The 62,560-nt window shown below is 39.0% G+C and overlaps 7 protein-coding genes across 8 annotated transcripts in view; all 7 read right to left on the minus strand.

The window, feature by feature from the left end:
• Positions 1–10,866: 10,866 nt before the first annotated feature.
• Positions 10,867–11,942, minus strand: LOC141282217 (chemerin-like receptor 1). Its single transcript, XM_073814809.1, has one exon. It carries the CDS (start codon positions 11,812–11,814, stop codon positions 10,867–10,869), a length of 948 nt encoding a protein of 315 aa, XP_073670910.1. The 5' UTR covers positions 11,815–11,942.
• Positions 11,943–21,849: 9,907 nt separating this feature from the next.
• On the minus strand, positions 21,850–25,737 carry LOC135732545 (chemerin-like receptor 1). Its single transcript, XM_073814860.1, has 2 exons — positions 25,502–25,737; positions 21,850–24,850 (listed from the first exon to the last, which is right to left on the minus strand). Exon 2 carries the CDS (start codon positions 24,819–24,821, stop codon positions 23,742–23,744), a length of 1,080 nt encoding a protein of 359 aa, XP_073670961.1. The 5' UTR covers positions 24,822–24,850; positions 25,502–25,737; the 3' UTR covers positions 21,850–23,741.
• A 254-nt stretch (positions 25,738–25,991) lies between these two features.
• Positions 25,992–35,088, minus strand: LOC141282218 (chemerin-like receptor 1). Its single transcript, XM_073814810.1, has 2 exons — positions 34,865–35,088; positions 25,992–28,321 (listed from the first exon to the last, which is right to left on the minus strand). The coding sequence occupies exons 1-2, from the start codon at positions 35,086–35,088 to the stop codon at positions 27,832–27,834; spliced, it is 714 nt and encodes a 237-aa protein (XP_073670911.1). The 3' UTR covers positions 25,992–27,831.
• Positions 34,940–40,218, minus strand: LOC135732544 (chemerin-like receptor 1). The gene is made up of 3 exons (XM_073814721.1): positions 40,055–40,218; positions 35,815–39,246; positions 34,940–35,144 (listed from the first exon to the last, which is right to left on the minus strand). The coding sequence occupies exon 2, from the start codon at positions 39,215–39,217 to the stop codon at positions 38,132–38,134; it is 1,086 nt and encodes a 361-aa protein (XP_073670822.1). The 5' UTR covers positions 39,218–39,246; positions 40,055–40,218; the 3' UTR covers positions 34,940–35,144; positions 35,815–38,131.
• Positions 40,219–40,368: 150 nt separating this feature from the next.
• cmklr1 (chemokine-like receptor 1) lies at positions 40,369–44,188 on the minus strand. Its single transcript, XM_065250715.2, has 2 exons — positions 44,052–44,188; positions 40,369–43,574 (listed from the first exon to the last, which is right to left on the minus strand). Exon 2 carries the CDS (start codon positions 43,553–43,555, stop codon positions 42,500–42,502), a length of 1,056 nt encoding a protein of 351 aa, XP_065106787.2. The 5' UTR covers positions 43,556–43,574; positions 44,052–44,188; the 3' UTR covers positions 40,369–42,499.
• Positions 44,189–48,248: 4,060 nt separating this feature from the next.
• Positions 48,249–52,779, minus strand: LOC135732548 (chemerin-like receptor 1). Its single transcript, XM_065250717.2, has 2 exons — positions 52,627–52,779; positions 48,249–51,511 (listed from the first exon to the last, which is right to left on the minus strand). The coding sequence occupies exon 2, from the start codon at positions 51,499–51,501 to the stop codon at positions 50,533–50,535; it is 969 nt and encodes a 322-aa protein (XP_065106789.2). The 5' UTR covers positions 51,502–51,511; positions 52,627–52,779; the 3' UTR covers positions 48,249–50,532.
• A 4,909-nt stretch (positions 52,780–57,688) lies between these two features.
• LOC135732562 (chemerin-like receptor 1) overlaps positions 57,689–62,560 on the minus strand; it is an 11,452-nt gene continuing 6,580 nt past the window's right edge. The window contains exons 2-3 of one of the 2 annotated variants that reach the window (XM_065250742.2): positions 60,606–61,651; positions 57,689–60,481 (exon numbers count right to left, since the gene is read on the minus strand). In XM_065250742.2, coding sequence (XP_065106814.2) covers positions 60,628–61,641 — 1,014 coding nt within the window. In that variant the 5' untranslated portion in view covers positions 61,642–61,651 and the 3' untranslated portion in view covers positions 57,689–60,481; positions 60,606–60,627. Of the gene's footprint in view, positions 61,652–62,560 lie in introns of both variants that reach the window. The other variant, XM_065250741.2, reaches the window with a different exon arrangement.

The following is a 62,560-nucleotide window of genomic DNA, read 5'->3' on the forward strand; positions in this document are numbered from 1 at the left end:
GTGGATAAACTCCTGCATGAAGGCAATTTGTGCATCCAAATTTCGGAAGTTAGACGACTCAGCTGCAGCGGGCAGGCATAAGATTTATAAAAACACACTTCAGAAGAAATGCGCAGCACCTCAAAAGACTTAATGCCAATTTGGCGCTTTGTTTTCCGAAGCTCGTGGAGGCGTGGAGCAGCATACACAGTTATTAACTTATGTGCGATCTACCGGCATTGCATTTGCGATCGACTGGTCGTATTGAACACCCCTGCATTAATTGAACATTAACATGGAGCCCTGAGATGTATGAACCTGTTTTAATGAACAGTACCTTAAATAAGAACATCAAATGCACACATAAGCAACGCATTAAAACACAGTGCATCTGTTATGCCTTCCGCCACGCTTTCTCGTGCAAAAACCAATGTTTGCTGCGCGCGCCTGCGTCAATCTGATTCTGGCTGGACAGGATTTACCGCGAGTTTTCAAAATCACGGTAATCAAACACGGTTGTAATGATAATTAAATTTTAAACGATAATACTTACCGTCAGGACATTTTATCATGGTTAATCGTGAAACCGGTAATCGTCCCATCCCTACTCTTAGTTAATTGTGAGTTGTTGTAATAGCTATAACTTAATCCCGGGTTGATGACCACATGCGACATCCACAGGCTGCAGCCTTCGGATTGAGAAACAGCACTGCTAAACCATTACAACCGTGTACTTTACTGTTTTTAAAGTTATTTACAGCTTACCGAAGTGCTCTGCTCGTCGTCTCAAAAGAAAGAAGTAATTGCCCCCTCAATCAGACGAAGTCTATCGGCAAATCCTACTTTATACTGGTGGAGGTTTGTGAAATAGTTTCCTTAAAGTGCTTCGCGCACTAAAAAATGACATTTCCGTGAAAAATAAAACTCAACCAGGCACAGGTTCAACAACCGAACATTTTGATTTACTCTCTCGTAACTTCTGCATCCTTGAGCTTGGACTACAATATCGCAGCGAGAAATTGAAAATGGCGGATTGCTCGTAGTGTTGGGCTGGAAGTCGATGTCCTTATTTAGCAGTTCCGCTGCAAATACTGTGACGTAATTGTTCAAAAAACGTAATAGATAATAGAAAAATCAGAACCGGTTGGAAAATATGACCAAAACAGAATATAAAGATATCAACAAAGCACCTGAAGAGACTAATTTCAACTTTTATGTACTTCTAAACACTACAAATATACAACAAAATGCATTTAAGAGTTAAGAAAGTGGATTTAGCATGCTATGTCTCTGTCACAGGTAGGGGTGGACCCAGGTGTAAATAAGGTCACGCCCCTTTCTCCACCTCGAGGAGATTCCCAAAGCCACCCCAATGACCAGACACACAAGGTAAGCATAAAATTAAAATATACTTTATTTAATTTACTTAAAAATATTAAATAGGGAAGGGAAAAGGGGAACTTAAAATAATGGCCACTCTAGGCTCTCCTCCACCACCAACTGGATCTCCACACAGTCCATTCTCCTAATGTTCATTCTCGTTCTTCTTTCTCTCCACAGGCGGTCGCTAGGACACAAAAACACTGTTACTTGGACTTCGAGTATATCTCACGGCTCTGCTGGTTACAGCTCTCTGGGTAAGGATCACGTTACACAGTCTGTTCTCCAATTATTCACTTTCGTTCTCCTTTTTCTCTCCACAGGTGGCCACTAGGACACAAAAACACTGTTACTTGGACTTCGAGTATTCCTCACCGGCTCTGCTGTTTACAGCTCTCTGGGTAGGTATCACGTTGCACAGTCTGTTCTCCAATTATTCATTCTCGTTCTCCGTTCTCTCCACAGGTGGTCGCGGCTCTGCTGTTTACAGCTCTCTGGGTAGGTATAGTTTCCTCCGTAGGTCAGCAGAGGGGCGAAGGTCACACACCACCTCACCGGGTCGAGCGCTGCCCTATCTCCACTGCCCGTAGGGCGATCGAATCCTGGACAGGGGCGCCCCTTTGTAGAGACCGCGGGGGCGGCGGACCCTTTCGCCTCTGACTCTGCGACAAGACAGACACAGGTAAGTTTACATCACGAATATTTCCAATATTTTACTCACAGTTACTGACAGCTCTTGATCTGCGTCCCTTCGTACTCCGAAACAGCACACTGCGTATAGTAGCGGCAAATTCTGAGGTCGTTAGCCTCTCCGTCCTCCGCCCAGTAGAAGAATGAATGATGCGGGGCTTCGTCTGACAAGACATACAGCAACCCACAGCAAATACACAGCACCACTCCAACGTGAAAAGCTTAATTGCAAAGTCTCACTCACCACACTATAAGTGTACACACAAAGGAAACGCCCGGCGTCCTCCACTTCACTTGGGCTGAAATAAGGGCGATGGAAATACGACCAGAATAATGTTTCGTTGCTGTGGCTGCTTAGATTGACGCTCCTAACGGCTCACCCACCACGCTGTCCCAGGGGTAGGGCCGCCCTCCTTCTCCTGGAGGTTTCAAACGATTACACAGGTTAATTTCTGCAAGTTGCTCCACACCAAAATGTATACTCACAGCAGATAGCCTTTGTTTACGTTGTGCAACAAGGTCGATTCTCTTCCTGCTTTACTTCTTCAAAAGTGCTGTTTAGACCAGGTTCCTTCTACCCATAGGGTTTTCCGTTCACTCCAGCAGGTCTGCCGCATACTACAACGAGAGAGAGAGAAATACAGACAGCCACCACGTCTAGCAATGAGCACAGCTCCGTTCCTCAGCACACACTACAACTTGTCAGCACAATGCTCTCTTCGGGGAGCTCCTTTTCTCCACCACGTATCGCCTTTCTTTCGCCCCAGGCAGCTCCTGTCTTCTCTCCGCGCGCTCCGAGCGCAGCCCGGATCAACAGAGCCTGCGGGCTCTTCAAAAGGTACGTTTGTACTGTTCCTGCCCTAGGCAGAGGAGCTTTCCCCGCGTCGATCCCCCTCTCGTGCCCGAACTCCCAAACTGTGCTTTAACTGCCCTTAAAATACTCCTCCGTGTACTCCAGTTATCCAATCACCCAGCGATCTTCTTAACTATGCACAGCTGTGCTTAATCGGCTGATTACAGCCTTCGCGAGACTGCCGGATGTCCGGTGTTTCTTTTCTCCGGTCTAGGCGGAAACATCCGGGCGGAACCAAACTTTCCCAACTTTTGGTTCCGCCCCGGAAAGATCGTCACCTTGTGACATCCTCCCCCGCCAATCCGTTCTCGTCCCGAGAACGCGTTGTTTGGGGACTGATAGAGTGTTGATGGGAGCTTTTTTTAAAAAAAAATGTGGTAGGCCATTGGGGGACCTTGGTCTCAACCCGAGGTGGACTGCCGACTACGCCAAATCTGTCACAGGTAGGGGTGGACCCAGGTGTAAATAAGGTCACGCCCCTTTCTCCACCTCGAGGAGATTCCCAAAGCCACCCCAATGACCAGACACACAAGGTAAGCATAAAATTAAAATATACTTTATTTAATTTACTTAAAAATATTAAATAGGGAAGGGAAAAGGGGAACTTAAAATAATGGCCACTCTAGGCTCTCCTCCACCACCAACTGGATCTCCACACAGTCCATTCTCCTAATGTTCATTCTCGTTCTTCTTTCTCTCCACAGGCGGTCGCTAGGACACAAAAACACTGTTACTTGGACTTCGAGTATATCTCACGGCTCTGCTGGTTACAGCTCTCTGGGTAAGGATCACGTTACACAGTCTGTTCTCCAATTATTCACTTTCGTTCTCCTTTTTCTCTCCACAGGTGGCCACTAGGACACAAAAACACTGTTACTTGGACTTCGAGTATTCCTCACCGGCTCTGCTGTTTACAGCTCTCTGGGTAGGTATCACGTTGCACAGTCTGTTCTCCAATTATTCATTCTCGTTCTCCGTTCTCTCCACAGGTGGTCGCGGCTCTGCTGTTTACAGCTCTCTGGGTAGGTATAGTTTCCTCCGTAGGTCAGCAGAGGGGCGAAGGTCACACACCACCTCACCGGGTCGAGCGCTGCCCTATCTCCACTGCCCGTAGGGCGATCGAATCCTGGACAGGGGCGCCCCTTTGTAGAGACCGCGGGGGCGGCGGACCCTTTCGCCTCTGACTCTGCGACAAGACAGACACAGGTAAGTTTACATCACGAATATTTCCAATATTTTACTCACAGTTACTGACAGCTCTTGATCTGCGTCCCTTCGTACTCCGAAACAGCACACTGCGTATAGTAGCGGCAAATTCTGAGGTCGTTAGCCTCTCCGTCCTCCGCCCAGTAGAAGAATGAATGATGCGGGGCTTCGTCTGACAAGACATACAGCAACCCACAGCAAATACACAGCACCACTCCAACGTGAAAAGCTTAATTGCAAAGTCTCACTCACCACACTATAAGTGTACACACAAAGGAAACGCCCGGCGTCCTCCACTTCACTTGGGCTGAAATAAGGGCGATGGAAATACGACCAGAATAATGTTTCGTTGCTGTGGCTGCTTAGATTGACGCTCCTAACGGCTCACCCACCACGCTGTCCCAGGAGTAGGGCCGCCCTCCTTCTCCTGGAGGTTTCAAACGATTACACAGGTTAATTTCTGCAAGTTGCTCCACACCAAAATGTATACTCACAGCAGATAGCCTTTGTTTACGTTGTGCAACAAGGTCGATTCTCTTCCTGCTTTACTTCTTCAAAAGTGCTGTTTAGACCAGGTTCCTTCTACCCATAGGGTTTTCCGTTCACTCCAGCAGGTCTGCCGCATACTACAACGAGAGAGAGAGAAATACAGACAGCCACCACGTCTAGCAATGAGCACAGCTCCGTTCCTCAGCACACACTACAACTTGTCAGCACAATGCTCTCTTCGGGGAGCTCCTTTTCTCCACCACGTATCGCCTTTCTTTCGCCCCAGGCAGCTCCTGTCTTCTCTCCGCGCGCTCCGAGCGCAGCCCGGATCAACAGAGCCTGCGGGCTCTTCAAAAGGTACGTTTGTACTGTTCCTGCCCTAGGCAGAGGAGCTTTCCCCGCGTCGATCCCCCTCTCGTGCCCGAACTCCCAAACTGTGCTTTAACTGCCCTTAAAATACTCCTCCGTGTACTCCAGTTATCCAATCACCCAGCGATCTTCTTAACTATGCACAGCTGTGCTTAATCGGCTGATTACAGCCTTCGCGAGACTGCCGGATGTCCGGTGTTTCTTTTCTCCGGTCTAGGCGGAAACATCCGGGCGGAACCAAACTTTCCCAACTTTTGGTTCCGCCCCGGAAAGATCGTCACCTTGTGACATCTCCTTTAAGTTAAGTGTAGTGTGTTCTAGTTTTAGTTTAGTGTTTTGTTTATATGTCATGTTTAGTGTAGTTCTGTATAGTTTAGTGTTTGCCCTGTTTGTTTGCCCTCTCGTGGGTTTTGTTTTCAGTTTTGTTTAATAACTTATTATTCTGTCCTTATCCGTGTCTGCATTTGGGTTCTCTGTGTCCTGATTCCTGACAGAAGGAACGTGCCACAACAGAACCCAGCGGACTATGGCCGAGGATCCTGAGTGGTGGAATGGCCTTATCGCAGATTTGCGTTCTGGATTTGGGATGTTTCCTCCCCAGAGGAGAAGGTTTTGGACCGAAGGGCTTTCTTCTCTGACCGTATGGTCAACAGGTACCTCCTGGCCGGCCTTGATATCCCTCCTCCTATCTCAGAACGAGCTGGTCTCATCTCCTTACCGTTTTGGGAACTGGTGGACCATCTCGGCCGACAGCAAGGGCCCCGGGATGAGAGTTTGATGGTTGGTCCAAAGTCATCCGCTCCAAGGGGTCTCATCATGGGATCGATTAGACTGGGGTGTTCGGTTCCCGCCTCTCCGACTCCGAGGGGCTCGCTCACACCTGTCTCACCCACACCTATCCCTGTTCTTCCTGCTACACTTCCCGTATCCAAGAACCGGAGGAAGAAGAAGAGGAGGGAAGAAGTGGTGGCGTCTCCGCCACAACCTCCATCTGTGCAGCCGCCAGCGCGCCCAGAGCCGCCGACGCAGCCGCCAGCGCGCCCAGAGCCGCGTGCGCAGCCAGCGCAACCCCAGCCGCGTGCGCAGCCAGCGCAACCCCAGCCGCGTGCGCAGCCAGCGCAACCCCAGCCGCGTGCGAAGCCAGCGCAACCCCAGCCGCGTGCGCAGCCAGCGCATCCCCAGCCGTTTGCGCAGCCAGCGCAACCCCAGACGTGTGCGCAGCCATCGCAACCCCGGACAGGTTTTGCACCTTCCTGCCATGCCCCTCCAAGGACTTACTCTCGATCCACCCGGACTCCTATTCGGTCAACCGTATTCTGGACTCTAGACGGAGGGGATGCGGATTTCAGTACTTGGTGGACTGGGAAGGTTACGGTCCGGAGGAGAGAACTTGGGTTCCTGCCTTATCACAGCCTTATTGATGATTACAATCAACAGGTATCTGGCTGGGATCGTCAAGGGTAGGAAATCCATTGTTTCCTCCGTGTCATGGTTTGTGTTTGTGTTTGTACTCACGTCTGTCTCCATGTGCTCGTTTGGTTGATTGTTGCCACCTGTGTGTTGATTGTCTCGCTCCAGCTGATCCTCATCTCCACTCTGCCATATATACTCACTCATCTCTCTGTCTGTTGTCAGATCCTCAGTCATGTTTGCAGTCACGCAAGTTGGATTACCGTCTCTCGTGTTCGTGTTCTGGATTAGCGTTTCGTGTTGTCATCTTCGTGTAAATGTTCCGGTCTGTTCCTGGTTTCGTCCATTGACAGTCTCCACATTCACCACCGACTTCACCATCCAGCACTTCTCACGCCACCGTAGACCTTCTATCACCATTGCAAACATTCTGGACTCAGTTGACATTTTCATTCATTTCTGTGTATTCTCCTATTCATTTAATAAACCATCTCTGATTGCCTGCATTTGCTTCCTCCTCTTTACGAGTCGTAACACACAGATCTTTCATATAATGATGCTCCACAGGCTCTTAAATAGGACTAAGGTCAGAGGATGATGGTGGTCACACCTTGATTTCTTACTTATTTTATGCCCATATGAATTAAAATAGTCAGTGATGATTTTGTAGCATGTGATGGTGTATTATCCTCCATTAAAGTCAATTTATTTCAGAGACATGATTCCTTTCATTTCCCTTAGGGAAAAACAATCTTTTAGGAACTCTGGATGTCTTCTAGATGCCCTTTTGACCCCCTCAGGGACCCTTAAGCGACCTACCATCTTACTTCCCAATATCCCAGCCCAAATCATATATATGTATATATTATTTAAAGTTTTAATGTTGCATTAACAAACACAGAAACATATATAAACAACCAATAGTAGACAACCAGGATACACAAAAAAAAAAAAAAAAAAAAACATCTGGATTTGCCTCAGTCAGCAAATATATATACATAATAATTATTGAGAGTAGGCATAACTGACAATATTCACAGTTGTGTTGTAAATCAGTAATATCCCCATTGGAAAAGTAAATAAAACTGGTACGAATAAAAAAATATATAAAAGGAAATGATTACAGAGTATATCATTTTTGAACTTCCAAAAGTCTCAAGAGAGGTCCCCAAGTGGCTTCAAATCTTTTTAGTGCATCAAGCTCACCAAAACATAGCTGTTCCATTTGAATGATATGAAGCAGCTCATTTAACCATCTCTGAAAACAAGGAGCTTGTGAGGTTTTCCAATTGAGGAGTATAATCTTTTTGGCTGCGATTAAACCTACCATAAGCGCGTGCTGATGAGTACAAGGGATAGTATTCATAACATCAGAATAGCCCAAAATGGCCAGATTGTGGTCGAGCTGAATATTAACTCCATAGGCGCTTAAAAACACTTTAAAAATGTTAGACCAAAAATCATAAAGAATAGGGCAAAAACAAAATAAATGTGCCGATATCCCTTCTGCCATCTTGCACCTATCACATTGAAAAGAAATTGAGGGAAATATTTTGTTCAATCTAGTTTTGGAGTAATGGATACGATGCTTAACTTTGAACTGGATTAGTTTATATCTTGAATCATGTTTGCTTCTTAACTGTGGCTTTTTATTGCTGTCTTTTCCTGTTTTTCTAAAAATATATTTTCAAAAGCTTTTATACAGTTAAATCTTTCTGTACTGTGAATCACTCATGAATCTTATAATAGTTCAATGATTTTTGTTTAGATAAATTGTTATAGGAAATACATTGCTTTTATAAGATAAAGCACACTTTTTATCTTTAGAACGTTTTTTTTTTCATTCCCAAACTGTATGAGAACTGCAACGTGCTTAATAATTTGGAACAGCATATTTTTCAAAGTATTAAAGTATCTTTTGACAATTTATTTCATTTAAATAGATTAACAGCCACACTGTCACATAAGTGGTGAGGGTAAAATAATATTTGTAAGCTCACTGACTGTATTGGGAAAAAACATTGGCATGTGCATAATAATTTGGAACGGGGTGTAAAGAAACAGGAAGTCAGACATGGATTGAGGCCAGACAGATGGAGGACGTTTAGACAGTGTAAACACTGGACTGTAAAAAAGCAGAGGAGATTAGTGCTTTTGATTAAAGATTATGAGGGAAAATATATATTTTAAAAATAATTAAGCTCATAGATAAGTCACAATATTTCACAATATTCCAAAAACATTAAAAGTTTTTAATTTCAATTTCAATGTGACTTTAAGCTCCAATTGCACTTGGCAATCACCTCATGCACCTCTGTATAGAGTCTCCTCCCATTAGAGAATCGTCGTTTTTATCGATTGATGATTGGTTGCTTTAGCTGGATAGTGGGGCTACTTTTGCCACAGCATTGTCCCAATTCAATAAGAGTGTTCAATCTAGTTTGATAATATAATCTTTTCTCATAATACAAATATGAACAGATAGCAAGTTATACATGTATATAACTACTTTAAATATTCAATCTACTCCACTTTCCAACAATGTCTAAAAGATACCGATCACACTTTTTCCCTTCATGCAACTTTGCAGATCACCAAACTCTTATGTGGTGAAAAGCAAAACTTCAGATGAAAAGAGAGACAATGACTCAATTGAAGGCATCCTTGTCACAATCCTGGCTTTATGGTCATAGTTCTGTTCTAGTTTTGTGTTAGGATCGTGACAGCACTATGTGTGTAGCACATGGCCATTGTTGTTTGTTGACTTTGGTTGCTTTTGTTTACCAAGGAAAAACATGATATATATTTGGAAGAACATGTGAATAAGCAAAGTTTTTTAGATGAATTATTTTTTAAGTTAAAACCCTTCTATCCTATTTATTTATTTATTTTATTTTTTTGAGACAAAAAGCTTCACATACTTTCTTTACTTATTTTATTTGCTACACCAAATAGTTCTTTCAGCATTATTTATATACAGTACAACACATTTTAAATGCAATTGTTTTCTTGTTTTCTGGAAATGTTCAAAATTGTTTTCACTTGTTTTTAGTGTTTTAATTGCAAAGTTTATTTAAAAACAGCAAATCAGTAAAAAAACATTTAATTAAAATATAAAATGTCACTATAAATGAAAGAATTAAGGGATAAAACAAGTATGAAGCAACATGTTAAAGAGATTTTCAAAAATCATTTTAGTGTCATATATAAAAATGACATTGATAATATATACATACATTATATAAATATTTTTGTAATGCTCACCACAGAAACTTTCTTTTCTTTCTTTTCATTGAATTTGAATGATAAGATAAAAGTCTCACCTCTATTTTTAACAGAATCATATCAAATGCTTTTCATGAAAAAAAAAACCGGAAGTGTTACTCAGAATGTATTTTGTATGGGATGAATTGTTTGGAAGAAATTTGACCAAATAATTAAAATCAGAACTGCAAATGAAATAAAATGTAGATACAGAAGTACATGTTTGAAAAACCAAAGTGAAAGTGTCAGAAAGATTAAGAAATACCGATTTATAAATTGTAAAGCTAATAAATTCTGAATTACCTAATGCCATAACACTTATTCTGTTTACTTGTTTGTGGGTGAGATGATAGGTTTATGACTAAGAAAGGATGTGTTCATTTGTTACACATTTTTTGTGTTATGCTTTTAATGTATTATGTGTCATTTAACACATGGGGTGGTTTCCTGGACAGGGATTAACTTAAACCAGGACTAAGCCTTAGTTTAATTGGGCAATATAACTAGTTTTAACAAACATGCCTAATTTTTTTTAGGTAAAACAAAGGGCAATTGTGTATTCTCAGACAGGTCAGTGCAAGTTGTTTTCAGTTTGGACAGCTCTTAGATTTATTTTAGTCTAGGACTAGTCTTTCCCCTTTCTATGAAACCACCCCTATGTGTCATTCTGTGTTGACTTTATGTTCATATAAAACAATTACAAATTGTGTTAAAAGTACAGTCACAGACAGGTGTGTATTCTGGGACAACGCATTTAGTATGTTGTCCCTAAACTAACACTGATTATGTTGTTTTAACAACTCGGTTCTAAGAGTGAAGATTTAGAGAGATTGTTAGTGACAAGTTACATTTGTTGTAGAAAAAATATCATTGATCCATCATCTATCAGTTCTATACATTTATTAATTTTAGTATACAAAAACTCAAGCTTATATATCTTTAAATCTCCAAACCCACAAATATAATAATAAGCAGGTCCAGAAATGGGATTTGGGATGCATGGAGTGAAGTTCAGTGAGGGGTGGAGGAAAATATAAAGAATTTTCATCTTTTGTCCACATAATAGCCTCCAAGTTATATGCCAATTTTATATAAAGTATACATTTGGTATATAAAATTATATATATATATTTAGGCCTTTCTGTGTGATTTGAGAAAGGCCACACAGAAGGCCTAATCTAGCCGGGGCTCAAACCAGGGACTTCTTGCTGTGAGGCAATAGTGAGCTACTGTGTCGCCCCAAAGGCCTTTTCAATCTTTGGTGTTAATGGGTTAAGGCAGCTGTTTGAGATGGCAAGAGTAGCGGTTATTCTTTGGGCTGAGTAAATGGCTAAATGATGGGCTTTGTTACCCTCAGATGTGTCAAACTCTATCATAGCAACAATATGAAATGGCATCCAGCAGAGGAAAAAAGTCACAATCAAAAGTGTCATGATCTTGTAGGGCTTGTTAAATTTGGATAATTGGTTTGCCCTAAGTTTGCAAATCAGGATGGAGTAGCAGAATAAAATACTGAACAATGGGATTAAAACCCCCAAAGTAAATCGAAGGAGTACAACAGTTTGGTGATTGTGATCTCCCCCATATTTGTTGTAACATACCGGTTTTGTATCCTGAATAGCAATTTCTCTGAATTTCAGTGGTGATATACTAAGCAAAACTGACATGAGCCAAGTCACCGCAACTACAACCGAAGCCTTGAATACAGAGCGATGATTCTGGGCCCATACAGGAAACTTGACGGTCAAACAGCGGTCCACACTTATAATGACGAGAATGAAGATGCTGCTGTACACGTTGAGGAACATTATAAAGGATACGAACTTGCACATGAAGAGACCAAATGACCACTTGTCTGTAACTGTATGGACGATGGTTATAGGGAGGGTACTGCAGAAAATGAAATCAGATATGGCCAGGCTCAGGTACCAGGTTGTGTTAACTGATTTCTTCATCTTAAAACCAGCAATCCAGATCACCGCTCCATTTCCAACGATACCAAGCAGGAAAATAATCACTTTTAAAATAACCGTGATTACACATATTGTTTCCCTGCAGTGTGGTCCTGACTCGCTGGTAGAGATTTCAGTGTCATAGTCATAGGTTGGGTATTCAGGATCATCGGTGACTTCTAGAGTTGAATTCATGATGTCTCCATAGCTTGGAGTAAACATTTTGTAAAAACTGAATGGACAGGAATGTTCTGTAATACAAACAAGAGTCAGTTTAGTCAGATGTATTCTGAATACATTTATGGTATATGTTTCCTAAAAATGAAATGTCTTTGTTTTATACCTGATTTAAAATGTAATATCAGGGGAAATGATTGATCATTATCATTTTGTCTTTATTGTGCATCCCTAGCCATATGAAAGATGCATAGATGTGTCTATCTTTCTTTTATAGACAGATGTACTGTACAAACAATAAAGTTGTAACAATTGCACTTCTGTCACTTTTGGTGTAATTGTAGAAGAATTGTAGAAGATCCACAAACAAACTTTAACTGTTAATTTGTAGCAGAGATTTATGTGTGTTGCTTGTGTAAAATTATGATTAACTTAATTAAAATACACTTCTATTGGACAACCTATGCTAACACTGTCACAAACAAACTGCAAACTTGCGTGATTAAGCAGACACACCTGGGCTAAGTTTCTTAATAATAATATGATCATGGCGGCAAAACTTTCTGTGATAAAAGTGTGATTTTTAGTTATTTCCCTATGGAATTTCAGATCAGTTGGACCCAGAAGCGGTGCAAGTGAACCTATTTTGGGAAATTTTAATTAAAACATATTGAAACATGGTTAAACACTATTGCATTCAGAGAATTGTTGGTATAGCTCAATAGGGAAAGACATAATTGATTGGATCTGCTTCAGACAGGTTCGAAATAGATGTACAGCTGCTATCAGAAACGCTAAGGCTGATTATTTTATTGCAAATACTGCTTACTAAAATAATCTGAGTATAAACTGCTAAGTGTAAGTAAAACATTTTCTAGTTTTCCTTCATGTATAAATATGGATTCCTCTAGTATCTCAGAAAAAGTGTTTTGTTTCCTCTTGACGAACAAAATATTACATGTTCGGATTCTAACCCTTGTTTTATTAATGCAGAAGTCATTCAAGAAACAAGGAGTTCAGATTTTAACAAATTAAGAACTCTGATGTTTATAAAGCACTCAGATCGTTGGACACAAATAAGTCACTGGGCCTTGCCCATGTGGATCCTTTATATTTGAAATTAGCTGCAAATATTATTACCTCCCCTTTAACTTATATTTTTAATCTTTCATTAAATACTGGTTTTGTTCTGGAAATATGGAAATCAGCTTAGTGTCTCTGTTTAAACGGGGAGATCCTGCGGTGTTAGACAACTATACACCAATTTCAATGATCTGTGTCTTTTACCTAAGATTTTAGAACGTTTTACAGCTTACATGTCAATTGAATACAAACAAAGTGTGTCTATCCACTTTATTTTTTATGTAAATGTGGGCGCTGCCATCTTTGAGCTCCTTTGTGTAATACTTCCGTTGAGCCACTAAAGCTAAAGACACGAGTGTGCTGTTTTGTCTGGCTTTTTAATGTTTATGATGAAAGTAAGACCGGCATAATTAGTGCAGTTAGGGGCTACTGGTACAAACACAGTAAATCTCAATAAAACATTTGTTTTGACCATAATCCATGCAAAAGAGCTGAATGTGGTGCACGTACACCCATGATCCACACATCCATCCAGTAAAACCTTTCATTGAAACTGCCAGTAAACACGGTGTGTACACGGTGTGACTATACAAATCACAACATATAAATAGGAAATTGTTGCCATTATTTTGTCACTAATTGGGAGCAGTATGCTAGCTGGAGCCATTCACTTCCAGTCTTTGTGCTAAGCTAAGCTAGCAGGGGTGCGTCAGAGTTACAGCACACATTGAGATGAGAAAGGTATGTATGGACTTATCTAACTCTGGGGGATCCAGTGAATAAGCTAAATTCCCAAAATGTGGGCATGTTCCTTTAAGTGATTGTACATTAATTATTTTAAACAACAGGAAAAACAAAGTAATATTTGTTTATTTTCTATTTATCATGGTGTACTGCTGTTCATTAGCCTGCCAAAGTAACGTTCGCTAGGCTAGCCAACTAAAATTATAGGACTCTTGGGAGCTTTTGAATCTGCCATACCACACAGCTACACAGTGGTAATTTGGCGTAAACCCCTTTAGACACCATGTGTATAGACCTTATCTCAACTTTAGCTTCAAAATGTATTAATTTGGGTTATTTATAAAGAGAATTTAAACCATGATTCTAAATTCAAATAATGCACAAACACACACATATAGTGAGTCATGCAATCTCTCCCACGCTAAAAATTGACGTCCCTAAAGTGACAACCATGACTACGACCTAAACAGTAATATTATTTCCCATCCCATGTTCTTGTCTCCCTTATTCACAGAATGGATCACAAAAGCAGTCAATTAAAGATCATATGCTTTGTACCAGTTCGCCAATTTATATTTTCTATTAAACTGTATGTTTGTGAGAAAGTGTTAGAATACTGTAAAAGGTGACTAAAAATTTAAAATAAATACTTCAAATTATTATTAGAATTTTTTTTTGATGTTACCAACTGAAGTAATTTTTAAACGTTTTTTTTCATCCTAATTTTCAATTAAAGTGAGAACATTTAAGTTGATAAAAACTTTTATTACTAATGGAAGTAATTTATTTAAGTAGATTCAACTTTCACTTTTTACAGTGAATATCTGTATATGCAGAAAAAGTACATGTAACAAAAGAGACAGATACACATATTTTATTTATTAATTCCTCCTCATGGCAATGAGTGACAATAGTAGACCATTTGGGTACTCCACGACAACATACTATCATTTATTTATTCTCTTTTATTATTTATTTTTTGCTGTCATTATTAAGTAGTGCTACACCAAAACAAATTTCTTGTACATGTAAACCCATCATACTTGACAAAGAAAGTGATTCCGACTGGGACATAAGATCAAAGACTATGAATAGTATGCAAATTGAGAAACAGCAACAGTTTCTAGAACTTGTTTTTTAGCCTCTTATTTCCTTCCTTTTCTTTAACCTGCTTTATGTATGTATATTGCATAACACTCAGTCACATGAATCTGTCTTTGTTAGAAAAATGACAAAGAAACATAGATTGAAGTTTGTTGGGATGGATAGGATTACACCGCGTTCCCAATTATTATGCACATGACATTTTTGTTAATTTTCCAATACAGTCAGTAAGTTTACACATTCTATTTTACCCTTAACAGTTATATGACAGTGTGGATGTTATTATATTTAAATGAAATAAAAATGTCAAAAGATATTTTGATACTTTGAAAAATATGCAAAATATGCTGTTCCAAATTATTGTGCAGAATGCACTTTAACCAAATTTATAATGATATAATGAATTAAAATGAAGCAAACAAACAAACAAATACAATGTAAAATAAATAATGTATTTACACAAGTTACATAATAATTCTTATTGCATTAACTATTAACCAATAAAGTGTTAAAGTATCTTTTGACATTTTATTTCATTTAAATTTAATACATTCCACACTGTCATATAAGTGTTAAGGGTAAAATACAATTTTTAATTTTGTATTGGAAAAATAAACAGAAATTGCATGTGCAAAATAATTTGGAACGTGGTGTAAAGAAACAGGAAGTCAGAAGTGGATTGTGGCCAATATAAAGAGACAGATGGAGGGAGTTCAGAGTATAAACATAAATATAACAAATTATTCAAATATTCAATGTACTCCACTTTCCAACAATACTGTGCACCTGTCTAAAAGATACCGGTCACACTTTTTCCCTTCATGCAACTTTGCAGATCACGGTTCACCAAACTCTGATGAAGCAAAATGCAAAACATCAGATAAAAAGAGAGGAAATGACTCAAGTGAAGGCATCCTTGTGACAATCCTGGCTTTATGGTCATAGTTTTGTTCTAGTTTTTTGTCAGGATCGTGACAGCACCATGTGTGTTATGTGTAGCACAAGGGCATTGTTGTTTGTTGACTTTAACCATGTGCTGTTTTCTCTCTCATCTCCAGAATCCGCCCCCTCGTCTCTTCATTAATTATCTTGTTATTGTTTCATTTCCCTCACCAGTTGCCCTCATTATTTCCCCCTATTTAATGCCCTTTTGTTTGTATATTCCCAGTTTAAAGTTAAGTCTCGTTGTATCTAGTGAATTATAAAGTTAAGTCTTCAGTCAAAGTTTTTTTTAAAGTTATTGTTAGTTTACCCTAGTCTGTTTTGTGTTTGTTTGCAATGTTTAAACCTTGAATTTGGTTACATGCCATTTTTGCCAAAATAACTGGAAGATGTGTGATATTCCAACATGTAAGTCGATCCAACAGGTGTTCAAAGTGTTTGCTTTCATTTGTTTTAAATGTATAAGCATCGTCTATTCTTGGGCAATGATAGACGTATATTAGAGTTTCACTGACAGCCCAAATTAAGCCTTTTTTAGCCAAAATTGCTGGCTGGACCCTCATTCACCTTTAAAATAACACACTGTTACACACAAATTATTTTTGAATACGTGCAATGACATTAAAGAGTGCTTGGATGGATGAATCTGTACACATACACAAGTGCATTCACTGAAATAAAAGATGCCTCTGCAGTCATGTGTGACGAAACAGTGTGGCTTGCTTCCTTCTGCATTCTTAAAGATTATATTAAGATATTAAATGAAAAAAACATACATTAGGCCTAAGTATCAAAACCACAAAGCATATATTAAAACACAACTACGTGCCATTTTGCCAATTATATGTCCCTGATGTCAAACGATGGGAAATAGTTTCTCAGTTTAGTAATGCTGCCTAATGCTGCAAAATACGTCATTTAGATTTAATAGAAAAATAGATGCTAATCTATCTTTTCGAATCATTTTCTTCTAAATGGTACTGTATGTATGCCATTGTGTTTGGATATTGAATGCTTGTACCTGCAAATGTGTTATTGAAGGTATTGTTTTGAAAGCACTTAATATTTTGAGTTTTGAAAATATCTTAAAAAATCTTAGTTCATTGAACTTTTAATTGTATAAAAACTAAAACATTCAAGTTAAATGAACTTAAAATTATCAGTACATGTTCTAAAATCGTTGAACTCTGTTAACTAAGTGGCGACATTGGACAGAGCAATTAATATTACAAATTACTTTAAGTTAAGTCAACTTTAAGTTAACTTTAATAAACTTGCTGAATTATACTGAAATTACTAGAATTGTTGTTTGTACCCTTGTTTTAGTTCACATTACTTATTTTTTAGTGAAACAACCTTCCTCCAATTTTAAAATAAATTCAACTTGTCCGGGTTTACAGCGTATATATAACAAAGAGAATGCATCGCCATCAAGCTTATAAGAGGATGTTACATGTATCATCATCTAAGAAATGCACAGAAACTCTAATAGTATTTGTCCTTTATTAGTTGCAAAAAGAAAATCACTTTTTTTCCAAATGTTTGCTGCTCTTTTGAATTTGTGTGTGTTTATATGTATTTTGCTTGGTATACATACATGCTCGTATTGTTGGTATACCTTCATGCCTTGTGTTCCTCTATTGATAAAAATTGCACAAGCAAGAACTTGTGACATTTCATTTCTTAAATAAGCACTTTCTTCATGTGACAGGATGTCTGGGGATGGCTCAGTGGGTAGCACAAGAAGGTCTCTGGTTCAAGGCAGGGCTAGGGCAAGTGGCCTTTCTATGTGGAGTTTGCATGTTCTCCCTGTGCCAGTGTGGGTTTACTCCGGTTTCCTCGCACAGGCCAAAATTAATGCAAGTTAAGCAAATTGGAGATGATAGATTGTCCTTCCCCCAAATGGGGGGGAGGGGGGGTTGCTGATTCAGTGGTGGTTTAAAAGGCCAGGAGCAGAGATTTGAATTTGATACGTGCTACAATAGGAAGCCACTGTAACCTAAGAGAAAAGTGGTGTGTGCCCTCTTTGGCTCATTGAAGACCAGTCTTGCATGTTTGGTTGTTCATGGGAGTCCGCACAGAATATCATAGACATCTGTTGATAGGTGCTTAGCCAATCATAAGTACACTGAAAAAATAAAGGCTGGTTTTTCTTAAAAATATAGTGTAACATTTTTGCATCCATTTTTTAAGTAAGTATTACATGGAATTTTAAGCAATTTATGCAATTGAAAAAAGTGTATGCAAAAATGATGCACTATATTTTTAAACTGTTAAGCGTTGCCGTCCCGAATACGGCACACCCAAGTTTACACCAATATTATTAATGTAAATTTTAATCTATCAGTACAAACTATATATCGTTGGGAAGGTCTAAGTCTCTAGAATAGACATTTCAACAGTGTTTTATAAAAGAAATTATGTAGGGAGAGTAACTGATTCATTTATGAAGTAAGTAAATCCAGCGTATTATTTTTCACAGTGTAAACAGCCTAAAAGCATCCACATAGACCACCTTTGCAGTCAAACAGCAATCATTTTAATCATAGCAAACACAAATAGAGAATACCATCAGTTACATAGAAAAACCATGTTAATCACTTAAAACCACATACTGTAGTAATAGCATACAAAGAAAAAAAATGATTCATTGAATTTAATCAATTTTTTTTTAAGGTAAGTGGTTGCAATCAAATTTATAGCTTAAATAAATTGATTGGAACCACTTACCTAAAAAAAATTGATTATATTCAATGAATAATTTTTAAACACTCTGGAAGCCATCCAAAACACCATCCCGATAATGAGATTTTCACCGACAAGAAGACGCACACAAGACATTTTCTTCAGAATATGTTTAAAATGAAACTCAAACAAAGACCCCACTTCGTGTGTATTTATTTTGATGTTAACATGACAGCATCTTCAAAGCATGCTTCAAGAGAACAGACAAAACACTTTGGTAGATAAGTGTATAGATACAGTATGTGTGAAAAGAGCAAGTACAGTAACATACTGCATGCACAAGGTACACAAGTCTGATGTCTCTTAGGCAGACACATTTGTGTGTTATTTAGTATAATCTTTTTGTTTATTGAAAACATCACTGTAGGTTTTCCACTTCCTAACTGGATCCTAATGTGAAGCAGAGTGGTATGTAAGGTTTTTTGTTGTTGTTTGCAAGTAATTAAATGGTCATGAAATATTGATCTGAGTTTGAAAGAAGAAACGGGGGTGTGAAACTACCACGGTTGTTATGTTTAGCACTTATTTTACAAGACTGACCAATTCAAGTAAACATCAAAATTTTTAACACATTAGGTCTAAGTGTGTGTGCATATATGCAGGCAATTGTGCATACATGTTTGACTCTTTACCAGTTCATCTTTAGGTCAACCCTTATATCTGCTACAGTAGATTGTTCACATTTCCTCTACACTTCCTCCAACGACGCTACTAATCAAAGTACAGTATGTCGCCTCCTAAACTACATACAGACCTTTCTACATGTAAATTTCTCACTAAATGTATCCTAACTGTGAAAACCTGTTTAGTCTGTTTTTTGTGCTTTCCTATTTTCTATAGAAAATAAATGTAAAGAACAATAAAACTGTAATAAAAAGTTTGATATCTTAAAGGTGCTATAGAATAATAAGAGTTCTGTACATGTTAATGACATATTGTGAGCCTCCAAAAACAATTGTTTCCTCCTTCTTATGTAAACCATGTGCGTGCAACACTTTAAATTACACATTAAATCAATTACATCATTGTTACAATGCTAAAAACAAAGTTGTGGCTGCTGGGTTAGCGCTAAATGGTAGTTAATGTTATATGCTCGGGTTAAGGCTGTCAAGTTCTATTTCTAAACATTACAGTTACTTTTGCAGGTCCATATAAAAAAAAAACAACAACACAAACTCAGAAACGTTCATAAACAATCTACAAATTATTGTGAATATCTTCATCTGATACAGGCTCAAATATACACAAACATAGAGATACTTAGGGCGCACTCACATTATCCAAACCAAACCAAACCAAACCATGCCCCAGCGCGATTGTCACCCCTCCCTACTCCCCCAGGTGCACGCACTCACACTGTACTTCTTATCGATCCGAGTCCGGGCGCACTTTCGTCATTAAGATGCGATTGTTTTGAAAAAGCAGGAAGTAAAGCTCTCTCTTAACACTGGAACCCACCGTAATGATAAGTCTGTGTTTTTTATTCTGAGTCGTTTGGTGCGCGATTACAGACAGCCCTCTCACATGTCATCATATTGCTTCGTTGATCCGTCAGGTGTGCAGCTCGGACATTCACGTAACCCTGCTGCGCACATCAAAAGGTTTTTACGGAGGCAGATGAAGGTGAGTGGTCGCGCAACTGACGTCTTCACCTTTTGAATTGCACTCACACCACAGCCTTCCGCGCCTGAGCCCAAGTGAACCGCGCTCCGGCCCACCTCTGCAACCCGGCCGTGGCGCGATTAATCAATCCGCACCCGGGCACGGATCAGAGCGATCACACTAGTCAATCAAACCAGGCTTTGGGGGTCAAACGCGCCCGAGCGCGGTTTGGTTTGGATAGTGTGAGTGCGCCCTTAAATGAGCTGCTCTGAAAAACAGCCAATCAGAGCAGAGCTCAACATTATTATCCATGACCCTTCCAGATAAGGTAATAATAGACCCTTTTCATTCTGGGGACAAATCCTAGAGTTGTTAATGGACAATTACAACTGTCTCTGGATCATTTTTGCACTCAGCAGAAAACTTCAGAATGCGTGCTTTGGGCAATGAATGAGACAAAAATCTACCACCAAGACAAAAATCAGTATGCAAGCTTTTTCTATTTCCTCTTTTTACACTGAGCTTAATACTAGGTAAACTATGTTCAAAACCTTGCTTTTAACCATGGGTTAAGAAGCGTTACTCAATTTTACAGTAATTTAGAAGCTGTGGCATTCCTGAAATTAACTTCGGGGTTATGAAATGCAGCTTTTGTGGGGTTATCCCTGAATTGTGATGCCAAACATGAAATGTAGTGGGGTTAGAAAGTATGACTCCATGCAAGATTTATGACTCGATGCTAAGCAACAGACAGCCAATCAGAAACTTAAGAGCACATACCTCATATCACAAAACTGTGTCACAGAAACCCAGCACGTTGGGTCGTTTCACTGTTTAAGAAAAGCGTGAAAATTAATGTCAAAGGTGATGAAAACTTCTGAACTGTATTTAAAAAAGTTTTAGGGCCTAAGAAAGATTTGTGTTGTGACCTGTCTCACTGATCAAATGTCAGAGGGGCCATTTTTTTAATCACTTGTCTGCTGCAGAAATCAATATTTTTGGGGTAGTTTATTCTAGATGTTTTTTGCACATTTTTTTCTTTTCAAAAAAATATTAGGCTGTTTTTGTAAGCTGTCGCACTTGTTCCCATTTCAAGAAGTTATTTGCATTTCGGCACATTTCTCGATTCACAGCTCTCGCACCATTTCACACCCAAACACAGAAGCATCTCTACAATCAGCATTTTGCATTTCTTTATTTATATTTGTATGTAAGTTTCAGTTCAGAATTTTCGACTTTATCAACTTAATTTTTAGTTTGTTTTCTTAAGTCCTTAAAAGTCTGTACGTGCTGTGGACGAACTATAAACTTCTGTATAAACAACATGGTTCAACATTTCTCCACTTCATGCAATAAATTTGATGCATGTATGATACTATTAAAGGTTTGTGTTTGAAATAAAGTAAAACTTAATTCTGTCTTTTTCTCTCAATCAGAGTAACCAGAGTTTACTACGCTCCATGGTGGGCATCCCACACTGGCTGAAATATGGGGGGAAAGTTCACGTGGTGCACTTTACGATTTAAAGCGTGACCTGTAATGGTCCTCTTTTGGGGTCTGGAGGTTTCTGAGGACCGTCTGTTGTGTGGAAGGACAGAAAGACAGGAACTTTAAATGCTCTGCCCTGAGAAAGTTAGAATATGATGCTTACACGGCAGAAATAATATTTCCTTCATTTTTGGCCTTTGCATAAAACATTATATCCTACATATTCAAACTTTAGATCTAGTTCTAGTTTAGATCTAGTTTTCTTTGTCAGAAAAATGACTTTGTCATGAGTTGGCACATCTACTCAACCACAAAGCAGATACAGATAAAAGGGGAAGAACAGAAGTCAGGAGACAAAGTGTTGTGGAATAAAATAAAAATTATTTATTGAAAAATTTATATGTAAAAACAGATTTAGTAGATGTTATACCAAGCACAGACAGTGAAATGCTATTTAAAACCTTGAGATGGTGACTATTGGTGAATGTGCAGATAATACAACACCCAACCTGAGATTAAACAGTATAAAACAAATTCATATATCAAATTAAATTAATATATAATATTAGTAAATTTTAGTAAAAACATATATACAGTAGATAAAATGTTTTATTTATAATAAATGAAATACTGTAATAAATGGAATAAATGAAATAAAACATAAATGTATTTCTCTTCTCAGACAAACACACACACACACACACACACACGCAAACACAGCTTTGCTTAAAAACTCAGACCTTTCATCCTTCAGTGCTTTTTAGAAAAAATTAGTACCGTATATGTACATCAAAAATCCCTCAAATTATGAGTCAAGTATTCAATAAATGTATGTATCCGTCTGACTTGGAGATAAACAGTCCTTATTGTTTTCTTGATTTATGTATAGAGTTCCTGATTTTTTTGTTTTGACAACTCCACTAAAATTGTCTCTTGCGTAATTTGTCTACTGGTTTTCTTAGTGAGGTTTTTACATAACAAATCAAAACAAAGCAGATGATCCTTTGTTGGCAAACTTGAAGGTGAAAAACAGAGGCTTTTGACAATGACAGACGTCATGATCCATTTACCCCATTAAAATAACAATAATCCCATAATAGAGTTTATAAAGCAACAGTTTAGAACTTATGATCTTATGACGTTACTTATAATGTTTTGAACAGCATGTGGGTAAAAAATGACAGACGTTTCTTATTTAGAGAGACGGTCAGACGGATATATAGGATGACCAGTATACACAAGTGTAAATACAGAAATAAAATAAAAATGTAATGCTTATTGGAAGGCAACAGCTTATACATGATATTAAAAGATAAAAAGTTTTACCCCTATTTTTAATACAGTTTTAGTCAAATCATTTTCATTCATTTGTTTTCAACTAAACTAAAGTGCTATTCTGAATATATTTTACATGGAAATAATGTAAGGATTTTCTACCAAATGTAACACAGCCTGTTAAAACCAAGCTAAAGTCATTTTAGTAATTTGTTCTTTACATATAAACACCCTGTATCATGTAAAGAACATTCTGTAAAAATATAACCTTGATAAATTTGTAATGCAAGTGTCACTGTATATAAATACATATCTCCCAAGGGTTTTTTCCTCTTAGGACTTTATTCCCTCCTGGTTTTTCTAAAAGGGGGGTTTTCAACCCCGGGGAGTCAGCTGACATTGGCTTAACTTAGCACCCTCTTCTATACGTTACATTATTAATACACTCGCTTTTAAAGTTTATTCATAGCCTCTGTATTTTACTACTTGTGTTCTCTATCGATTTTTCTGTGTTTTCCCCTGTTTCTATTAATGTAAAGCGGTTTTAAAACAATTACCAATTGTGAAAAGCGCTATAATTTTTTTTTTGAAAAAAATATTTAATATTGACTGAGTAAGGTCATGTCAAAGATTGAAATTAAAGTGAAATCAATTATTAAAATTTGATGCTCTGATCTCTGCTGTGTCTTACCCTGAATTTCACAGACAGGGACACAATTAAAAAAAATAGAAACGCACTTGACAGTGAAGCAAATGAAATAATGTTTGTCACAAAATTTGTGTTACATTTGTACATCTTTAAAAAACAAGAGTGTCCTCGATCTGGGATTTACTAGTTTGGGGGCGATGTTATGGTGTTGGGACAAGTTTTACTCTAAGTATCTGAGTTTGTTGGAGAAATTTATCCATTTTTAGTTAACAATATCTTGGCTTACATACCATTTATAACTGCTCTGTTTTGTCTCATATTCTCATAAACGTTTACATTGTCAGACAGCAGTGGACAGTCTGTCACCAGCACTGGTAATAGAAGTTCCTTTGAAACCACTTCGGGTCTCCTCATCGATGGCACTTTCAATCTTTGACAGGAATGAATAGCATTTCTTCTTTAAATCCTTGGCCATAAATGCATATAGGAATGGGTTTAGACAGCTGTTTGAGATGGCAAGAGTAGCGGTTATTCTTTGGGCTGAGTAAATGGCTGTATGAAAGGCTGCGTTACCCTCAGATGCGCCAAACTCTATCATAGCAACAATATGAAATGGCACCCAGCAGAGGAAAAAAGTCACAATCAAAAGTGTCATGATCTTGTAGGGCTTGTTGGATTTGGATAATTGGTTTGCCCTAAGTTTGCAAATCAGGATGGAGTAGCAGAAACAAATACTGAGCAATGGGATTAAAAACCCCAAAGTAAATCGAAGGAGTACAACAGTTTGGTGATTGTGATGTCCCCCATATTTGTTGTAACATATCGGTTTTGTATCCTGAATAGCAATTTCTCTGAATTTCAGTGGTGGTATACTAAGCAAAACCGACATGAGCCAAGTCAGTGCAACTACAACCGAAGCCTTGAATACAGAACGATGATTTTGGGCCCATACAGGAAACTTGACGGTCAAACAGCGGTCCACACTTATAATGACGAGAATGAAGATGCTGCTGTACACGTTGAGGAACATTACAAATGATGTGAACTTGCACATGAAGAGACCAAATGACCACTTGTCTGTAACTGTATGGACAATGGTTATAGGTAGGGTACTGCAGAAAATGAAATCAGATATGGCCAGGCTCAGGTACCAGGTGGTGTTAACTGACTTCTTCATCTTAAAACCAGCAATCCAGATCACCGCTCCATTTCCAACGATACCAAGCAGGAAAATAATCACTTTTAAAATAACCGTGATTACACATGCTGCTTCCCTGCAGTGTGGTCCTGACTCGCTGGTAGAGCTTTCAGTGTCAGTGTCATAGTTATAGTCACTATAGCCTTCGCTGCTTGAGTATTCAAGATCATCTTTGACTTCTAGAGTTGAATTCATGATGTCTCCATAGCTTGGAGTAAACATTTTGTTAAAACTGAATGGACAGGAATGTTCTGTAATATAAGCAAGAGTCAGTTTAGTTTATTTTTAGTGAACTTAAAGTATATATTTCTTAAATATTCTCTTATAGCTTTCACGTAAACATGCAATAAGAAGTACGACTGAGCAGACAGAGAGGTTTTCAACACTATCTAACACAATGATGCCACTGAGCCATATGTATAACCACAATTGTGAGCGACTACCACTGACACACAAACACTGTCATGTATTCTGCATTGATAGCCTAACTTTCTTGCTGAAGTATGTATGTAGTGTCAATATATTTCAGGTAAACCTTTTTAAACTTGTTGACCTCGAAAAGATGGTTTGCACAAAAATAAAAAGTTTTTACTCCTACTGAAACAATGAAATTCGCAAGACAAGAATATTCTTGCTTTACTTTTGCAAATATTGTTTTATTTTATTGTGTCAATATATATTTTTCTTTCAAATCAAATTTAAAGTAAAACACTTGAATATTAAAAGAGATCGAAATCCATTCAATCTCTCTTATTTGATCTTATAACAACTACCTGCAAAGTTAGGCACAATTCTGAATATATCACTATCTGATAAAAGCATGAACATGTTAGATGCGTCTTACTTCATCCCATGATCAAAAATGCATTGCATATTCTTATTGCATCTATAGAATAACTTACCTCACAAAGTACTGCAAGTCTCACAATGCAGCTTGCAATGTATTTCTGCTGCAGTTTTGTTGGCTGATTTGATACAGTGCAGATTATGCTACTGGTCAAAATGTTGACAACTAGTTCCTCTATAAGATGCAATTAGTTCAGAGAAATTACACTGTATATGGTCACACCTAACAAGTCCCCCTTTCAAATCTGCTCACACCATCTAACATTTAGTGACTCGCTTGTTTAAGGTTAAAACCTAAGAGTGCATTGCCAATTTACATAAACAAACTATACTTAACCATAATGAAGGGAGATGGGGATGCTGCTGTGATGAATGCCACAATGCTTGCAGTAAAAGAATAAAAATGTATTAGTTAAAGATTTTTACAATTTATGTTTCAGTGATAAATATTTAATGTGGTGCCACACACTGCAAAGTGCTACATATATTCAGTCCACTTTATTATTAAACTACTTTAGACTAGGGGATTTCAAACTCCATTAAAACTACAATAATCCCATTACAGAGTTTATAAAGCAACAGTTTAAAACTTATGATGTTATGACATTACTTATAATGTTTTGAACAGCATGTGGGTAAAAATGACAGACGTTTCTTATTAAGAAAATTTATTTACAAATAAAATAAAAAATGTAATGCTTATTGGAAGGCAACAGCTTATACATGACATTGAAAGATATAAAGTATCACCCCTATTTTTAATACAGTTTGAGTCAAATTGTTTTCATTAATTGTTTTCAACTGACTAAAGTGCTATTCTGAATGTATTTTATATGGAAATAATGTAAGGATTTTCTACCAAATGTAACACAGCATGTAAAAACCAAGCTAAAGTCATTTTAGGGATTTGTTTTATACATATAAACACCCTGTATCATGTAAAGAACATTCTGTAAAAATATAACCTTGATATATTTGTAATGCAAGTGTCACTGATATATCTCCCAAGGGTTTTTTCCTCTTAGGACTTTATTCCCTCCTGGTTTTTCTCCTAGGGGGGTTTTCAACCCCAGGGAGTCAGCCGACATTGGCTTAACTTGGCATCTTCTTCTATACGTTACATTATTAATACACTCGCTTGTAAAGTTTATTCATAGCCGGTGTATTTTACCACTTGTGTTGTCTGTCGATTTTTCTGTGTTTTCCCCTGTTTCTATTAATGTAAAGCTGTTTTAAAACAATTACCAATTTTACCAATTGTGAAAAGCGCAATATTTGTTTTTTTTGTTTTTAAATATTTAATATTGACTGAGTAAGGTCATGTCAAAGATTGAAATTAAAGTGAAATCAATGATTGAAATTTGATGCTCTGGGGTGCGTTTCCCAAACAACAACGTAACTCGTTGCTAAACGACCATAGTACGATGCATCGTTGGAGAAACGAACTACCTTGTCAAGACTGTTTCCCGAAAGCAAAGTCATTCGTCGTTTGAATGGTTTAACAACATGGTTGATGATGTCACGTGGGAGGTGAAGTATTAATTAATCTGTGCAAATCGATTTAATGTCATATATTAACATATATTACATCGGAAGACTGATTTTGTTATCGTGATTAGTTATCTGTTGTTAATTTTTCAAGATCTTTAATCCACGCGCAAGTTCCCTCTTACGTCACTCCTCCCAGGGATTCCCCAGGGTCTTAAAGCTCGTAGGCTGCTTACATGCACAGTTTTCAAATGCAGCGCTTTCATTCTGTTTACAAATTTAAAGACGTCAAATAAAATTGTAATATACTTAGAATGATGGATATGGACTGTACTACATGTTTTTTGCTTATTTTGTTCAAAAGCATGATCAACGTAAGTCTACATATGATAATAACTAGGAACGATGCTTCTAACGACAGGTGAAGAGCTGTTGTTCCAACGACAAAAGTTAGCGATGCAGTTTGCAAATGTTCATTTGAACGATGGTTTTGGGAAACACCAAATTGTTGAACAATGTTAGTAATGATTGAACTTACGATGTTCATTGGCTAACGATGCTTTTGGGAAATGCACCCCTGATCTCTTCTGTGTCTTTACCCTGAATTTCACAGACAGGGACACGATAAAAAAAGTTGGCACGCACTTGATAGTGAAGCAAATGAAATATAATGTTTGTCACAAGATTTTTGTTACATTTGTACATCTTTAAAAAACAAGAGTGTCCTCAGTCTGAGATTTACTAGTTTGGGGGCGATGTTATGGTGTTGTGACATGTTTTACTCTAAGTATTTGAGTTTGTTGGAGAAATGTATCCATTTTTTGTTTACAAAATCTTGGCTTACATACCATTTATAACTGCTCTGTTTTGTCTCATATTCTCATAGACGTTTACATTTTTAGACAGCAGTGGACAGTCTATCCCCAGCACTGGTAATAGAAGTTCCTTTGAAACCGCTTCGAGTCTCCTCATCGATTGCACTTTCAATCTTTGACAGGAATGAATAGCATTTCTTCTTTAAATCCTTGGCCATAAATGCATATAGGAATGGGTTTAGGCAGCTGTTTGAGATGGCAAGAGTAGCCGTTATTCTTTGGGCTGAGTAAATGGCTAAATGATGGGCTTTGTCACCCTCAGATGCGCCAAACTCTATCATAGCAACAATATGAAATGGCACCCAGCAGAGGAAAAAAGTCACAATCAAAATTGTCATGATCTTGTAGGGCTTGTTGGATTTGGATAATTGGTTTGCCCTAAGTTTGCAAATCAGGATGGAGTAGCAGAAACAAATACTGAACAATGGGATTAAAAACCCCAAAGTAAATCGAAGGAGTACAACAGTTTGGTGATTGTGATCTCCCCCATATTTGTTGTAACATATCGGTTCCCTTTCAGTCGGTCACTACGACGTCACGTCGTGACCGACGAATTGGGAACTCGCTTAGAGAGACCAATCTGCTTCGAATACTACTAAAACGCCAATGAACTTGGCATTGAGATATTTGCATAATGCTGGCGCCGCCCCGCCAGGTGCGTATATAAGCAGCAGGTGCAAATGAGGAAATTAGCTTTTTATCGCTTCGAAAGCCGGCAGTATCTGCTACTGAGAAGCTACTCTACTCTGGTGGGATTCGATTGCTGAAGTTGGTTGGACTAGCAGTACCACAGCGGACGCTTCGCTTAATTCCACGACTCTTCATCTTTATTTTGTTTTGAGTTTAGTGTGTGCGTTGCCTTCCTGTGCGCTCATCAACTAAGCATCTGAGTGAATTTCCCTAAAAGAGTGATACGAGAGAGCTTTGTGCCTTGTTAAAGGCAGCCACTCTCTCGTATATCCGGACATCAGCGTCCTTTTCAGGATGGCTTTTCGTCCGTGCGATCTTGGGTGCGGCAAGTACATGGGTCCGAAGGACGGTCACGAGCGTTGTCTTTCGTGTTTGGGCATCGAGCACGCAGAGGCAGCGTTCGCTGGGGGTAAGTGTTCTCACTGCGAGAACATGTCCCTTGTGGATTTGCGTAGACGGTTGTCTTTCCTCCGGGAAAAACGCAACCCTCGTCATGCGAGTGCTGAACGCCGCCACGGTGCGGCTGTGAAGCTCTCAAAAGACGACCTGCGCATCACTGTGCTGAGCCGAGCGGGGGATTCGTCCTCAGGCTCTCAGCCTTCTCGTCCACAGCCGGTTGATGTGCCGATGGAGACTTCAGCGTCGTGTTCTACGATGACTCTAGAATCCATCGTGCCGCCCTCCGGGTCCACCGACGCCGCAGCATCCGAGGGTGGGCCTCCTCCCCCTGACGTGGACCCCGACGCCCTTCCTCCCTCTGGTCGGGTTGGGACGCCGGAGTTCGATCCAGAGATGGTGGCCGTGCTCGCTCGAGCGGCGGAGACCGTAGGGTTAGAGTGGGTTCCCCCCCTCAGCCCGAACCGTCCCGCCTGGATGATTGGTTCTTTGGAGCTGCCCGGGTTTCACAACCCTCTCCACCGGTGCCTTTCTTCCCCGAGGTGCACGAGGAGCTGACTAGAACCTGGAAGTCGCCGTTTTCCATGAGATTACGGCCGTTTCAGCCCTCCCCCCTCACCTCCCTCACCAGCGGAGCCGCTAAGGGTTATACGGGGATCCCTCCCGTGGAGCGTGGCGTCGCGATGCAGCTGTGTCCGGCACACGCTCCCTCTTGGAAGGACCGCCCAACCCTCCCCTCTCGTGCCTGCAGACAGTCCTCCGGTTTAACGGGCGCTGCCCACCAGGCATGTGGAGAGGCGGCCTCAGCCCTGCACGCAATGGCGTTGCTGCAGGTTCACCAAGCCAAGGCCTTGAGGGATCTGCACGAGGGAGGACACGACTCGCCTGTCCTTTCGGAGCTCCGGGCTGCCACTGACCTGGCTCTTCGCGCTACGAAGGTGACAGCGCAGGCGATTGGTCGTGCCATGTCCACGATGGTGGTCCAGGAACGCCACTTATGGCTATGTCTGGCTGACATGTCGGAAGCGGACAAGAACAAGTTTTTGGACGCTCCAGTGTCACAGGCTGGCCTCTTCGGTGAGTCGGTGGAGTCCTTTGCCCAGCAGTTCTCCGCCGCCCAGAAGCAGACAGAGGCGATCGCACAGATCATGCCCCGGCGCAAGCGACCTGCATCTCGCCCTCCAGCGCCGGCGGGCCCATCTGCTCCTCGCCGAGGGCGCCCTGCGGCGGCTGCCTCCGCCCCCCCCACTAGAAGATCTTCCAGGCCACGGAGGGGGAACAGCCGTCGACAGCCCGCCCCGCCCGCCCCACCCGCTTCCCGTGGCAAACGGAAGACGAAGCGGCCCTGAGACGGGCGACCTGGGATTGGATGGGATCACTCTTCGGGAGACGGTGATGGCATCGCTCCCTCCACCGGTAGAGGGCCGGGTGGAGAATCTTTGGTTTCCTTTTGTTTCTGTTCCGCCGGCTTCTCAGCCGGCACCCACAAAACCACAAAAAGAGTGCATTCCTATTCCTTCTCCAGGTCTTCAGAGGATCGAGAGAGATGTGAGCGGGCATTCACATGCTCTTCCTCCCTCTCCTCTATCGCCAGCGGGTGTTCTGAGGAGTTCCAGCTCTCCGCTGAGGAGACGGGACCACCAGCACCCTCCTCGGAGTCTGTGCTCTCCGCTGAGGAGACCAGACGACCGTCACCCTCAGCGGGCTCAGGTCAGTGTCACACACACACATACTGTAGATACTTATGCTGCCTCAGCAGACGTACCGGCAGTACCACCTGTCCCGCTCAGCCGCCCCACCGCGGGTACCCCGACAGTGCCGTTAATTCCCCTCGTACGGTCCCTGGGGGCGTGGCTTCAGCTTCCCAGCCCGTCTCGTTGGGTTTTACGCACTGTTCGCCTCGGTTACGAAATTCAATTCATCCGGCACACACCCAAATTCTCGGGCATTCGTTTCACCACGGTGAAAGCGTCCGATGCACACGTACTGCGTGCAGAGGTCGAAGTCCTGTTGGCGAAGGACGCGATCGAGCCGGTCCCTCCAACCGAGATGAGATCGGGCTTCTACAGCCCGTATTTTATAGTACCCAAAAAAGGCGGCGGGTTGCGACCGATCTTGGATTTGCGCGTTCTGAACAAATCTCTGCAGAAGAGATCCTTCAGGATGATAACACCGAAGCAAATATTCAATTCAATTCGCCCCCAAGATTGGTTTGCGGCAATAGACCTGAAAGACGCGTACTTTCATGTGTCCATCATCCCTCGTCACAGACCGTTTCTCCGGTTTGCGTTCGAGGGACGGGCATACCAGTACAAAGTTTTACCGTTCGGGCTATCCCTCTCTCCCCGTGTGTTCACGAAAGTAGTGGAGGCGGCGTTAAAGCCCCTCAGAGAGAGCGGCGTTCGCATATTGGCTTACCTCGACGATTGGCTTATAATAGCGCATTCTCGACGGACGCTGTGCGAGCACAGAGATTTAACGCTTCGGCATCTCGCCCGTTTGGGTCTTCGGGTCAACTGGGAAAAGAGCAAACTCTGCCCCACGCAGAGGATCTCTTTTCTCGGGATGGAACTGGACTCGATCGATTTATCGGCGCGTTTGACAGAAGGGCGCGTCCAGTCAATTCTGACTTGCCTCGGTTCATTCCGAGGGAAGAATGCGGTCCCGCTGAAACAATTTCAAAAGCTCCTGGGGCATATGGCAGCAGCAGCGGCCGTGACACCGCTCGGGCTGCTCCATATGAGACCGCTTCAGCGTTGGCTTCACGATCGAGTCCCGAGGAGAGCGTGGCGCGCCGGCATCCATCGTGTAACCATTACACCTGCGTGTCGCCTAACATTCCCCCCGTGGTCGGACCCCGCGTTTCTCAGGTCCGGTGTGTCCATGAGACAGATCGCTCAGCATGCTGTTGTACACACAGATGCGTCCGACACGGGCTGGGGTGCCACGTACGACGAGCTTACAGCTTCAGGGGTGTGGACAGCACCCCAGTTGCACTGGCATATCAATTGCCGAGAGTTGTGGGCAGTATATCTGGGACTCGTACGCTTCGCTACGGAGCTGCGAGGGAAGGATGTACTAGTACGCACCGACAACACTGCGACCGTTGCGTATATCAACCGTCAAGGCGGTTTGCGCTCCCGTCACCTGTCGCATCTCGCTCGTCATCTCCTCCTTTGGAGTCAGAAGCATCTGAGGTCCCTTCGTGCCATTCACATTCCGGGCTCGCTCAATACAGCAGCGGACGCGCTTTCTCGAGCTGCGCGCCCCGGCGAATGGCGACTCCACCCCCAGACGGTCCAGCTAATTTGGAAGAAGTTCGGTCGTGCGCAGATAGATCTGTTTGCGTCGCCGGACGATACCCACTGTCGCCTGTTTTATTCACTAACCGAGGGCAGCCTCGGCGTGGACGCATTGGCACACAGCTGGCCTCGGGGGATGCGCAAATACGCATTCCCCCCAGTGAGCTTAATCGCACAGACACTGTGCAAGGTCAGGCAGGACGAGGAGAACCTTTTACTGATCGCCCCATATTGGACGAGCAAGAATTGGTTTCCAGAGTTAATGCTCCTCGCGACAGCCCCTCCCTGGCGGATTCCCCTGAGGAAGGACCTTCTTTCTCAAGGAGGGGGCACATTATGGCACCCGCGCCCCGACCTGTGGGATCTCCATGTGTGGTCGTTGAGCGCGCGCAAGGTTTAAGTGATTTACCGCAAGCGGTATCTAACACAATCGACGCGGCACGAGCTCCGTCTACGAGACGGGCTTACGCGTTTAAATGGAACCTTTTCGTCACCTGGTGCTCTTCGCAACGCGAGGACCCCAGAGAATGCCCTATTAACACCGTGCTTTTATATCTTCAACATAGGTTAGACGGTAGGCTGTCACCCTCCACCATTAAAGTTGATATCGCCGCTATTTCTGCTCATCACTCACTTATTAACGGCAGAACAGTTGGCCAGCATGATTTGGTTGTTAGATTTCTAAGAGGCGCTCGTAGGCTAAACCCCTCGCGCCCTCCTTCTATTCCTCCCTGGGACCTGTCCATGGTGCTGAAAGCCCTGCAGGCCCCCCCGTTCGAGCCTTTGCAGTCTGTGAGTCTGAAGCTTTTATCAATGAAAGCTCTGACCCTGCTAGCATTGGCCTCAGTGAAGAGAGTAGGGGATTTACATGCATTCTCTGTTGACGACTCGTGCCTTCAGTTTGGTCCTGCTGCCTCAAGCGTAACATTGAGGCCCAGACCAGGTTACGTGCCCAAAGTTCCCACTACTCCTTTCAGAGATCAAGTGGTGAGCTTGCAAGCGCTGCCTCCGGAGGACGCAGACCCAACCGTGGCTTTGTTGTGCCCCGTACGCGCACTGCGACTCTACGTGGATCGCACGCAAAGCCTCCGGACCTCAGACCAGCTCTTTGTTTGTTATGGTGGCCAGCAGAAAGGGAAAGCTGTCACTAAGCAGAGGATGTCTCATTGGATAGTTGATACTATCTCCCTGGCTTATAATCTTCAGGGTATTCCTTGCCCCTTTAATTTGAGAGCGCACTCCACACGGAGCGTTGCCTCATCTTGGGCTTTAGCTCGTGGTTCCTCGCTAACAGACATCTGCAGAGCTGCTGGTTGGGCGACACCTAATACGTTCATTAGATTTTACAGTGTTCGTATCGAGCCTGTATCCTCTCGTGTTCTTTCCTCACCAGGGAGGGCACGGAGAGCAGACTCGCAGGTCGGCTTGCAGCCTCCAACTGATGCTTCATAACTGTGTCAGTATGGAAGGCCTTCAGAGCAAAAATGCGTAATGGTTTGAATTGCTCTTCCTCCGCTGCCTTGGCAGCCTTTGTTGCGGAGCATTGGCTGTCAGCCTTTCACTAGCTGTATCCTCGCGAACCTATGTGTCTGGCTCGGGCTCCACATTGTGTCCCACCGGGTTCCATTGTGAGTATTTTTCCGTGGGGTTAATCCTACTAGCCCACGTTTCCCTTAGCAGAGCACTGCTTTGCTTACACAGCCACGGCTGTCATTTTACCTCAACTACGGTTGACTTTCGCCCACCATTAACCCTTAAGACGGGTGGTGGCTTCCGCAGCGTTCCTATCCCGCTCAGATAGGGCGCTTCCCAGTCGCTGGCACTACTGTGGGGTTAAAGGAACATCTAGTGCCCGGCCTTCTGCCTTAAAACCTAATTCTCCTCCTCCTTAAGTGGAACCGGAGGGCTTTACGCAGACACTGGAAGAGGTCAGCCCCTAGTGGCGTTTTGATAGGGATTCCCAATTCGTCGGTCACGACGTGACGTCGTAGTGACCGACTGAAAGGGAACGTCTCGGTTACGGATGTAACCCTCGTTCCCTGAAGGAGGGAACGGAGACGTCACGTCCCGTCGCCACAGGTGCTGCCACCTGCTGTTACGGCCGGTCACACTTTCCGGCTTTCTCAGCGAAAAAGAAGCTAATTTCCTCATTTGCACCTGCTGCTTATATACGCACCTGGCGGGGCGGCGCCAGCATTATGCAAATATCTCAATGCCAAGTTCATTGGCGTTTTAGTAGTATTCGAAGCAGATTGGTCTCTCTAAGCGAGTTCCCAATTCGTCGGTCACGACGTGACGTCTCCGTTCCCTCCTTCAGGGAACGAGGGTTACATCCGTAACCGAGACGTTTTGTATCCTGAATAGCAATTTCTCTGAATTTCAGTGGTGGTATACTAAGCAAAACCGACATGAGCCAAGTCACCGCAACTACAACCGAAGCCTTGAATACAGAACGATGATTTTGGGCCCATACAGAAAAACGGTCAAACAGTGGTCCACACTTATAATGACGAGAATGAAGATGCTGCTGTACATGTTGAGGAACATTACAAAGGATACGAACTTGCACATGAAGAGACCAAATGACCACTTGTCTGTAACTGTATGGACAATGGTTATAGGGAGGGTACTGCACAAAATGAAATCAGATAAGGCCAGGCTCAGGTACCAAGTGGTGTTTACTGACTTCTTCATCTTAAAACCAGCAATCCAGATCACTGCTCCATTTCCAACGATACCAAGCAGGAAAATAATCACTTTTAAAATAACCGTGATTACACATATTGTTTCCCTGCAGTGTGGTCCTGACTCGCTGGTAGAGCTTTCAGTGTCAGTGTCATAGTCATAGGCTGGGTATTCAGGATCATCTGTGACTTCTAGAGTTGAATTCATGATGTCTCCATAGCTTGGAGTAAACATTTTGTTAAAACTGAATGGACAGGAATGTTCTGTAATATAAGCAAGAGTCAGTTTAGTGTATTCTTAGTGAACTTAAAGTATATATTTCTTGAATATTCTCTTATAGCTTTCACGTAAACATGCAATAAGAAGTACAACTGAGCAGACAGAGAAGGTTTCAACACTATCTAACACAATGATGGCATTGAGCCATATGTATAACCACAATTGTGAGCGACTACCACTGACACACACACACTGTCATGTATTCAGCATTGATAGCCTAACTTTCTTGCTGAAGTATGTGTGTAGTGTCAATATATTTCAGGTAAACCTTTCTAAACGTGTTGACCTCGAAAAGATGGTTTGCACAAAAATAAAAAGTTTTTACTCCTACTGAAACAATGAAATTCGCGAGACAAGAATATTCTTGCTTTACTTTTGCAAATATTTTTATTTTATTGTGTCAATATATATTTTTCTTTCAGTTTTCAAACCACAAAGTTACAATCAAATGTAAAGTAAAACACTTGAATATTAAAAGATATCAAAATCAATTCATTCTCTCTTATTTGGTCTTATAACAACTACCTGCAAAGTTAGGCACAATTCTGAATTTATCGCCATCTGATAAAAGCATGAACATGTTAGATGCATCTTACTTCATCCCATGATCAAAAATGCATTGCATATTCTTATTGCATCTATAGAATTACTTACCTCACAAAGTATTGCAAGTCTCACAATGCAGCTTGAAATGTATTTCTGCTGCAGTTTTGTTGGCTGATTTGATACAGTGCAGATTGTGCTACTGGTCAAAATGTTGACAACTAGTTCCTCTATAAGATGCAATTAGTTTCAGAGAAATTACACTGTATATGGTCACACCTAACAAGTCCCCCTTTCAAATCTGCTCACACCATCTAACATTTAGTGACTTGCTGGTTTGAGGTTAAAACCTAAGAGTGCATTGCCAATATACATAAACAAACTATACTTAACCATAATGAAGGGAGATGGGGTGGGGATGCTGCTGTGATGAATGCCACAATGCTTGCAGTCAAAGAATAACAATTTATTAGTTAAAGTTTTATGTACAATTTATGTTTCAGTGATAAAGATTTAATGTGGTGCCACACACTGCAAAGTGCTACATATATTCAGTCCACTTTATTATTAAACTACTTTAGACCAGGGGTTTTCAAACTCCATTAAAACTACAATAATCCCATTACAGAGTTTATAAAGCAACAGTTTAGAACTTATGATGTTATGACATTACTTATAATGTTTTGAACAGCATGTGGGTAAAAATGACAGACGTTTCTTATTAAGAAAATGTATTTACAAATAAAATAAAAAATGTAATGCTTATTGGAAGGCAACAGCTTATACATGACATTGAAAGATATAAAGTATCACCCCTATTTTTAATACAGTTTGAGTCAAATTATTTTCATTAATTGTTTTCAACTGACTAAAGTGCTATTCTGAATGTATTTTATATGGAAATAATGTAAGGATTTTCTACCAAATGTAACACAGCCTGTAAAAACCAACCTAAAGTCATTATAGTGATTTGTTTTTTACATATAAACACCCTGTATCATGTAAAGAACATTCTGTAAAAATATAACCTTGATATATTTGTAATGCAAGTGTCACTGATATATCTCCCAAGGGTTTTTTCCTCCTAGGACTTTATTCCCTGCTGGTTTTTCTCCTAGGGGGGTTTTCAACCCCAGGGAGTCAGCCGACATTGGCTTAACTTGGCATCTTCTTCTATACGTTACATTATTAATACACTCGCTTGTAAAGTTTATTCATAGCTGCTGTATTTTCCCACTAATGTTGTCTGTCGATTTTTCTGTGTTTTCCCCTGTTTCTATTAATGTAAAGCTGTTTTAAAACAATTACCAATTTTACCAATTGTGAAAAGCGCAATATTTTTTTTTTGAAAAAAATATTTAATATTGACTGGGTAAGGTCATGTCAAAGATTGAAATTAAAGTGAAATCAATGATTGAAATTTGATGCTCTGGGGTGCGTTTCCCAAACAACAACGTAACTCGTTGCTGAACGACCATAGTACGATGCATCATTGGAGAAACAAACTACCTTGTCAAGACGGTTTCCCGAAAGCATAGTCATTCGTCGTTTGAATGGTTTAACAACATGGTTGATGATGTCACGTGGGAGGTGAAGTATTAATTAATCTGTGCAAATCGATTTAATGTCATATATTAACATATATTGCATCGGAAGACTGATTTTGTTATCGTGATTTAGTTATCTGTTGTTTATTTTCAAGATATTTAATCTACGTGCAAGTTCCCTCTTACGTCACTCCTCCCAGGGATTCCCCAGGGTCTTAAAACTTGTAGATTGCGCACATGCACAGTTTTCAAATGCAGCGCTTTCATTCTGTTTACAAATTTAAAGACGTCAAATAAAATTGTAATATACTTAGAATGATGGATATAGACTGTACTACATGTTTTTTGCTTATTTTGTTCAAAAGCATGATCAACATATGATAATAACAAGGAACGATGCTTCTAACGACAGGTGAAGAGCTGTTGTTCCAACAACAAAAGTTAGCGATGCAGTTTGCAAATGTTCGTTTGAACGATGGCTTTGGGAAACACCAAATCGTTGAACGATGTTTGAACTTACGATGTTCATTGGCTAACGATGCTTTTGGGAAACGCACCCCTGATCTCTTCTGTGTCTTTACCCTGAATTTCATAGACAGGGACACGATAAAAAAACGTTGGCACGCACTTGATAGTGAAGCAAATGAAATATAATGTTTGTCACAAGATTTTTGTTACATTTGTACATCTTTAAAAAACAAGAGTGTCCTCGATCTGGGATTTACTAATTTGGGGGCAATGTTATGGTGTTGTGACAAGTTTTACTCTAAGTATTTGAGTTTGTTGGAGAAATGTATCCATTTTTTGTTTACAAAATCTTGGCTTACATACAATTTATAGCTGCTCTGTTTTGTCTCATATTCTCATAAACGTTTACATTGTCAGACAGCAGTGGACAGTCTATCCCCAGCACTGGTAATAGAAGTTCCTTTGAAACCGCTTCGGGTCTCCTCATCAATGGCACTTTCAATCTTTGACAGGAATGAATAGCATTTCTTCTTTAAATCCTTGGCCATAAATGCATATAGGAATGGGTTTAGACAGCTGTTTGAGATGGCAAGAGTAGCGGTTATTCTTTGGGCTGAGTAAATGGCGTCCTTAAAGGTTTCGCTACCCTTAGATGCGCCAAACTCTATCATAGCAACAATATGAAATGGCACCCAGCAGAGGAAAAAAGTCACAATCAAAAGTGTCATGATCTTGTAGGGCTTGTTGGATTTGGATAATTGGTTTGCCCTAAGTTTGCAAATCAGGATGGAGTAGCAGAAACAAATACTGAGCAATGGGATTAAAAAGGCCAAAGAAAATCGAAGAAACACGGCAGTTAGGTGATTGTGATGTCCCCCGTATTCGTTGTAACATCCCAGGGTTTTTTTCACAATACCAGTTTCTATGAATTTCACAGTACCTGTTTCTCTGAATTTCAGTGGTGGTATACTAAGCAAAACCGACATGAGCCAAGTCAGTGCAACTACAACCGAAGCCTTGACTACAGATCGATGATTTTGGGCCCATACAGGAAACTTGACGGTCAAACAGCGGTCCACACTTATAATGACGAGAATGAAGATGCTGCTGTACATGTTGAGGAACATTACAAAGGATGCGAACTTGCACATGAAGAGACCAAATGACCAGTTGTTTGTAACTGTATGGACGATGGTTATAGGGAGGGTACTGCAGAAAATGAAATCAGATATGGCCAGGCTCAGGTACCAGGTGGTGTTAACTGACTTCTTCATCTTAAAACCAGCAATCCAGATCACCGCTCCATTTCCAACGATACCAAGCAGGAAAATAATCACTTTTAAAATAACCGTGATTACACATATTGTTTCCCTGCATTGTGGTCCTGACACGCTGGGAGGGCTTTTAGTGACAGAGTCATAGTCATAGGTTGGGTATTCAGGATCATCTGTGACTTCTAGAGTTGAATTCATGATGTCTCCATAGCTTGCAGTAAACATTTTGTTATAGCTGAATGGACAGGAATGTTCTGTAATATAACCAAGAGTCAGTTTAGTGTATTCTTAGTGAACTTAAAGTATATATTTCTTAAATATTCTCTTATAGCTTTCACTTAAACATGCAATAAGAAGTACGACTGAGCAGACAGAGAAGGTTTCAACACTATCTAACACAATGATGGCATTGAGCCATATGTATAACCACAATTGTGAGCGACTACCACTCACACATACACTGTCATGTATTAAGCATTGATAGCCTAACTTTCTTGCTCACGTGTGTATGTAATGTCAATATATTTCAGAGGATATTTCTCATCAAGACACTTATAACAGATCAACATAAGAACAATGTTTGCCAACTGCTTCCATTGCTTCTTATTTTTTCTTAACCCTTAACAGTAAACCCTTCTAAACTTGTTGACCTCGAAAAGATGGTTTGCACGAAAATAAAAACGTTTTTTTTTACTACAACTGAAACAATGCAATTAGCGAGACAATAATATTTTTGCTTTTCTTTTAGCATATATATTTATTTTATTGTGTCAATATATATTTTTCTTTCAGTTTTCAAACCACAAAGTTACAATCAAATTGAAAGTAAACACTTTTTGAATATTCAAAGAGACCAAAATCATTCACATTGCACAGTTTGATAAGTTTGTTCTGATAAGTATAATTTTTCTTATTTGATCTTATAACAACTACCTGCAAAGTTAGGCACAATTCTGAATATATCACTATCTGATAAAAGCATGAACATGTAAGATGTGTCTTACTTCATCCCATGATCAAAAATGCATTGCATATTCTTATGGCATTTATAGAATTACTTACCTCACAAAGTATTGCAAGTCTCACAATGCAGCTTGCAATGTATTTCTGCTGCAGTTTTGTTTGCTGATACGATACAGTGCAGATTGTGACACTTAGTTCCTCTATGAGATGCAATCAATTTCAGAGAACTGAGTCACACATATTTGGTCACACCTTACAAGTCCCCCTTTCAAATCTGCTCGCACCATCTAACATTTAGTGACTTGCTGGTTTGAGGTTAAAACCTAAGAGTGCATTGCCAATATACATAAACAAACTATACTTAACCATAATGAAGGGAGATGGGGATGCTGCTGTGATGAATGCCACAATGCTTGCAGTCAAAGAATAACTATTTATTAGTTAAAGTTTTATGTACAATTTATGTTTCAGTAATAAAGATACACTGTAAAAAATACACCACAAAAAAAAACTGCATTGTAAAGTATAATGACTTCATATTTCAGGTAAATTTAATGTGGTGCCACACACTGCAAAGTGCTATATATTCAGTCCACTTTAAACTATTTAAACCAGGGGTTTTCAAACTGTGTCGGGACCCACATGTGGGTTGTGCAGTGGTATTAGGTGGGTCGCACAAAGTCGCTTGACTGTAGTAGCGGTGAATAACACAATAAACAGTTTAGTCCAACAAATGACAAGCAATGGCATTAATTTTGATATGATACAACATATTGCTAAACTTTGATATTGGTAAACTTACATCTCATTAATTAAATAAATGACAAGAAAATAAAAACTACTCATTTGTAGTAAAAGAGAAAAATGTGTGTTTCCTTATATTTTTATTTAAAAATATATTGTTGGTTCCAAGCTAGATTATACCTGTGTTGCAAAATAAAAAGTTTGGGAACCCATGCTATAGACAATACATCTCCAACGCTATCTCATGGCAATTCGTATATATTTTACAAGGTGGCTAATTCGTATTAATTTGTGCAACCACATTCATACATTTTGTATGATTTTCCTTGACTCCTGTGACGTTGGGGTTAAGGGCAGGGTTAAGGGTGGGATTTTGTTATTGTTTTTATAATAATCATACATTTTTGAACAATTAACTTTGTACGATATCACATGAATTAGCAGTGACGGCTCGTGATTGCTCATCCGAGGGGCACAAATTCAAAATAAGTGTCATGTGTGTTGCTTGCACTCTTAAAAAGGATATGTTCATTTTTTACACATCTTTTTGTGTTTAACACATTATGTGTAATTTTAAGTGTCATGTGTGTTGCTTGCACTCTTAAAAAGGATATGTTCATTTTTTACACATCTTTTTGTGTTTAACACATTATGTGTAATTTTAACACATTATGCATCATTTTGTGTTAAAATAAAAAACAAGTTGTGTTAAAAGTAACAAAAAATGTGTTGTTTCAATAATAACACAGAGATGGGTGGATTTTGGGACAACGCATTTAGTGTGTTGTCCCAGAATCAAAACTAATGTGTTATTTTTAACACATCTGTTCTCTGTTCATCTGTTTTAACACATCTGTTCTGTTCAAAATGTGTTTGTTGCGTCATGTGAACCATGCATCACGTGTTTTGCAAAATAAGTTCCTGCTGCACACGTGTAAAAACTGTTTAGGGTAAAAAAAGAGATGCTTACGTTCACAAAATACATGCAAGACACTCACTTAAAGGAACAGTATGTAAGAAATTGATATTAATTAATCATAAAATGGCCCTGATATGTCACTAGACATTAAGAAATCATTTTCATTTCACATACTTATATCACTGACAACAGTGGTCTGGCCAGGATATTGTCATTTAAAAAGAGGAGTTGCAGCCCTCAACTGATGTTTATGTTGTCATGTTGTGTATTGGCCACCAGTTGTGTGATTGCAGTACCAGTTTTATCCACAAGTTTTGTGATTGCAGTACCAGTTTTGGCCACAATCCTACATACTGTTCCTTTAACAGAAAACTCTTATTACACATGAGATTATGCGAGTATCTGGCAAATGCGAGTATCTGGCAAATGCAAGCATCTCTTTTATTATAAACCCTTTAGACACGTCTGCAGCAGGCACTTATTTTGACAAGACACGTGATGCACACAGGTTAACTCGACGCGGCAAACACATATTTTGAAACTATGATTCACACACATGATGGGCTACATACATGTTGTGACAAACTTTGCATCGAGTGCCCTCGAAAATAGAAGTCACCGGCCGCCAATGTGAATTAGCCAACTTGTAAAATATGTACAAATTCTCGTGAGATTAGACTGGAAACTCCTTAAACTACAGAAATAACAAAAATATTGATAATCCAATGGATGAAAGCAAATATTTTGTTTTGTTATGTAATGGATTGATAAAAACATATTTACATTATAGCGAGCCAGACTGTCCATCTTACATTAGCAAGTAATACAATACTTTCTGTTATACTTTTATTCTTGTACATATATGCATTATCATTTACACTTCAGATATGCGTGGATGCCTTGGCATCTACCGAGCTTGAGCGAGACAGGTAGCGGCTCATCGTTCGTCCTTCTTCTCCGATAGCATTCTCAATCTTCGACAAAATGGAGCTCTTGAATTTCTTCCTGAAATCACTTCCCATGAAAACATACAAGACAGGGTTTAGAAAGCTGTTTGCGGCAGCCACCGTGGTTCCAATTCTTAAGCCGTTAGCTATGATGTCAGTAGACTGGAAGCTTTTGAAAAGTTCAACGAGCACAAACGCGTGGTATGGGGCCCAGCACAGGAAGAAGGTGACGATGAGTGCCGTCATAATTTTAAACGGTTTGCCGGACTTTGCCATTTGCGAAGCTTTGAGTCTGAGAATGATGACGGTGTAACAGACGATGATGAGAAGGAATGGAATCACAAATCCAAAAACAAAGCGACTCATAGCAATGATTTCGTGGGCGTACTGGCTGGACGTGTAGTTGTTCATACAATGGCTTATACCCAAGTGATGCTGGACATCACGATATACGATTGATGGAATACTTAAGGCCGCAGAGACAAACCACGCGAGCACAATTATAAACGCTGCTTTTCCGACAGTACGATGATTTTGGGCCCAAACAGGAAACATTACAGCTATGCACCGATCCACGCTGATGATGACGAGGAGGAAGATGCTGCTGAACATGTTGAGGAACATGACGAAGGACGTGAACTTACACATGAAGAGACCAAAGATCCAGTCTGAGGTTACGCTGTAGGCGATGTTGAAAGGCAAACAGGAGCAAAATATAAAGTCAGAAACAGCCAAACTCAGGTACCAGGTGGTATTGACTGATTTCTTCATTCTGAAACCCGCAATCCAGATAACCACGCCATTTCCTCCAATGCCCAGCAAAAAGATAATCACGTTGACCACCAGCACCAACAGGCAAATAACCTGAGTGAAACATGTAGTTTGGACTTTAAAAAAAACCTCCTCACCTACAGTTAATGAAGTATTGGTGCTATTGTCATAGCTGTAGTCATAATTTGCGTCAAAAATGATGTTGAAATTGGAATCCATTGTGATTCACGTTGATCTCCTGTAAATAGATAATGTAGACATTTTTAACACATTTTAAATGTTAAGATGAATAAATGAGTAATTTCATAAAATTCAACCATCATATTTATAAACACTACACAGTTTTAATAATAATATCCGTGAAAAACAGCTGAAGTCAATTATTGTTTTCTACATAAAAATCATCCTACATATTATAAACGTTTTGTAAAAATATAACCTTGATATCTTTAATATTAGAGTAAGACCAAAAATCGAAATCAGTGCTTGAAATCAAACTTTTGATGCCTCTAATCTCAATTTAATTGCGAAACTTTACCCTGGATTTTTACAGACAGCTCTATTGTATCTATACAAAGAAATATGTCATATGTAAAATGTTATCATATATTAAAGACTATATTTACTATAAATATAGTCTTTCAAATGCTAACACTGCTGTGTAATACAGAATAAATATGCCATATTGTTAAAAATAACAAATTTGTTTTCTCACCTCAGTGTAAAAGCAGTGTATCCAGCATAACTATGACAATTCTGATTTTAACATCTGATAACAGCTGCCTTTATAACTTCATAAAGGTGACATATACTCCCCCTCTTGAGCAATTTTGTGCATGACTTCAGATGCAGTACTGACTTCTGTAAAACACTTCCACAAGTGTTTTCCTCATAAACAAGATCCCCTAATTTCACTTCTTGATTTTGAGAAAATGGGTCTTCATACTGTGTCCAACCCACAAAAAAACTTTTTTATCATTGGGGTCATACCTTCAAAGGTTCATTTTTGTACCTTTATGTGTATAAAACAAATTGAAATATTGTACCTTTTGGGATCTGATGTGTATCTTTGTTTGTACCAGTTAAATGTTAGGTGTACAAAAACTGTATCCTTTAAAGGTTCACAATAGGCCCCTATTCCTTTAAGTACAGTACAGTATATGTACCCAAAAAGGTACAACATTGTATTACGTTACAAAACGGAACCATAGGGGTACCACCAAAAATGGTACAGTTTTATACCTTTTTTGTGACAGTTGGGTCATAAAGGGACAAACCTATAGTGGTTGAGAAAATTACCCCCCAAAAATATTTGACCTATGGATTAAAACAACCCAGAAATTTGGATTGTTTCAATCCAGAATAGGGGTTTTAATCTGTTGTTAGTTCAAATATAATATTTTTTTGGGTTATTTAACCCAACGGCTGTGTTTGTCCTTTTTTGACCCAGTGTAAGTTGAAAATAACCTTTGCCAGTACAAAACATTTATGTCATTAATAAAAAATTAAAACGATAACGGAACCCCACCCCCTAACCCCAATGTCACCCGGCTAAAGCAAATCATAAAATCTACAAATGTGGTTGGACAAATTAAAGGTGGTATGTGGAAATTTTAGCTACATCTACAACATGCACCAACTTCCATTGACCTGCAGTGTATAGAGATAAAATCGTCTCATTCTAAAGTAATAAAAACAATATAATTCATTATGTAAGGTCTTCACACTGATAAAATAGTTATTTATATTGCATTTCTTTCAAGAGATTCTTTTAAAAGGTACACAATGCTTTAAAAGGAATTAGTTACTTCGTAAAATATTGCCATGGGATAACATTGGCGATTCACATCGTGTCATATATATCATCATATCATTACATATAATTTACTGGAAAACATTTCATTAATATATTACCTTTTCAGTATAAGCTCCTCTTCTTGCAATAGGCAAATTGTGTGCAGGAAGATGAAGAAGAATTGCATTTAACTCTGAACGTTGTAAAATATCTGTGAATATTCTCTGACACACGCTATTAACTCACACCACAGACCTTCAAATGTTTTAAAGTTAAGTCACACACACACACACACACAAAGATAGGCTAATTTTAAAACTTGTGAAAGGTAAAGACCTTCATGGCAGCCCACTGACAGGAAACTTTACCACAAAACTTGCATTAAAAGGTTCCACTGCTAGTGCAACACCAGCCAGCACAAATACGACACCTCTCCACGCATAGCACTTTCACACACATCACTGTTCTGTTTGTCTGAAGAATAAAAATTAAACAATAATTTTCTTGACATATACACAGTTATAGTCATATAAAACCCCCAAATTCATCACATACTAGTGTATGGTATGTTAAACCAGTGGTTCTCAAACTTTTTCAACGTGCGGCCCCCCTTGTGTACGGAGCTTTCCTTCATGGGTCCTCCCCAAAAAAAAGTTATGACAAATGTGTTCTAAAACGCAACAAAACATTAAATTATACAAAGTAGTGCTGTTTGTTAGTAGCCTTATGTTTTTTAATTACACAGAATTTATGATAAATTAATTTATTTGATAAAATGTCATAAAACTGGAGCCCCCGCTCCCAGTTTGAGAACCACTATCGATATCATCTGCTTTTGCTCTCTCTCTCTCCTCATGAACAGGTCTGGCATACCTAAATAATTCTCAATGGTTAGTTTTTAAAATGTTTTTTTTTTTTATATGTGACCGCCACATTACTAGCATACTGTTAGAATATTGTCTTTGAAAATATTTAATTTATCTGTTAAAATGAATTGTGTTCCTATAGGTCACAATAGGTCATTCATTAGATATCGATCTAAAACTATAGACCGAGACCAAGCCTGTAGTCCACTTCTCAGCATACTTTTACTGTCTGTCATCTGACATCATATTGTTATGATTATTCTTAGATTGAATGTTGTGGTTTCATCAATAACATAACTTGAAGTGATCTGAAACTGGAACATGTGGCATGAGACAGGGTACATAGATCAGACATTAGAGTAAGGTTTTGGCGCCACCTTTGGTCGATCCTATAATTGCATGATTCTGTCAATAGAAAGCATGATTTTCTAGGAATGTCAAGGTTTTGAGTTTACATCCAAGGAAACTCATTTGTTGACCAACTATATACACTATATACTGTTCAAAAGTTTTAAACATAAGTGTTTTAAAACAATTAATGTATGTTAACCACAGTGAAACTACTTTTGTTTTTAAAATTAGTTTCTTTTTGTTTTAAAATTAGATCATCCTAAACACATCTAAAAACATTGGTCTAATAAATGTACAAGTACAGAGTACACAGTCAACATTCTGAATCAGTTTCAGAAAATGTTGTGTTGATTTGTGTTGTGCATCATGTCCAGAACACTTCTGGTCTCTAGAAAGATGATATTTGATCATACAAATTAGGGATGTCCCGATCAGGTTTTTTTGCCCTCGAGTCCGAGTCCAAGTCATTTGATTTTGAGTATCTGCCGATACCGAGTCCCGATCCGATACTTCTATAATACATAAAAAAAAAGAATAAAGAAGAGCGAAAAAACAGAACCAGTCCAGGATGTTCCTTATGTCATGCCGCACACATTGCTGTTTCTGTGTAGAGTCAAAAGAGTCTAACTCTGTGCCAGCGCATAACTACAGATGTGTTAAAAAATAATGAATATATACTATATATGTTCAGGGGTTAAATTGGGGTTTGTTTTGTGGGGAGGCTCTGTTTGGAGGGAGGGTTCGAGGGGTAACATGTTTAATCCAGATGACAGCAAAGCCACTGGGTGTGTTTCAATGACATTTTTGTATCTCTGATAGGATTTTATAAGTTTCAGTTTTAAAGCTGTGCCACATGTTGACCCAAACTTTAAAACCTGAACTTTAAATTATGCAAATCTATGAGTCTGACACCCTATATGCATTTGGTGCACATGTCATTATGCACAATTGATCAAACTTTGAATGAAGTTATAAGACTTAACCTCCTTGACTCATTCTAGGCATAAGATAGACTACCCAAAAAGACTCAATTAACAAGAAAAACAACATACTGATTCAGCAATATGTCTTATAAATTAGCCATAGATTCCCTAAGCTGGTCAGCAGTTAGTTATAAAATACCTATAGTTAGGTCGTGATTCATTTGTATAATCAAAATACATTATTTTATTAAACTATACAATCAGTTGTATCCAGTTATCTAGTTAACATTTTGTAATGAGATGAGTGACATGGCTATACATACTTTAATACTTTGTTTCTAGACTTCTATTAAGTTTTTTCGACATGGGCACCATTCTTACCTCTCTTTCTCTCTCTCTCTCTCTCTCTCTCTCTCATCTCTACAGTAATGTCAAATGATCCTGCGCGAATGCGCGTTCTTGAGGTTCTGAGTGAGACGCGGAACTGCGTCTGAGCACATGTTGACAATAACGATCAACGCGTCGTTTAAATGAGCGGTAAAAACGCGGTTTTGTCGTGGGTTCCTTGCACGCACGAGTGTGAAGCCTATGAATGAAAGCACATCAATAGGCTTGTTCGACTTCATGCGGCGCCGCAACAATCGACAGCCGGGTGACGTCAAACTACCGCGAGAGTGATCCGCGAAATCATACGGAGGAGTTTGCTTTTAAATCGTTCTCGCGGAACTTTGACGTCATGCAGCACCACAAGAACCGGCAGCCGGATGAAGTCGAACAAGCCTATTCTCTTCAGTTCACACGCACCAGCGCAGCGCGTACACTGGCGCGGAGCAGCGCGAGAACTTAATGGATTTTAAACCCTGCATATGTATCCGAGTCCTGATCGGGAGGTAACGTCCGATTCCGATCGAGTCTGAAACCACGTGATCGGGGCCGATTTCCGATCACGTGATCGGATCGGGACATCCCTAATACAAATCACAATTTGATGATTTAGCACTGAGTTTAGGGATGTTCTGAAGCACATTGTGACCCAATCTTTCAAACATGGTAAGGAGCATCACATTTTCAGCTGACGTCAAAGGTATTCTGGCCAATCACAACGTACAGATTAGCTGACCAATCAGGGACACAGAGCTTTTCAAATCGATGAGTTTTGTACAAAATCAGTGCATTTCAGGAAGACAGGAAAATCTGGAGGTACAAAAATGTATGGTATGTGGAAAATAATGTGTTTATTAACCACGTGAACACATTGTATTATACCAAATACACAAAATACAGTTTTTAGGAATGAAATAGGTGCTCTTTAACTTATCAAGGCAAATCTTCCCTTTCCCCCATGTATTTTAATTTTAACCTTGAAGGATCATTGTGGTTTTCACCACCCACTGGAAAATGGGAAATATGTGATAAGAACAGATGAGGGAGTAAAAGAAACACACAAATTTGGCTGGGTTATTTTTAACTCAATGCTAGATAAATATTGGACAGAACACATGTTGGGTTATAAATATTGTCCAGCATTAATAACCAGCATTTACCCAGCATTGGGTTCACCCAGCACTAATAAATAAACCTATGGTTTGGTTATAACCCAACATGTGTTCTGTCCAATATTTACCCAATATTGGGTTAGAAATAACCCAGCAAAATTTATAGTGTATCAAAATGGAAACTCTGTCATAAGAGCATATTTCATAAGGTTTGAAGTGTAATTCACAAACAAAATAGACAGAATTCCTGCGTGTCCTGAAGAAACAGTGCCCAACATTTTTTTATGATCAGTCTTAATCAAATTGCACTTATTCTTGCTGGTAAAAACACACACACATAAAATTACTATTTTTATTATTTGTCTATAAATTATTTGTATATTATTATAATTAATTTACACATGTCTGTGTATAAGTATATACACACGAATGTGAAATATAATAGCACAACATTGTACAAGATTCTTTTCACACACACACACACAAAAAATTTTGCAAATAAAGTTTATATCTGTCCTGATTGTACATGTCGATTGTATATGGTTATATATGAGTTTTTAGGTCATTTTTTTAGTAATGTAATAATGTAGTGAAGTATATCACACTTTTTATAATATGTGAACATGTAACTTAGTGCATATATTGTATATATTTAGTTGCACAGTCTACAGAGTATACCAAGCAGGTTATATTACTTCATCATCTGTGAGAGTCAGAGGTGGACAGTAGTGAAGGGCCGTTCTGAGTATTTCACAATCTGCTCAGTTACTGGGATTTTCACGCACAACCATTTCTAGGGTTTACAAAGAATTGTGTATAAAGGTGGAAAAAATCCAGTATGCGGCAGTCCTGTGGGCGAAAATGCCTTGTTGATGCTAGAGGTTAGAGGAGAATGGACCGACTGTTTCAAGCTGATAGAAGAGCAACTTTGACTGAAATAACCACTCCTTACAACCGAGGTATGCAGCAAAGCATTTGTGAAGCCACAGCACGCACAACCTTGAGGCGGATGGGCAACAACAGCAGAAGACCCTCCCAGGTCCACTCATCTCCACTACAAATAGGAAAAATTTGCAATTTGCACAAGCTCACCGAAATTTGAGAGTTGAAGACTGGAAAAATGTTGCCTGATCTGATGAGTCTCGATTTCTGTTGAGACATTCAGATGGTAGAGTCAGAATTTGGTGTAAACAGAATGAGAACATGGATCCATCATGCCTTGTTACCACTGTGCAGGCTGGGGGTGGTGGTGTAATGGTGTGGGGGATGTTTTCTTGGCACACTTTAGGCCCCTTATTGGCAATTGGGCATCGTTTAAATGCCACTGCCTACCTGAGCATTGTTTCTGACCATGTCCATCCCTTTATGCCCACCATGTACCCATCCTCTGATGGCTACTTCCAGCAGGATAATGCACCATGTCACAAAGCTCGAATCATTTCAAATTGGTTTCTTGAACATGACAATGAGTTCACTGTACTAAAATGTCCCCCACAGTCACCAGATCTCAACTCAAAGAGCATCTTTGGGATGTGGTGGAACGGGAGCTTTGTGCCCTGGATGTGCATCCCACAAATCTCCATCAACTGCAAGATGCTATCCTATCAATATGGGCCAACATTTCTAAAGAATGCTTTCAGCACCTTGTTGAATCAATGCTACGTAGAATTAAGGCAGTTCTGAAGGCGAAAAGGGGTCGAACACAGTATAAGTATGGTGTTCCTAATAATCCTTTAGGTGAGTGTGTACTGTATGTACAAAGCATTTAGGCATTCCTCTGTAAAGGCATGGAATCAGCCTCGTCTGTTGTAATTTCAGCGTGATCCGGGTCGTGCTCAATCCATTGCATTTTATTGCTACACCCAACTAAAATGTAGATGAGCGGACAGGTGAAGCAGTGGGTTGTAGCCAGTGCCGTTGCTGCTGGAAGTCCATATTCAAGCACACGTAGGTTCAGACTGCCTAAAGTACCTTGAATCAGGGTTAAGAAGATTTGCGGGCTCCAGGACACAAAATAGGCAACCTTAACCGCACAGATGATCTGTGTCTGCTTCTTACAGTGATCACAGTGGTGATTTGACTTGGATACATTACACAAACAACTGACGAACATTACAAAAGCTGGGATAAGAAGCCCAAACAGAAACCGTGAGATGACGACAGCCTTTAGCTTTTTAATGCCATCTGCAGTTGGTTTTAAATCATGATTAAAGTTAAAGTTGTCAATACATGTACTATTCCGAACTTCTCTGGAAAACAATGACGGCATTGCCAAGAAGGCTGCAAAACTCCAGGATAATGAAATCAGAATAACATTAAGGTCCTTGCACCACTTTGTGCACGGGCTTTTAGAAAAAGCAGAGCTAACGCTCCAAAGGCTCAACATGGTCGCTGTGGAAAACATACTGCCATAGATGATGTAGGATGACAGCTTGCAACTGACAGCTCCATATTGCCATTTAAAGTCATTATAAGCGTAGAGGAATTGAAACACAACAGATACACAAGAGAGCAGGTGTGTTACAGCCAAGGCCAAAATCCAAATGACAACCTTTTGGAAATTCTTGCATTTACAGCAGCAAATGAGCATGATGGTGAAGTTAAGGGTCACGCCCATGATCACAACGATAGAGTATGTAGCAAGGTACATCAAACCGACTTGATGTTTATACTGTTGATATACAGTGTCGTCCACGTAATCGTAATCAGAGGTTGTGTTTGTGGTGTTCGCCATCTTGTAAAGCCTGAAATAAAACCACATACACAAACATTAATACACACCAAACAAAGTGTGCAGTTTTCTTTTGCAGATTTAAATTGTGCAATTATTAAATACACAAAACAGTCAATAATTGACAAATATTTTAAAACAACATGTTGCCCTGGATCAACAAAAGAAAAACAGTTAAATGATAATAACAATCAAACTTGCATACATCTTTTCATACAGATGCACATGCACATATTTTGTTCTGTTAAATTATTTCCATTTAATAATTTAGTACACAGACCAGACAGGATAGGAGAAGCCCCATTTATTTATTTGATTTATATTTTTTCTCCTTCAGACGATAATGTAATTTTTGGCTGAAATGTTAGTGCAACCTAAACAACAACAATTCAGATACCACTCAAGGCAAAAAAAAAAAGAAATAATTCTATGCACTCTAAAATATGCTGAGTTATTTTTAACCCAATCCTGGGTAAATATTAGACATGTTATGTTACTAAAAAACCCATGCTGGGTTTTAACCCAATTCAACTGGTTGAAATAACAACCCAGCAGGTTTATTTATAACCCAACATGTGTTCTATCCAATATTTATCCAGCAGCATCAGGTTAAAAATAACCCAGCAGAATTAAGAGTGCGTATAAAACACAAACATTAAAAAGCTCTTATTTATCATCTGTCTTACGATACAAACAAAGAGTGCAAAATAAAAACACATCTGAAAAGCATTCCCTACTGAAAAATCCAACTAAGACCGGCATAAGTTGGTAGATGGTTTTAGCTGGTTTAAGCTGGCGGTAGCTTGTCTAAGCTCGTCTTTCCAGCCTGGCAAAGCTGGTGGGTCAGCTGGTCTTCCTTAAAAAGTGACCAAAACACAGCTAGACCACCTTGCTACAACATCAATACCACGTAAAACCAAGCTGGGAGACCAGCTAAAACCAGCTCACCAGCTTATGCTGGTCTTAGCTGGATTTTTCAGTAGGGTTGCATGCTGTATAAAGCCATGCCACAACATATTCTGTGTAGAAATCATTGTTAACACTCTTACATCTGCAGAAACAAGTTAGTTTGTTGATATCTATTAATAATCTTGCAAATATCAATGCTAATTTCAAAATACATTTTACCTTTGGCAGTCAAGAAAATCAGTCCAAGTGGTCGTCCAGCTGAAAAAATTGTGCTCTTTAAATGAGACCTATAAGATTGCGACACACACTGCACTTTGCCCTTGATATGCGATATGTCTACAAACTCGCATGTGCAGCCACACAAGTGACTAAACTTTCAAAGCAGTTGGCTCTCTAGGGATTTTATTAGCAATAGGAGCGCAGTTATGCAAATTTGAAAACCACGCCCACCGGGGTGAAAACAATCCAACCGTCTCCATTGACTTTGTATTGCGAGAGGCCGCCTTCTTGTCATTTCTGGCTTATAACAAAAAAACAAAATAATGCCTAAAAGCTGCTGTGTGACAATATGTACAGCTAACAAGCCAAAAACACAGAAATAAGAATACGTTTCCCTGGACGTAGGTCTACTAATAGGAGTACTATGAAAAGTTGCCTGTTTCCACTTTTGTGTCTTTAAACACTCGTTTTTTGAAGTCGACAGCTTATAAAAACTTATTTCTGTAATAAGTTTTTAGAAGCTGTGTGCCTGCTGCACACGCGTCAAAACCGTTTATGATAAAAGAAACGTTCACAAAATACACGCAAGACACTCCCTTAACGCATAAGATTATGCAAACCCGAGCGTCTCTTTTATCATAAACCCTTTGGACGTCTCTGCAGCAGGCACTTATTTTGACAAGACATGTGATGCACACAGGATCTCTCGACGCACAGAACACATATTTTGAAATAAGGAACCACACACATGCGGGCTACATACACTGTAAAAAATGTCTGTAGAAATTACAGTATTACTGGGTATTACTGGCAACTAGCTCCCAGTAACTTACTGTAGATTTTACATTTATGTTATTTACTGGCCACAGTTTGTTCAAAGTTAAATGAACACGAAACATTTTCAGTCTTTATCTTCTACAGTAAGTTACTGGCAACCAGCTGCATAATTACAGCTAATTTTCTACAGTGTACATTTTGTGACAAACTTCGCATCGAGTGCCCTCGAAAAAAATAAGTCACCGACCACCACCGAGCAATTGCACAAATAAATACAATAAAACAAACTTAAAAATGAAATAAACAGTGCATTTAATGTTTTTCAGGTTGGTTTTAGTTTTAGAAACTGAAATAAGTAGTTAAATCTAAAATAATATTGCAGTCTTTACTGTATAAATTAAATGTAGCCCATATTTTATTACTTAAAAAGTGCACGGATCCAATACATCTACACTGTAAAAAAATTCCGTAGAAATTGCAGCTGGGTTGCCGGTAATTTACCGTAGATTTAAATTTATGTTATTTACTGGCATTTACTACATTTTGTTCAAAGTTAAATGAACATTAAACATTTACAAGTCTTTGTCTTTGCAGAGTAAAACTTAAAAAACAGCATCAAGCAAAACATTCTAGGAAACAAAATCTGAAGCAAAAAACCGAAAAAGGTTGATGATGATTTCTGGTTCCCAGAATGCTTTGCATGAGGCTATTATTGTTTAGTTTTATTCTATAAAGATAAAGACTTGTTAATATTTAAAATTTATTTAACTTTGAACAAACTCTTGCCAGTAAATAACATAAATGTAAATCTACGGTAAATTACCGGCAACCCAGCTGCAATAACATTGTAATTTCTACGGATTTTTTACAGTGTACTATTGCACGTGTTTAATTTCTAAACTACTTATATTCACTTAACAGTACGACTTATAATCACAACATTTTGAGAATTTTGTCTTGTTTGCGCGCTGTCTTGTTTGCACTCATTGCTTGGGGTATGCACACAAACCTTATAAAACACGTCGCGTGAGGATCTGTTTTGCGTCTTCGCCCTATGCTTATTGCGGAGCCCTACAAAGTAAGTTAGTTTTTAGTATGTTATATAAAACATAGTTTATTGTATCACACTTACATACTGTACTACACGACTGGCTTTTAAGTTTATGTAAGATAAGGCATCGCTTGGTTCAAATTGAGCTAATTGTTTTGGTTTTTATAAAAAAATGACTGTATCTGTTGATCTTTATTTTTGGATTTGCAGATTTGATAACTTTAATTGATTTCATTGGCTTTTAAAGTCACATAGGCTATGTAGTTGTATCGGTATGACAGTATATACTGCGGATATTTGCTTATACACGGTTTTGGGCAAAAATTAAAGCAGATCTCACATGCGCTACTGCACAGATGTTATTTTTCCATGTGACTGCTTTGACTCCACTCATACATAAATACTGCTGAGAAAATGTGAGAGCCAAAGGCTACAAGTAAAAAAATTCTATCCCCTGCCAAAAAAGGATGGGAATACTTTGGGTATCCAAAACTTTTTGCTCTCCCATGTATGCTTAAGGAAAGTTTGGTTTATTCTTGTGTAATCTAAAGAGAAATAACTTATTTTTTATTTTGTTCAAATGGAATATGTGCAGCTTTATTTTATCTTTATTTATTTTTCAAATGACTCATACTTCCATAAAAAATTCAGAAAAAAAAATATATATAATATATATATATATAAAAAAAATGTCCAACCCAAAGAATCATTTCATTTATTTTAGGGTCATTATAGCTGATGTTTATATTAATAAAGATTGTGAAACTGTGATATTTTCTGAGATGATCCATACCGTGAAAATCTCATACCGTTAGTCAAATCCCAGGAAACTCATTTGTTGACCAACTTTATCACTACTGTTCTAAAGTTTTAAAAATATGTTTTTTTAAAAATTATGCTAATGTATGTTAACCACAGTTAAACTACTTTTGTTTTTAAAATTAGTATTCATCCTAAACCCCAAACATTGGTCTAAAAATATGCAATATACAGAGTACACTATCAACATTTTTGTGTTAATTTGTGTTGTGCATCATGGCCAGCGCACTTCAGGTCTCCAGAAAGAGGATATTTGGTCATACAAATCACAATTTGATGATTTAGCACGTAGTTCTAAACCAAATGAAACCAAATGCTCTAAAATTGGATGCTGTCAAAACATAAAACTTTTCCCATGTATGTAATTATATAATGCACTCTAAATTCTGCTGTGTAAATATTGGACAGAACACATGTTGGGTTATAAATAATATCATGCTGTGCTGTTGTTAACCCAACCATGAGAAATATGAACCCAACATATGTTCTAAAAATAACCCAGCCGAATTCAGAGAGTTCATGGTTGGTGCCAGATGACCTGAGCCTGCATCTTACATCATTTATATTAATAACAGTCTTTCCGACAGATATGAAATATACTTGTGTTGATAGCCGGTGAAAAAGGAAATCAATACCCACCGACAAAAAGAAAATGGTGTACTATGCGTGTGACAAACAACTGTGTGACACAGCACAATTCTTTGATTTACTTATATTAACTTTTACATTAAATGTAATAATTTCAACCACCCCAAACTCTGTTCGCAAAGAACAAAGCTAACACTGTTTGTCAAAGCACCACAAAAATAGTTTATGTGGTTCACTTTCTATTAGATGTGTTCGCACACAAAATGTCATTATCACGGAAGAACAAAAAAAGACAAAATTGGATATACCTGGGCAGCCCAAACAAGAGACACAGACAAAGTTGTGCTACTATGTTTATTTGCAGCTTTATTTTTTTACAGACAATAACTTTTATCTTGCAGAACTGTAAACATAGGATGAAAGTGGTTTTCACTGGGAAATGGATACGTATACATTGAATTTAATTTTTTTAAGGTAAGTGGTGCAATCAATTTATTTAAGCTACATTTAAACAAAAGTTATTTTACTTTACTTTACTTTTTTGTTTAAATGTAGCTTAAATTAATAGATTGCAACCACTTACCTTAAAAAAAATAAGTAAATTCAATAAATCTTTTTTTCAATGTAGGCAGAGTCATTTGCTTTGTTTGTTTGTTTGATTGAAAGCAGAGGGTCTGTTCTTTCAGTTTATGTATTGTATGTGTTGTAAACCTTTTTTAGCGAAGACCAGGAGATTTGGATATCCTCAAGCTTATAACAATCTTCAAATCGAGATAGGGGCGCTGCAGTCACCAAGTCAGACTTGCAGTAGCCCTACATTGCATTTATACACATTTTAGGGGGCAGTCCTCTAAATGGAAAACAAAGCTCTTAATTTTAAGCAAAGCATTGAAAGGAAGTAACTGTGCCACTGTGACTATTGACTCCTAAAGTAGCCTTGGCCACCCCATGCATAAAATTCTAGTTCAGCCATATGAGGATTAATATTTTATGTACTTTTATGTTCAGTCTGAATCAATTTGCACCCCCTTATTCTTGCTGGTAAAAAAACTGTGCCAACCCACATTTCTGGAGTTTCACCAACCCTTGATCCCATCAACATTACTATTTCACCCACTGTCTCACTCACTTCATTATCATAGAAATGGCTTCACACCTTTGATTCAGGCCCTTGGCCCAAGCATATGCAAATGGCCACCAACTTAAACAAATGTAACAAAAGGTACCAGGGCCACAGTTACCTGGACAATTTCTTAAGATGAGACAGGAACTTGCAGGAATACATTATCAACTTACTTGTTTTTGCTCTCATAATTAACCTGGAAGGCATTTTTTGAAAATCACAAAAAAATATTTCTGATGGGCATCTTAAAAAAAAGGCTGGCGGGGAATGAGTTAATTTACTTAAATAAAATCCTTTGTGTTGAGCTTTGCTATTTGAAGTAACTTTAAGCTTATCAGGGAGTTTATATTTCCTGAACAACTTTTACGAATGTTACAGAAGTTTATATTCTTTTATCTTTTGCTTCATTAACAGACAGTAATGTGAGAAATAGAAAAGGTTCAAATTCAGGCTTACATTAGGTTTATGTGCTAGTAATGCATGCAGTGCTTTTTTGATACATGCTACACATTTTTTTTTTCTTTCTTGGACTATGAACTCCTAAAGTACCCTTGACCACCCATGCATACAATTCTAGTTCACCCATATGAGCATTAACATTTTATGTACTGCAGAAACAGTGCCTAGTGTCCAAAACATTTTTTAAGTTCAGCCTGAACCAATTTGCACTCCCTTTTCTTTCTGGTAAAAACACACATATAGAGGACTGTTTGTATTATTTTTACTATAAATGACTATTATATTATTATAATAAATGTACACACGTATATACATATGAATGAGAAATATAAAAGGACATTGAGCACAACAACATACACAGACCTACAAGTACAGTATATTTTCCACACAAAAAGAAATGTATGCAAAAAGCATATTTTAACCTCATTGTACATGTCTGGCAGAGCTTATGTTGCAAAGGAGTGTGATATCAGACCATACCAATATAGGAAAACATCAAAGAAAATATACCAAAACTCTGGATACTGTTTGTTTAATACGGGTTTTAGTTAGTAAAAATGTAATATTGTTTAGTAATGTAATCATGTATAGTACAATTTTAGCATACCAAATGACATTTCGCTATAGGTTGTACATGCATATAACTGTGTATGTGACAAATAAAACTCTTTTTATAGACATTACAAACATATAAAAATAAATGATTATGACACCAAAAAAGCACCATTGTACAGGTTATATTACTTCATCATCTATGAGAGTCAGCAGTGGACAGTAGTGAAGTATTCCCAATCTTCTTAAATATATTTACAAATATCTTTACTTTTTTTTTTTACTAAAAAAGATTCACTACATTACAAAGCATACTTCTTTGGATATAACATCATACTTTTTACTCCAGTACATTAAAGGTGCAGTGTGTAAATTTTAGCTGCATCTAGTGGCGAGGTGGCAAACTGCAACCAATGGCTTAGTCCACTGCTCACCCCTCGCTTTTAAAACACATAGAAAAGCTACAGTAGCAGCCACCGGACACACATGTCATCTTCGGAGACAACTAAGTAAAAAAGTTTGTCCGTTAAGGGCTTCTGTAGAAACATGGTGGCCCAAAATGGCGACTTCCATGTAAGGGGACCCTCAGTATGTAGATAAAATTCCTAATTTTAAGTTAATAAAAACATAACAGTTCATTATGAATGGTCTTTATACACCTCTGATAATATAGTTTTGTATATTATTTAGCATTTCTGTCAAGAGATCCTTCTAAAAATTGCACACTGCACCTTTAAGTTTTAAATGAAATTCAATATGAATGAAAGTAACAAGTTTTAGAATTTAGTTAAGTAAAAGTTTTCCAAATAAAAACACTGTAGGCTTACAGTTTTAAACATCTACATGAAATACAAACACACAATTTATATGACTTTATGTACAAAATATCAAAAAAGATGATTTTGGTCCTTTGATATATGTTCAAGTGTTCATTATTGCGGTAAGTTTCATTTAAGCTTGTAATTTGATGCTATAGAAACGGGGCGTGTCGTTATGATTGGCGTGGTTGAATTGGTCGCGCGAGCGTTTGGGCGGAAGTTTAATACGCATGCCCTGGCTTCAAACTGACATTTTTACATAACATGGCGCCGACCGTGGTCGGACATTTTTGGCTTTAATTCATTACAATGGTGGGAGGCGACGTTGCGTCATCCATCTTTTTTTACAGTCTATGCTTCACATGCTTGTTGAAGATGCGTACAGCTACTGCCTTCAGGACGAAAAGTCAAGTGTAAGACACAAAACGCCGTAAAACTATAACTGTAGAATTCTGAGGCGTCAATCAATTAAAACAACATATATGCACAGACTGACATTGCAAAGTGACCTGAAAGATTTTTTTTTTGGAATGGATTGAAACGAATGATGGACATACTCCTCGCTTGTAAGTCACATTGGTCTAACGTTACTAGCCTACTGCTGTAAATACGTAAATGTAAATATGGTAAAACTGCAAAATATTGCATTAAATGCTGTTAATAAAAACATACTGCTAGCTACTAATATTGTTAACAAGAAAGTTTAGCGTTTACAGTAACATTTAAGCGATTTTAGACTATTTGAGCGACAAAGATGCTAAAGTGAACTGTTTTAAGGGGCGCATACGGGCACAAACTTAAGAGCCCACGCAATGAAAAGTGCGTTTCAAGATCACACAAACACATAATTTCTTTTGGCTTGAAAGGAGATATACGCACATATTATCTTGTAATACCGCAGTCTCTTCAAGTATTCTCATTAAAACAGCCATTTATTATAGTCTACTGTAAGTGAGCAGTTGATCATATGTCAGTGTATAGATCAGCGCTTCTCCACCGGTGTTAAAGGGACAGTTCCTCTTATAAGAAATGCTTATGTTTGAGTCATTATGTTAATCAAACTACAGAAGACAAAAGGAAAATCACCTTTATAGCTTTAAAAAGATCAATTATATTCAATTTATAGCATGAAAACAGTGTTATATTAATTTGATACTGTTTCTCTGCCTAATCAATACTGTTAGATCTTTAGACTATTTTATATGCTTGTCCTTTCTTGATTTGTTTTTATTTTATTTACCCACATCACTTTTTTGCTGATCTGAAAATTATTCAACCCATGACTCAAAAACAATAATGTAATTCATTTAACCAGTGCTATATTGTAAAATGAAGTAATTTTAAATTACACATAGGCCTTCAGGTCCACCCTATTCCAAGGCCAACTTAAAATTGTATGGCCTTGCGACTAATGGTCAGATTATGGCAAAATAAAATTATTGCAGATGTAAAATAGTAAGGGAATGCTACTTGTTACAGCTTTCCACATTTATCAAGCCATTTAATTAAACATGGTTTCTGTTACTAGTCAAATGTTTACATTTGAAATGTACAATCTTAATTGTCCGTCAGAAATAAATAATTGAAATAATGGTCATAATGTATTTTTTGCTTAAGTTACGGTGTTGGGCTCCTTCCTTCTTTTTTTGTCCTTGTCCAATCACATGCCTGAAGAATAAACAAGTTAAGTTACAGCTTGTCCCCTAATGAGGCCATATTATTTATTCTGGGGGAGTCCCCCCACCTCATGGCCCCATCAGAGGCCATGTCGCCCCTCGAACACCCTTCTCACCTTTTTCACCCCTGACCCGTTTTCATGCATGATTATTCCTCTGTAAAGGCATGGAATCAGCCTCATCTGTTGTAATTTCAGCGTGATCCGGGTCGTGCTCAATCCATTGCATTTTATTGCTACACCCAACTAAAATGTAGATGAGCGGACAGGTGAAGCAGTGGGTTGTAGCCAGTGCCGTTGCTGCTGGAAGTCCATATTCAAGCACACGTGGGTTCAGACTGCCTGAAGTTCCTTGAATCAGGGTTAGAAAGATTTGCGGGCTCCAGGACACAAAGTAGGCAACCTTAACCGCACAAATGATCTGTGTCTGCTTCTTACAGTGATCACAGTGGTGATATGAATTGGATACATGACACAAACAACTGACAAACATTACAAAAGCTGGGATAAGAAGCCCAAACAGAAATCGTGAGATAACGACAGCCTTTAGCTTTGTAATGCTGTCTGCAGTTGGTTTTGAATCATGATTAAATCCAAAGTCGTCAATACAATGAGGTCCCTGAATCTCTCTGGAAAACAGGGACGGCATTGCCAAGACGGCTGCAAAACTCCAGGAGAATGAAATCAGAATAATGTTAAGGTTCTTGCACCACTTTGTGCACGGGCTTTTAGAAATAGCAGAGCTAACGCTCCAAAGGCTCAACATGGTTGCTGTGGAGAACATACTGCTATAGATGATGTAGGATGACAGCTTGCAACTGACAGCTCCATATTTCCATTCAAAGTCATTAAAAGCGTAGAGGAATTGAAACACAACAGACACACAAGAGAGCAGGTGTGTTACAGCCAAGGCCAAAATCCAAATGACAACCTTTTGGAAACTCTTGTATTTCCTGCAGCAGATGAGCATGATGGTGAAGTTAAGGGTCACGCCCATGATCACAACGAGGCAGTATGTTGCAAGGTACATCAACCTGACTTGATGTTTATACTGTAGAACCTGTTGTGTTATGTTTACTGTTGTTGCTGCCGGTGGTACTGTTACATTTCTTTGAAGTTCGGAATCATAATCATAGGTCTCGGTGGTCGACATCTTGTAAAGCCTGAAATAAAACCAAATAATTTATTATTAGACACTAAATAATATATTGTTTTCTTTTTTCAGATTTAAACTATGAACTAATTAAGTGCAAATATCTTAAAACAACATGTTGCCCTGGATCAACAAAACAAAAAAACAGTTTTAGTATAACAGAAATAATAATCAAACATACTTCTTTACATACTGACGCACATGCACATATTATTACAGTTAAATTACTTCCATTTAAACATGTTGAAAGGTTTAAAAGGTTTTGCAGCTTTCCTAGACCAGGGCAGCAGTTAGCAACAGCAGGCAGTGGTTTGCTGAACTCAAGTTTGTGGCCAGGGAAAGGCTTACTCTTCCCCAGCCTTAACCCTCCACACATGATTTATGTAGACGGTAGGAAGGTTGTGCAACTAATCGTTTCTGATTTTCAATTTTAATTTTTTAAGTGACGTCACTTTACTATTTGTATACCAGATAAGGAAGCACTTGCATGTAACACAACCCGGCATTTAATAAACGCGCTAGATTTATGTTTGCATCAAACATAGAAAATACACTAAAAACAAGTCTTTGCAATTTAAAATTCAGACTTCACCACTATGTGCCATTATATAGGCAGCAGAATAGACATGAGATTTTAGTAAAGATTTAAAACATTCCAGCGAGTTGAGGTCTTTATATAGAAAGGAAGGCTGTTCCAGAGGGCGTGAAGCGGCCAAGGCACAATGCCTTTAGTTTTTAGCCTGGATTTCTGGACATTCTATATGAAACCAGAGAACGACCGCAACATCTTATCTAGCAGGGTCATTGCAGTTCAACAGGACAGTATTTTAGGGGAATGATATTCTACTCTTATATCCATGGGCAGCTAATGCAGAGAGGTCAGCATCCTAATAAAAATTTTGTGCTTTATAGGGTGTCC

Source organism: Paramisgurnus dabryanus, chromosome 5, assembly GCF_030506205.2.
Source record: "Paramisgurnus dabryanus chromosome 5, PD_genome_1.1, whole genome shotgun sequence".
In the NCBI taxonomy this organism is placed as follows: domain Eukaryota; kingdom Metazoa; phylum Chordata; class Actinopteri; order Cypriniformes; family Cobitidae; genus Paramisgurnus; species Paramisgurnus dabryanus.

Coding starts and splice junctions, on each gene's coding strand:
- LOC135732544 (XM_073814721.1), bottom strand. CDS start 39,217: ATGTTTACTGCAAGCTATGGAGACATCATGAATTCAACTCTAGAAGTC.
- LOC141282218 (XM_073814810.1), bottom strand. CDS start 35,088: ATGAATTCAACTCTAGAAGTCACAGATGATCCTGAATACCCAGCCTAT. Junction 28,322..34,864: donor AAGTCAGTAAACACCACTTG/GTACCTGAGCCT, acceptor ACCGACTGAAAG/GGAACCGATATGTTACAACA.
- LOC141282217 (XM_073814809.1), bottom strand. CDS start 11,814: ATGTTTACTCCAAGCTATGGAGACATCATGAATTCAACTCTAGAAGTC.
- LOC135732545 (XM_073814860.1), bottom strand. CDS start 24,821: ATGTTTACTCCAAGCTATGGAGACATCATGAATTCAACTCTAGAAGTC.
- cmklr1 (XM_065250715.2), bottom strand. CDS start 43,555: ATGGATTCCAATTTCAACATCATTTTTGACGCAAATTATGACTACAGC.
- LOC135732548 (XM_065250717.2), bottom strand. CDS start 51,501: ATGGCGAACACCACAAACACAACCTCTGATTACGATTACGTGGACGAC.